Source organism: Betta splendens, chromosome 21, assembly GCF_900634795.4.
Source record: "Betta splendens chromosome 21, fBetSpl5.4, whole genome shotgun sequence".
Lineage (NCBI taxonomy): Eukaryota > Metazoa > Chordata > Actinopteri > Anabantiformes > Osphronemidae > Betta > Betta splendens.
In genome coordinates this window covers 7,320,921-7,371,901 of record NC_040899.1, presented here as the reverse complement: position 1 = coordinate 7,371,901, position 50,981 = coordinate 7,320,921, and the positions used below count along the sequence as shown (strand labels likewise).

The window sequence follows — 50,981 nt, the reverse complement described above, 5'->3', positions numbered from 1 at the left end:
ATGAGATAATTTGTAAAGTTGAGTGAGTCCAGAACATGTCTGGTCCAAATTAAAAACCATCCAAAGTTTCCTTGAAACAGATGCTTCTCACAACATGGCTCTAGCTGATAACCACATGTTCAATAAAGAATGTTTCTAATGTTGCAATATTATGTGTTTCAACACAAGTCAGAAATTTAAAGCACGTCGCCATAAATCTATACTTACCGTCAACTCTTTTGAGAGAAACGTGTGTAGTTTAGCTTGTCTTAGCTTTTGTTCTATACTATAAAGAATGAGCGCAGATGCCTATTTGTGCCCACAGAAACTTTATTTTCAGTCTCTAAAAATAAAATCCACAAATATAACAATATATAAGTATTTATATATTCTTCCTGTAAGAAAGAAAACATTTAAAGCTCTTCCCCATACAGCAGTCATCATTTACTCCATATGACTCATTTATGTATGACATTGATGTGAATTGGCATATCACAAAATGCCACGGAGGTGTTTTTGAATTGATGTCACTGAACACTGTTTCAAACTTAAACACAAACAAAATAGCATTTTCTTTATAACTGTTTTTAAGGATGGTGGTCGGTAATCCTGCACCCGCCTCCTTCACTGTGTCGGCCACGCTTTGCATCGTCACGCCCTGCTGATATGCAACTAACTGAAAATGTACGACGTGGCAACGCAGATTAATAATAGAACTGTCAACAGATGTGGTGCTCACTGCAAGCCGAAGGAAAAACTGAACTTTTTTTACTTTACACTAAGACACATTTGGTAGGAGGTGGATGAAAGATGCACTTGAACCAAAGAAAAATGCATTGAACAAAATGGCACAGTAGCCTAACAGCCTGCTACACAACAAATATACAGTATATTGCCCCTGATTTATACTTTACTATATTATGGTAACATTAAGTAAAAGACTCACAACTGTATAAACACAAACAACAAATGCACAAAGAATCATGAGCACTGGAACTTGTAGCTTTTTGTTATGACATAAGAGTAGTTCACTAAATTTATGCTGGTTCTGAAAGTAAGACAGAATGCAGCCACACAAGGACACGTCAGAAAAACATACAGTATAGAAACCATTAAAAATAGCAACACAGCCACAGCTGTGACTGGGATTTGGTCAGTGACAAAACATAGATCATCCCATTAAATACAGAAGTACCAAACAACATTAATATTTCTTCTCTTACAAAAAAAAATCTTAAAATTAATAAGCTTTTAATATTGTGCTTCTCTTCATTTTTGACACTGTACATGTTTTCAAAATACAAATTAATAGCTTTACTCAACAAACGTTTGGTGTAAAACCTCCAGTAGACAAAAAAAATATAATTCCAAACATATTAGTAATATGAAACACCAGCAGGGAAAACAATGCTACTTAGCATTTAAAGAGTTGTGTTTTCTAATTGTCCACCTATAAAAGAGGTGTGGATAACGCCATCTCCCAAGTAAAAACTCTCAATCTATCTGCAAAAAGGAACAACTGTCTGGAGCAAATTCACAAAGTTCTCAATTAGTCAAAGTTCTACCAAAAACATCATGACGTTCAGCAGCAGAAACTTGTACAAAACTGCCCTAAATATGCAAACATATATACATAACTATATATGCAGTCACAGTCAACAAGAGTGGAAATGGTTTGGTTTATTTTCACCCAAAAAAAGACCAGTTTATATGTCAAATAAGGCAAATATTAATTTACTTAGAGGAATACAATTCTAAAATTCCAAGTGAAGTATTACTTACAAGTGCTGTAACCAATGAACACACAACAGTGCTTCAAATTCTGAAGAGGGTTTTCTCACATTGAAGCCATAATCATATAATAATGATTAGAATAAGCCCTGTTAAAGAGCTAAAAGACAACTGTAAATATTACAGACAGAGCCTCATGTCTCTGATACTTTAACTCCAACACAACATTCACTTTCATAAAAAGGTCCCGCACCAGTTCAGCGCTGGCTTCAGCTACAAGGTGAAATAAATGAACATGAAGATGCCCACAGAGCAGATGCATACCAAGCCCAAGTTGAGGAGGAGTTTAACTCTAGGCGACTCGTACAGCATCTCTGAAATCACTTCTGGATCATCCTGCACCACTTTTTGCTGAGCGCTCCGCTCTCCATCCTTGTATCCACAAAACCAGTCCAACAAACGCACACACCTGCTCGACTCCCCGTTCATGTGGCAGTCGTCTTCTGCCCCCATCATCTCCATCGTTCCAATACCAAACCGTTTGGCGGGGGAGCTGGCAGGGGAGGTTTCTGTACTGGGGGTTGCTGGGTCATGGTCCGTGGAAGGAACCAAGAGTTTGAGATCTGCCCCATCCAGACACCTCTCCTTCATGACATCCTGGGGCATATCTTTATGGAGGCTTCTGTTGCCATTGCAATGGCTCTGGTCAGTAAGTTTGTGTATCTCGTCCTTGTCCTTTCTGGGACCTGTTTTAATGTTACGGAGCCCCCAGACTGTCGTGGTACGAACCTGCTCCTCATCTGGTGGTGTAGTGCAGAGACTGACCACCACTGCCACCAGCCCTGAAATCCAGAACAGCCCAGCAGCAAAATACATGTAGTGGACTTGAATAATGAAGGCGGGCCTGTCATCCGGCTGGTCACAGCGGGGCTGGCGATAGACAAAAGCCAAGATCAGTCGAATGGTGCCAAGTGTAAACCCGGTCATGCCTCCCCAGAATGCACCTTTCTCGTTGCATCTTTTCCAGAAGACACCCAGAAGGAAGAGGGCAGCGATGGGGGGCGTGAGATACCCAGCAACTTCCTGAATATAGAGGTATGTCTGTCCACCTTGCATTTCGATAATAACAGGGACCCATGCGATGCTGATCACTACCATGACCACGACGAACAAACGGCCCACGATCAGTAGCTCTCGCTGCAGTGCCTTCTTCCGAACAGTTTGGTAAATGTCCAGGGTGAAGATAGTGCTTGCGCTGTTGAAGATCGAGTCGAGGTCACTCATCAGGGCGGCAATCATGACAGCCATCATCAGACCTCTGAGTCCAACAGGCATCACTGCCATGACCAGGCGTGGGTAGGCAATGTTTGAGCAGCCGGCCCGAGAACCGCACACGGACATGCAGTGCTCAGGTCCAATGCAAGCAATCTCATCCGCAAACAGGATGCGGGAGATCATTCCGGGAATGACTATCACAAACATGGGCAGGATCTTGAGGAATCCAGCCATAAGTGTTGAACACTTCGCGTGGGCGATGTTCTTTGCTGCTAGTACCCGCTGAACGATGACTTGGTCTGCGCACCAGTACCAAATAGATGCGGGGGTCTGGCCAAGAATGAAGCCCGGCCAAGGTATGTCTTCATCCAGAGGACCACGTAGCATGTGTAGAGCATTTGGTTTAGGCTCAATGCGACAGGAAGGAGAATAGGTGAAGTTACCAGAGGCCACAATAGCAGTGACGTTGGGAATTGCCTGCATGTACTTAGTTCTGACCCCCTCCAACCCACCAACCTTAATAAGGCTGATGATCGTTAGGGTGAGGGCTCCACCAATCATCAAAACCGCCTGAAGGGCATCCGTGTACAGCACAGCCACCAGCCCACCTGTGACAGTCAGCAGTGCAGTCATGCTGATGAGCAAAAGGATGGACAGGTAAAGGTTCCACCCAAGAGATTCGTGAATAAAAAGAGCGCCAGCATACAGGTCCACAGACAGCTTAGTAAAAATGTAAAGCAACAACGACAAAAAGGCAAAGTAAACCTTTAGCCGGTTGCCGCCGTAGCGCTTTGACAGGTACTGAGGCATGGTGTAGACTCCCGAGTGGATATACACGGGGATGAACACCCAGCCCAGCAGCTGCATGAGGAGAAGTGCATTGAATTCCCAAGCTCCCACAGCGAAGCCACTCGCTGCTCCGGACCCCGCCAGGCCTATGAAGTGTTCACTGCCGATGTTACTAACAAAGAGGGACGCGCCGATCACTATCCAGTTCATGGAGCGTCCAGCCAGGAAGTAGCCACTCACAGTGCTGCGATTGGCTTTCCACATGGCTAAGAATCCGATGACTAGCACCAGGACAAAATAGAGTGCTACCACAGATATGTCCGCCGCTTCCATTCCAGGACCCATTGTCACAGATGACTTTATCAGATCTCTTGATAATTTTGAATCCTTCAACAAAGCGAATAAGTCAGTGCTATAATTGAATTAATGGAAACGCTCTGCTTTGGCTGCTCTCCGGAAGGAAGCAGCTGTATCCGGAAATCTGGTCAAATTCACTAGATCCAACAGCGCAGAAGTTGTGCTAGACTCAGGAGGATGTTGAAGGTCTCTGGTAAATAGCAGCTGAGAAATAACAATCCTGCAAGAGAGCAAAAACAAAGAAAAACTTCTCATTAAGGCTCAAGGAAAAAAAAAGGAATCAGAAAAGGATTCGTAACTTTACAAACAGCAGCATAAAAAAAGCTAAATGACATTATGTAAGAAGTCAAGTGAAAAGTGAGAATAAAAAAAAATATGCCAAAACCCTAAGCAGCTGATTACCTAATATGTGACTAGAAACATCTTGCAGAAGCTAAAGAGATGTTCTGTGCTGGCACAAATTCTGGGTTGTTTAACAAAGCATAAATCAGTAAAAGCTGGACAAAATAGTATGACATGAGGTTTGCATGTTTCATAGTCTATACTCTTTATTCAATATTATTAAGATGTGAAGCAACAGAGAAAATAAAATCCCTGTGCACCGTGATGCTCACGTCACACACACACAAACTGTCTGCCTCCCTTGAGGTTTCAGGTTCCTTTCAGGTCGTTTCATCATCAGTAGGATCTATGCTCTGTGTGTTCACCATAGTCTGCCCTTAAAATACTGCACTGTCATTCAACAGATTAATATGATTTTACTTGCATTACATAACGTGGGATTGAAACATCATTACCAGCATCCCAGTACGCCAGCACCTACTTACACAGAGCTCTCAGTCAGCCCACTGCCAAAAGAACGAATAATGTTTTCAGTGCCACCAACTTTAGCACACACTCATTCATTTCATTAGGTTGAACTAAACAACTGGTTTATTTTGACGGTTTATTTTTCTGCATCGTGCACTCTAAATCAAGTAATGAAAGTGTTTGTCTTGTGGCTCCTGCTGTAACGAACTTAAACGTCTTTGCCAAGTATTTAAAAGCCACGAGAGTCATGGAGCATACTGTAGCTCTTAATAATGATGAAATAGTGAAATGAAAAGGAAAAGCAGACCAGCAGAGACATGAATGCTGAGCAGAAAGAAAGACTTTCATCGACCAATTTATAATACAACTCAAAACTTTTCAGACTAATTGTGACAAATCCAGGTAAAACTTAAGACAGAGGTTGGCTGAGACATAACAAATCAGTGTCATAGTCAACAGCTGGAAGACATAACAGTGCTTTAACAAATGCCCAAATGTTGATGACAGACTGTCATCATTACTGCAAAACAGAGGAGACGTCAGTCAACAATCTGGAACATTGCTGCCCTACAAAGGCAAAGTGCTGGAACTGCAGATTATTATTAAGTGCAACCAATATTCTAATGTTGTGTTATATTATTATATTTATGTCTATATAGCCAATATTCTGCATGTGCTTCAAGAAGGCTTTTATGAAACCTTGATGAAATAGAAATACATTGTATTAACCCTAAAAATAAATGTTATACTTATTTAATACTTATAAAAAATATTCGTAAATGCAACATTGTCGACAATTAATAAAGTCATGGAGAACGTGTTTTAGTAGATACAGAAAAAGTTGAGGTTACTCACCTTTAATATGTTAATACGGTACAATAACACCACGTGACGCGAGCCCCGTGTTGATAGGACAATTCATATTTCAGTAACAGGATATTGTTCCGTCGCCAACATAGTTGATCAAGCTCTTTAAACGTTTATTTAATATCCAATATTCTATAGTAACGGTAAAGCCAAATAAAGATCAAGTTGACTTTTATCTGAGATCCAGTGAATTAGTGAAATGAACGGAAATGGCGAACACTAAACCCTGTACACACAGCGGAGCTTGTAGGGAATGAAAACATATTTTCTTATGTATTATAGTATGAAAAGATGACTGCTTAGAATGAGAGGGCTTAGAAAGTTGCGGTCATCTTCAGCGGACACTGAATGCGCCATAAGCTGGAGAATGACTGTAGGAAATTTCTAGAGCGGTCATTCATTCTACCGAAGGCGACAGCTGTGCTTCAAAGAGCAGCTGGACCGACCCGACACATCTGACATGAGGCACTTACACACTATTAGACGAAGCTCTGCCGTTTCACTGCTCCAGTGGGACAACGTCAGCTTTTCAAAACCACGGCGCTGACAGACGCTCGGCTGCGTTCACTGACAGGAGGCATCAGCCCGAAACACGGCTTCGTATTCACGCCCCTTGCTTAAAAGCCTAGAAAGCCGCTCGACCGGCCGGACAACCTCCTCACACACTAACCGGCTCCGCTATCGGGACAGTCACGAGCGCCGAACAAATACCTTGCTGGAGTTAGCAGACGGGCTAAGGATGCTACCGCGACGCGCGGAAACGTCGCGGATGAGGAAGACGCGGCTCGCTCCCGCAGGCGCGTCCCCGCGGGCTCGCTGCGTCCGCACGGCGGCTGTGGTCGGTGCTGAGAGGCGGTCAGCGGCTCGTCACCGTCCTCCGTGTCGCCCCGCTTCATTTGAGCCGTGCTGCCCCGTCCAGCCAGGCTGCCTCTCCGCCTTATAGCGGCGGTTGCACTCCACGCCCCACACGTGTAGACACCCGTGACGCGTTTGGGTGCGACACGCCTACTGGAAAGCGCCCCAGCTAATTATCCGGACTTGTGCGTTGGTCTTTTTCTTAATCTGTCATCAATAAAAGCATCTGGTTTTTAGGATGACTAGAAAAACAACACGTGGCAAAACACTTTATTGTCTTTTAGCTGGATGTCACCTTATAACATGTGTAATCTCAGATGATAGATGAGCCTATATATATTATTATTATTACATTGCTAAATAATGAGGTAATTAACACTTCTGTTATTATACTTTATTTCACATTTGGTCTGTGTCTTTGTAGATATGTGTTTATTACTGTATAGATAATAGGTGGAAAAATACTTAATTAAGTGTCTAACCTTAACTGTAACTGGGGTGAGCAAATCTTTAACCACAAATAGTTTTAAGGTGACTATTAACCAGTAGTATCGCTGTAATGTCTCTAATCCGCTTCTAATTAACTACTAGAAACCTCTAGAAACTAATCTGACTGACTCATTTTGTAATCATATTTAAGGTTGAATGTTGGAACAATGTAGATAGCATCAACCTTTGTGAAGTCAGTGTTATTATGTTGATTTTTATCACTGTCTTTTTTTAAGCCTCTCCAGAAGAAACATTTCTGCAGCATGCCAGCAATAATGCCCATAAGAAATAGGATGTGTTTGCAACAGTGCAAGCTGTTGTTTTAGAAATGATCTGGCAGTGATGCCTGTATTAAACAGGGAACATCAGGCCGCTGATAAAGAGGAAATGTTTGTCATTAGGAGGAAATTCACAGCTCATGGTTTACAATAGCGAACATGTAATAACATGTAATCGCTATTGTGTAAACAAAATAATGTAACTGCCTCTAATACCTCTATGAATTTTACAGTGTATCACCACCACCAACAGCAACAACTACTACTACTACTGATAATAATAATAATGATAATGATAATAATAATAAAATAACTCATTGTCAGCAGTGGCATTTTTACTTCCAACAAAACATCCTGCAAAACAGAGAGACACTGCATATTACAGGGGGAGGGTAGTAAATTTCCACTCAGGCTTTCAAACGCATAGATTGGAATTTTCCATTTCCTGATAGACTACATTTCCCAATCGACATTGCGTGTTTGTGTTGCGTCTTTAAGGGCTAGCGGTGACTCACTCGAGGAACTACGAACTAACTGGGGCTTCTGTCAGGTGTGACAAAGTCCCAGCTTTTTATGTGATGGACGGACTACATACCTACCTTTGTGGCCCCTGGTATGACTTCATTATATTTTAATATAACTCGCACATTTTAAGGCTGTGGCCTTTCAGGTGCTTTAGGTTTCAATTATAAACACAAATTGAGCTGATTGCTGTTAGGTGTGCACCGGTGGCGTCTCTGCCCCCTGGGAGCGCACTTCATCATTAGGCGCTTCCTGGCAGATATTTCAAGATTTAAATGCAAGAGCATGAATGAACTGTAAATGGTTGGAGTATGCATTAATTATCTTAATTTTCCTTCAAAATGTTTTCATCGGATGTTTGTCAAATACAGCCTTCAGCTGTTTGAAGAACTGTAGCGCCACCTGCAGGCAAAGAGGTAAAGTCTTCAACCAACACACACAAAAGACGTCGAAAGACCAGCCTCCGCACAGGAGATAACAGTAAATCCATTGTTACCCCCTCCCTGCAGCCCAGCTAGTAACACGTATGCAGCATTCATGTGTGTAGTATACTCAAGAGTAAGGCTGCCACTTTGTATCACATAATATATTAGTTATAACCACGGCATCAACGAGTTACAGTATATATGGCAAATGCATATGTGGATAACAGGCAAGTAAAGCATAAACAGTGAATGCAAAGACTAGTACGAAAGTTGACAATAGACGATAGCAATGTTTTGGAGAATGGCTTTTTATGTTGTCAAAGCTCCACTGCGCAACATTTCTAGTTGTGGAGAGACTGAATTCAAAATAACAAATGTGCCTTTTACACAACAGGAGCCAGGAAAAGAGCCATGAAAACCACCACACAGCTCTCTCACCTTGGACAGCAGTCGGTGCCACTGCTGCATTGCTGCTACTCTACTACTGTGATCATCAGGAGGCCATTGTTTTGAAGAAAGAATAAACAACATACAAAGTAACCACATCCATGTGTGTTAGTAGAGTTTCCAGCTCTCCTTGGTTTCCTCTCAATATGTCATTTTCTGCAACAAAAATCTTGAGCTCAGGTTAATCTGTATGTTTGTTAAGAAGATTGATTTTGTTAAAACACAATTTATGGCTCTATATTCAACTTGGAAACTGCCGGGGGTGCTGTCGCTTGTTGCATCTTTAAAGATACTATTGTAGATACAGGAGCTCCATCCACATACAGTACATCACTATATTCACCACATCTGGTGGACTAAACTGAAACAATGAATGTCTGTGACATTCAATGAATAATAATGATAATGCTTAAATCATGATAGCAGAACTATATGTTACAAAGCTGTATTATTAAGCTTATTTTGAACATTTTAAGTGCTGTATTCCAATTTTTCCACAAGGTGGTGTCGTAAAGAAAAAACTAATGTCTGTTCATGGAACCGACACAAACACGCATGACTCCAGCAGCAGAGTCGTCCGTGTTCATACTGCGCGTGTGTTGAGACAAATGAACATGTGTTGCCGTTTAGTGTTATTTCACGGCAGCAGAGCTGCGGACTACCGGCTCCCTCAGGTGCCCGCTGCGGCCTGCTCGGTGCAGCTCCGTGACGATCTGACAGCGAGGTGAGAGGTTTGTAAACACGGAACATCCTGGACCGTACCAAAGGCGGGGGGCAGCGCGGCCACGCCGGGCTGCGTTTGCGCGTAAACGCCGCGGAGACGGAAACTGGTTCCTCTTCGCCGTGCGTGGAATCGGGAGCGAGTGTGGAGCAAACACTCTTTTAAACGGCGCTCCCACACGAGCGCCCCGTCGCCTCTGTCGCGCGTCCCCGCCCCACCCCTCCGCCTCGGTCGGCAAAGGAAGCGTCCCGCGGCGTTGGGCTCGGAATCAGCTGAGCGTGTGGATCCCGCCCCACTGTGACTGTCACTCCGGGACTCCGGGGGATGTTTGGAGGCACTGTCCGTCTCGCGCACACGTACACAAACACCAGGTTTGCCGCGTCGCTCATTATTGGACCCGTGTTCCGGCGAAGGATGCGCCACGAAAACCGGCTCGCGGCTTTGAAACGAGTCTGATCCTGTTCATCCTGGGATTGTCTCGCGGGTGAGTCACTGATGCACCTGATAGCTAATTCTATTAACGGCTATGGAGCCTGTACGAACGGCGACGCCAACGGCTGGGTGTCCACCTAAACGAATGGCGACCTGGACGTTTAAATGTGAGTAGAGGAACCTCTTTGTGCGCGAGCTGCCGTTACTGGTGACCCACAGCTCCCACGACACGCACGCGCACCAGCTAGCAGGGCTGCACCTTACCCCGCTAGCTAAACTTGTAACGTTTAGCTGTTTGCCTCCGTCCGATTTCATCACTCAGCCTTCGGCTGCGCTCTTACGTAACGTCCATTACGACTCGGCCGCACTGATGCTCGAGCGCAGGCCACAACCTGCCGCGGTCCGCTGCCTTTTGGCCGCCGCTCGTGCCGCAGGCGCTGGGTTCCCCGTGTGTCACGCAGGCACGTTAAGCCCGTGGCGGCGGCGGTGTCAGTCAGGTGACGCGGTCCAAAGCGGGTTCTGCGTGTCCACCCCGAAAGCACACAGTCCTGCGGCCACCACCTCCCTGCAGGAAGGCGCCGTTCACTGCACCCGCGGTTCTGCTGATACGCACAAAGGGGACGGGAGCGTTCTCGCTGCCTGCTTTGATTATCGTGTCGTCACTCGATATCCCTCGGCTTTATCACGCACATTTGCTTGGCTTATGCAGAAAGACGTCATCAAATGTGCGAGAAGTGCAAATGTGTGAAGCCTTTTCGTCACAGCGCGTTTCTCCTTTAGGTGGATGGGTCTTCTGATGAACTTGCTATAATAAAACCCATACACTTAATGTGTGTTGCTGTGTTGAGGTCACAAGTCCCGCATGTGACACGTGAGTTGTATTGACAGGTTTTATGGTTAGTTTGCTTAGTGGAGCTACCTTTAAACAATTTGAATATTTGCATACAGTGTTCATTCACAGTGGTGGATTGGTATTTACCTCTGCCCCGACTGATGATCACTATAACATAATGCATCATAGTGCAGTTCCACTGTGCAGTTGGGATTGTTCGTCAGTTTCTAGCTCCCTGCCTGCCTCACTGTGTTCTCTCACCTATTCATCTTTCCCCTGTGGGCCTAGAACAGGTTAGTGTTTGTGATTAGGTTTTTTGTTTGATTATTCTTCTAAAAAGCAGTTTTAACCAAGATGAATGCCTTTAGTAATGGCTTAGTGTGTAAAGGGTTGTAAAAGGAACCAAAACAAGTCATCAGAACCTGAGGTCTTATTTCAAATGTATTCAGTTGTTAAAGAAATAATCAGCCAACACAATCAAATGTTACAAACATGTGAGGGTGTAAACAAGCATCAGTTATTAAATGTCGCATGTAATGGCATGGCCAGTACATGTTTCTGTCAATCACTTGTGCTTTTCAGCACTAATGCACTATCACCATCCTGAGCACGTGTTGTTGAGCTTGTCTGTGATGGTAAAACCCCTTTGAGCTCAGCTGCAGAGAGTCCAGATGTCTTTTGCTCCTCTAATCCTGGATGCTTTCTCCCCCGCCCGTCTCCGCTAAGCTATATTATTAGAAATCCAAATACACCACATGAAAACGCATCAGTGCATCCGTGCTTGTCATTCAGTTTAGGTGTAGTTTTCCAGTGAAGCCTAATATGACGATTCACTCGTTCACTTCTTCTATTTCAAAGCTGCATGAATTCATAATGTTTACGTGCAGAGGAACACTTTGTTGACTTTGTTACTGACTTGTGTAAGTTTACAGTAACATGGCTCAGTAAAGCTTGTCAAAATCAATGCTGCATTACCCAACTATTTATGTTTATTTATTGAGTAAGATAAATGTAACTATTTTATGTTTAGGATTAGGATCAATAAACCTAACTGATTTAGGTTTACCTTGCATAACTCTGTTACATCAGCCATAGCTTTATGTGTAGGAGCCTCAGCTTTACTGTTTGGTTCATGCTCTGTGCTCTTTACATGATTCACATCATTTTTAACTCAGTTCCTGGCAGAAGGTTTTGAACAAAAACATAAATACATGGTCATTACCAAAAGGAGAAGTGGTGAACATTAGTGGAACAACCAACGGCTAAGAACAACAGGACAATAAACAAAGTTAAAAGCAAAGTGAATATTGAATTTCTTTGGGCTCAGTTCAGGACTTGTTTGTTCCTCCCTCTGGACTGAGGTACAGGTCAGCCTGGTAAACACTGACCAGTCATGAATGAGGACGTTTGTCTTCTTTACCCCAGAGCCAGTGCCCGTTGGTAAATGCAGCTAATTGGCTGATTCTATTTGAGGGACGTCCAGCAGGTCGCAGACAGACGCGGTGGCAGTACTGAGTTTGGTGTCTTCTCTCCTTCATCTCGTTTCATTGTTTGCAGGCATATTGAGCTGAGCATGCTGGGAGCAGTCTGATACACCATGGATCCTGAGGAGCTGGAGCTGCAGAATGACTACCGCTACCGTAACTATGCAGCCGTCATTGAGAAAGCGCTGCGGAACTTTGAGTCTTCCAGTGAGTGGGCAGATCTCATCTCCTCTCTTGGAAAGCTCAACAAGGTAGAGTACGATGCACTGAGGACCCCGTGTCCCACTGTGCCTACTACTTGTTTTCTTCTTGTGGAGCTCCTGTGTGCTGTTCACTATTTGTAGCGCTTCTTTTTTTGGTGGCAGCCTCACACCTACAATGCGGGTTGCAGTTCTCACTAGGTATCCGGAACTTCTCGTTTCCTAATTGAGATAACGCTGTTACACAATAATCTTGCTCAAGTCTTTGGGCCATTTATTTTGGCCAGGGACTGTGTCACTTTAATTTAGAATCCAGAGCAGATGTTTACTTTGGAGTGCCTGTGAGTTGATGAACAAAAATGGCCCTTAAGGTACATACAGAATGTGAGGGAAAGAAAGTTCAGCGTGTAACTACACTACAGCTGTTTTCTCCAGTGTGTCTGTTTGGATTCATTTCTATTCTGTAGTTATTGGCCAAACAATCTTACATGAGCTGACTTTCTGTCTCTTCTTATCAGGCTCTGCAGAGTAACCTCCGCTACTCACTTCTGCCCAAGAGACTGATCATAGGGAAGCGCCTGGCCCAGTGCCTGCACCCGGCCCTGCCCAGCGGTGTACACCTCAAGGCCCTGGAGACCTACGAGGTCATTTTCAAAATCATTGGAACAAAATGGCTGGCCAAGGATCTGTTTATTTACAGGTAGAGAAACTGGGTTAAATGTGTTACCGTTTGAAGGGGAATGTTGGTCTGATGATGAGTTAATTGTTTATGATTTAACTTTTTGTAGCTCAGGATTGTTTCCGCTGCTGAGCCACGCAGCCATGGCAGTGAAGCCCGTGCTGCTGGCGCTGTACGAGCGCTACTATCTTCCTCTGCAGAGGGCTTTGCTTCCCAGTCTCCAGGCCTTCATAACAGGACTCCTGCCAGGCCTCGAGGAGGGACTGGAGGTTTATGACAGGTAGACTGCACACGTTGAGTTTGTCAAGGGAATGCACAATATTTTTCTTTAGTTTTCTTTAGTTTTCAATTAGAGAATTAGGTCAGGCAATATTCAATCATTTATTTAGTAAGCACATTCTATAAAACAAAAAAAAATTCCTCATTGCATTTCTTTCCTTACCTGGGTCCTAACAACTACACTGGGGTCTCTCTCTCTCTGTCTTTGTCTTTCTCTGTCTCTCTGTCTTTGTTCAGGACTGATGCACTGCTGGTCAAGCTGTCAATGCTGGTGGGTCAGCAGGTCTTCTATGGAGCCCTGTGGGGTAGCATGCTGGTCAGTCCAATGGTGCGGCTGCCTGCCTCAGTCTTCATTGTCACACATTTTGACCGCATGGTGCCCCTTCGCCAGCAAGCGCACATGCTAGGCTATGACCACCGCTTAGTGGTGAGTTGGTGTCACTGCACACAGCGGCTACAGACCACATCTAGTCTACTACAGTACTCCAGGTTGTGACTGAACATTTGACCGTCCGTCTGTCTCCAGGTGAAATCAGTGTGTCTTTGTCTGCAAGACTCAAATGTCCTGGTGCAGAGGAACATGCTGGAAATCCTGCTCTACTTTTTCCCCTTTGCCTCATGTCTGGTAGGTTCTATTATCAATATATATTGAAAATATTGTACATTAGTTATTCAAGTCTTGTCTCTTTGTGTGTTGCTCACTTAGGACCCATCGGAAGCTTGTATTGCTATGAGTGTTGAAGACATGACCACAGTGGTGTCCTCTTCTTCACTCACACTGCTTCGCAGAGACATGTCCCTTAACAGACGCCTCTACGCCTGGCTATTAGGTGCCAATCATCAAATACAATGCAGTGCTTATGACTGGTTGTTTCACTGGCTGTAGTGTTTACTGGTTTACTCTTTATGTTTGTCATTTCAGGAACAAACATAAAAGGAGAAATGGTAGCTCCACATCCCACTCTGTCCGCTGCTGTGGAGGAACATATGTCTTACTACTTCAACACCTACTCCAAAGATTTCCTTGTACAGGTGAGTGTCATCTTTATTAGTGCACAGACACAAAGTATTTTTATTATTTAGAATGTCTAACCAATCTAAATTGAATAATCCTAGTCAGATGTGTGACCAATTTCCATGTTCTCTCTCATTTATTTGTTTCTGTGGCTTCAGGCTTTGATTAACATCCTCAAACAGAAAGATGTGGCAAACGACCCAGACAATGTCATTGGATACCTAAGGCCCTTTCGCATCATCATCAGTCTGTTGGATAAACCAGAGATAGGTTGGTAGCCCCGAGCAGTAGAATGCACAAAGAATAGTGTTAAAAAATAGGTCGAAATGTTCACTTGCGCATGAGCAACTGCTGGTAGTTTGTATTGTGTTGTTCCTGAAACATAACATTTTTCTTCTCAGGTCCAGCTGTCTTGAGCAGTGTGCTGTTGGAGGTGGTCCGAGCCTTCTACAGCTACTGCCGAGAGATGCTGGGACAGGAACTCGCCGCTAACTCTGGGCTCTCCGGCAACCTGCTAGCCAGGTGACCGTTAAGGCTGATGATACAGTTGCTGCCTGTCAAATTCATCTTTGACCAAACATGACAAAACAAATTGAACTCAAACAGTGTTGTTTTTTTGTTGTATAGCAAGATAAAGGAGAATAAAAATGCGTCGGAGATCATCAAGACCGTGAATATGCTTGTGAGCTCCATGAACAGTGAATACCTGTGGGAGTACATGACTCGGCGCTTCTGCACTTCCCTCGGGTACATAAACGATCCTTTAGTATCAAATGTTTAAGCTGTTGGGAACTCACTGTGTGTAGTGGCAAACAGTAATAAAATTACAGAATTTCATTTTGAATTCAACATGTTTTTCTCCATAGTGATAAAAATGACCCACCAACACCTCCTCAGCAAGACCGCAGTCATTCTGCTCCCTCTGTCACAGAGATGTCTAATCTCATCATTTTCCTTCTTGATGTTCTTCCTCTGGTAAAGAACTCACACACATTATATATTTACATTTCACACATGTCCTGACATCACACTGAACCTTGAATTTAAACTTGACCCAAGTCTAAGACATTGTTTTTTCCCATAGGAACTCCATGCCGACATTCCGTCCCAGTTTCTTCCTGAGATGCTGGGAATCATGTTGCAGACCCTGCGCAGCCAAATGGCCACTGTTAGCCTGGAGGATGTCACGCAGGGCCTGCGTGCCTGCTTCAAAGTCCTGAGTAAGATCCAAATGCCCGTGGCTTATATGGATACAGAGACAAGGGCACAGACAGAGGAGATGGAATTACCAACACCAGAGGAGGAAGGGAAAAAAACTCAGGTCAGGAAGTGTGCACTAATTGAAATTGTGGTTTATGTAAACATATTTGTTTGACTGTGGCTTATCGTAAAAATGATAGGATTTTGAAAAGGAGGGAGAGAAAAATGGCAGCATTGACCAGGACATTGGTCTGGATGGAGAGGAAGCACTGAACAGAGATGGAGATGAAGCAGAGCCCGTAAATGGAAAATATCCAGCCCTCAGGTCTGAAGACAGCGGATTGGGAATCAGCGCTTCACCTTCAGAGCAGCATCTCCCACCTTGTATAGGGAGGAGGTTCCAAGAAAATGATATGTATAAAGGCGGCGAGGGAGTGTGGAGAAGAGGAGGCAGCGTAGACACAATGACACAGTGTCTGCAGGACATCCTGGCCTTCATAAGCACAAGGTAAAATATTGAGCCATTGTCAAATACGTTATCTAAATAAAAAGCATCATAAATAGTTTGTAATTTCTTGCTGCCATGTTTCAGATACTTGCTGGTTCAGGTGGAGGATGTCAAGGCACCAGAGGACAAACTCCAGCCTGAGCCAACAGTCTCTTCTGTGGATCAGAAAACTTTGCTGGCGAATCTCGGGGGGCGTGAAATTAAAGACAAGCTGACCGGTTTGTTCACTCCGAACAAACGTAAAGCTCGCCCTACAGCTGACGTCCAGCTGTCTGCATCGCCTAACGAGAAGACAAAGGCACGGGAGCATGTAGGCCTTCTGGACTGGTCCGCGGGCTACATGCCACGAGGCAAGGCTGAGATCTCTGAGGCCTGTCGCCAGGCCTTCACTGCCACCTGCCACCTGTTGCTGGAGTGCACCACCTTCCCTATTTACCTAAGCGAGGAGGAGACTCTGGCCCTTCACACAGACATGTTTGGTCAGACAGGTCAGTACACAAATGAGCTGTTTTCAGCTGATTCCATACTTTTGGAAGCGACATGCGTAAAACTCCGTACTTGCTTTCTTTAGGCAGTGAAGTGGAGAGCCTGCCACTGTGGCTGAGGGCCTTGATGATGCTCTGCTGCCTCTCCAGGGACTATAACATCCAACACACAGCAGTGGCCTCCCTCTTGGAGCTTATTAACCACTCCCAGTCCTTAGCACTGGTCATTCAGGACAAGCACAGACGCTACCAAACCTCTGACTCCAACCCTCTGAGTGGGCGTCTGCAGATGGTCACTGTGCCGCCTGTCGCCCCTGCTGTGCTTCAGGCGATTGAGGACGATACTGATTTCTATCAGGTTGGGTCAAAAAAGGGCAAACTGGTGTAGGTGTTGTATAAATGGGACCTTTTATCATTTTTACACCTTTGTGTTACAACCCAGAGGGTTTCCCAGGTACTTTGGAGCCAGCTGGACGTGGAGCGGAGAGAGCAGCACATTTCCTGTGTGGAACTCTTTTACAGGCTTCACTGTTTGGCACCATCGGTGTCCATCTGTGAAGACATTATCTGCCAGGCACTGTTACACAAAGACAAGGTTTGTATGCCGTTACACGGCTGAACCACATTTATATGACAAATAACCTACCATCTAGATGTGTCCACACAAACAGATCCAGCAAATTAATGGAATAGGCCAAATGTTTCTCCTGTGTTTCTTTGCATTAGGCTGTTCGGCTAGAAGCACTACACCGCTTCACAGTTCTGTGGCACCTGACTCGAGAGATCCAGACAAACCGGACCATGTCTCTCAATCGCTCCTTTGACCGGTTAGTAAATATCTGTGGCAGGGGGGAAGAGGGGAAAATAGTTTTAGGTCAGGTAATAGTAGTTACCTCTTCAGTAAGTTTATCTTCTGTTTGTTTCTGCTAGATGATGTCATAATAAATATATAAATGGCTGATTAGAATACTTATGTAATACTAGATTTTCATATCTCTTACATCTGTTTGTGCCCCAGCTCCCTGTGCGTTGTGGTGGACAGTCTGAGCTGTACTGATGGCTCCATAAGGGCAGCAGCTCAGTGCTGGCTTGCCAGGGCTCTGTCGCTCAGTGACGTGATTCGAATCCTGGAACCGATTCTGTTGTTACTGCTTCATCCCTCCACTCAGCGCTGCTCCATTCAGAGCGTCAAACAAAATCTCACTGCTGGTAAGTGTCTTTGTCAGTATGATTGGTCTGTGTTTGCCATGGACTTGAGGCCTTTGATTTAGCTGTGTGCTTTGCTGGGTGTGTTTTATAGGTAACCTGAAGGTTCTAAGCAACAGAGGTAGAAGCTCGACCAAAACTTCAGAGACATCTGCATTTGCCATGGTGACAGAGGTCACAACCCTAAATTTGACCAACATTGTAAATCGTGAATCCTTGTGGGCAGAATTAGAAAGTGATCCAGAGCTGGCAAGACCACCGGATGATTTAGTGGTATCAAGGAGTGAGAGTGAGGAGACTGAAGAGGAGGAGGATAGAGTGGGCGAGGAGGAAGAGGCTGTAAGTGAACACACGGAGTCAGCTGACACCAGTGGTCCCCAGGTATCTACTGAGAACTCCAGCTCCGGCTCCCTCCCCTACCCCAGCACTGAGGAAGGAGCCATAGTTAACGGCCTACGGAGGGCAGAGTCCGAACACACACAGGCATCCGACTCGTTGTCAAGTGAGGATGAGGAGGACTTGGAGCTGGAGGCCATGGCCAGGTCTCGCCTGTTAAAGCAGGAGCGTGAGAAGAGAGAGGCCATAGACTCTTTGTTCAGGCATGTGTTGCTGTATCCTGTGGCAGGTGGTTGGCGCCATCTGCTACAAGGCCTGGCCCTGCTAGACAGCCTGCTGCGGAGCAGCACCGAGTGTCCTCTGGTGGACGCTCTCTCCTCCACATCTCTGGATACAAGTTCTGCTGCACATTTAAACCTGGTCTCTAATCTCCTGCAGCGCCACCAGCAGTCTCAGGATGGCAACAACTTCTATGGCTGCCTGCTTTCCCCTGCCTCCTCCCCCACCACACCCCCATCCCTGCTTATCGAACTGCTGGTGTCCTTGTGCCTGCAGTTCCTGCGCTCTCACTACCCCTCCTACCTCTGCCTGGGTCCACTAGACCTGCAGGGGAACAGAGAGGTTCAGGTGAAAAGTGTGGAGGTGCTGACAAGGATGGTGAATCAGCTTGGCTGCATGGCACGGGGGCAAGGAGACAATGGGGCCAGTCTAGAGCCAATCCGCAAACTCCTCTCAGGGTGTAAAGTCCAGCAGTACGCTCTGCTTACACTTTCTGCATCCATGTACATAAGCCAGAGGGGAACAGACAAGGGAGCACCCAAGAACGTGGAGCTGCTTGATGAACAGGGGGGCCTGTCAGAGGAGAGCCTGGTGAATTTAGGAACAGGAGGTGGCCAGGAACAATACCCATTACAAATGGAATTACTTAAACTCCTTCAGGCTCTCATAGCGCTGGAGTACCATGTGTGGCCCGGTGGGTTTGTCTCCTCAAATGGGTCTGGTGGAGCATCTGGCCAGCCCGGGGAGCCTCGTGAATCCCCCACCGCTAGCACTCCCCTCGCTCGCGAATGGCAAACGGCGGTACTTTTCCAGCAGTCCATCAAGGCGGCGCAGTATGTCCAAAGCCAGCCCATCACAGCCCAGGGAATGTTCGTGTCTGCCGCAGCCAGGGCTCTGCAGCCGCAGTACGGCTACGCAATGCACCCGCACTGGGTGTCGCTGTTGTGCTCCTCGCTGCCATACCTGGGACGTTCACTAGCGATCATTGTGACGCCGCTCATCAATCAGATCTGCAAAAATCTAGACGAACTGGTCAAACTGTATGAGCACGATGGAGGAAAGACAAATCAGAGGTAAATGAACAATACTGAAAAAATGGAGCTTATAGTTTGTGACTCTTACCTTTTACAGCCGACTATGTACAAATGGCCTGCTTTGATAACTCAATATTTAAACAGGGCTTTACTGTGTGGACACTGATGTGTAGTTCTTACTGTTGTGTTTTGATGTAATGTGTTGAGCAGCCTGGGTGGTAGGAAGGAAAACATAGCGCCTGACTACCCACTGACTCTGCTTGAAGGCATGACCACCATTACACACTACTGTCTGCTGGAAAACAAACGGGTTAGAACCGAACCCACACACGTACATACATACAATAAACATGGCTTTATAATTCTATCATCGCATCTCTGACAAAAATGAATACACATTTGTTTTTCTTTCTTTGCCTGTCAGTCTCTAGTCACCTGCGATCCTGTAGAAGTCCGTAATGCACGAAATGCAGTGATCGAGGCCCTACCCCACATGCTCAGCAGTGTGGCATTGTTGTGGGGCGTGGTCACAAGGGAGGAATATCAGAGGCGAGCATGTGACTCGGGCCAGAGCAGCAAACACACTTCTACCACTGTGTACTTTAAAAGCACTAAGGTTGGTGTTACATACATACATTTATGCCTTCTCTATTCTCCTGTGCACATACTAATGAGTACAATGAATAAAAGCGCATCACCCTGAAACATGTTTATAGATCCTTCTATTTTGTCTTGGGCATTGTTAAGCAATTTATCAATACACTTTCTCTGCGTGCACAGATTCTACGGCAACGAATTCTGGAATTTCTGGTGCCTCTAACTGGGCAGTACGGGGTTCAGGTCATGGCTTCGCTGGGAGCCGTGTGGAGCAGCAGGAAGAGTAAAAGGAGACCTAAAAACAAGGTAAGACCTTCAACGAAATAGCGCCGTTACATCTAATGATCATAATCACTGAGTGCTTTAGGTTTGTTGTGACATATGCTGGCGGTTTTAGGTTTTACCTGTAGCCGGCGAGTCTCGTCTAACAATCGTGGACCTGGTGAAGTCCCTGAATACATTGCACACAGACACCATCCTACAGCTGATCAAAGAGGTGGTGAAGAAACCACATCAGATCAAGGGAGAACAGGTATACACACACGCACACACACACATACAGCTGCTTAAACCACTGATAGAAATGTGACAGGTTTAGTTTATAGTAGCAGCTTTTGGCTTTTGTAAGAGTTAGGTTTTTTTTTTGTTTTTTTTAGAAGTCAGTGCTGGTGGATATCCCCATGTTGCAGTTCAGTTATGCCTACACTCAAAGGTTAGTGGAAAAACATGATGGTACTCTTTGATTTTATACAGCAGTTCTACAAAAGCTCCTTTTCATAATATGTGTGTCTGATTTGATGTGTGTTTAGTATTTCAGCCCAAGCACTGCAGGAAAATGTTGCTCCTCTCCTCAGCCTGTTGCGTGAGTCTGTTCAGCTCAACTTGGCCCCACCTGGGCACTTCTTACTGATGGGGTAGGTTTTTGGATGTTAAGTACTTGTGAATATTCCCCAATGAAAGTATTAAACCCCTCTGCGGTCTATGTCTTTCAGAATCCTGAATGACTTTGTCAATAGACTCCCCAATCTGGACAATAAAAAGGACTCTCGCGATTTACAAGTAAGACGACGCATGTTAAATGACTAGATGCAGCTATTCATTAGTTCATGAAGTGCATGTTTAATACTGCAGTGAGGCTAATAATGCCTTTGTCATGCAGGAGGTGACTCAGCGGATCCTCGAAGCAGTCGGTGGGATCGCAGGATCGTCGTTGGAACAGACCAGTTGGCTCAGCCGCAGCCTTGAGGTTAAAGTTCAGCCCCAGGTGTGCCCAGAAGCAGATGAGCCTGATGACACAGATGTGGACGGTGACCATCACGGTAACTTTAGATGCTTTCATAAATGCATGTGTTCATTTTTGGCTGACTAGGTCTGTAAATAACAAAGTGTAGGGTATAAGCATGTCAGGTCCCCTGCAGTTATACATTCTGATTACAGCCCCAGCCTGAAGAAAATACTAGAACTATCAATAACTTGATAACAGTCACAAATGAACTAACTCTCCTTACTTTTCAAACAGAGTCGATGGCTCAAGCCATGGTTTCCTCAGCTCCCTCCGTTTACAGTGTGCAAGCTCTGGTACTGCTAGCGGAGGTAGGGCTGTGTGGTTGACTGATTGTCTGCTTTATCTTGAATGAGTGTTTGTAACATTAAAGTAACACTCTGTCTTACTTTGTAGGTCCTGGCTCCACTTCTGGACATGGTGTACCGCAGTGATGAGAAGGAGAAAGCTGTTCCTCTGATTTCTCGGCTCATGTACTACGTTTTTCCCTACCTGAAGAACCACAGGTATCGTCCGTTTGCACATGTCTGACTGAACACAGTGATACCAGGTTATGTCTCTATCAGCTTTATAAAGCACTTTTCCTCCTAGTGCCTACAACATGCCCAGCTTTGAAGCGGGCGCTCAGCTGCTGAGCAGTCTGAGTGGGTATGCCTACACCAAAAGGGCCTGGAGGAAAGAGGTCTTTGAGCTCTTCATGGACCCCCTCTTCTTCACTATGGATGCATCCTGTGCACCCAGGTTAATTTGTTTTTCCTTTTTACTAGATTCACCAAGATTCAGATAATCTGCTATTGAGTGCATAAAGTCCAATATTATTGTACTGTTTATAAAATGAATTGTGTTTTCTACAGTTGGAAATCCATTATTGACCATCTGTTGACTCACGAGAAGACCATGTTTAAAGACATCCTGAGTGAGTAAATCCTCTTGTACAGGACTTTCTTACCACACGTTAATTTGTTGATTAATCTGAGAACATAATTGACTTGTGCTGTAGGTATGCAGAGCAGCTCCCTGAAATTGTTTGCTAGTGTTGACCAGAAGTCCATGCTGCTGAAGCGCCAGGCGTTTGCCATGTTCAGCGGAGAACTGGACCAGTACCACCTCTATCTGCCCCTCATTCAAGGTGTGCTGCTGTAATCGAATATTTATAGATCTTTATTGAAGTAATTTAGTTATGTAACAGCCGATACTAAAATTGACTGATGTTTATTCTAACACTTCAATCCTTGCTCAGAGCGTCTCACAGAGGCTTTACGCACCAACCCCAGCCCTGCAGTCACCGCCCAGATGTTCTTAATGTTTCGGGTTCTCCTGTTGCGGATCTCGTCCCAGCACCTGACATCTCTCTGGCCAATCATGGTGACTGAACTGGTAGGTCCTGTTCTGAGAGTCTGAGCAAGCAAAAGTGAATCCTATTTTAATATATTAATGTAAATGTCTTTTACCTGTCAGATACGCACATTTGTACGTCTAGAGAAGGTGTTGCAGGCAGATAAAGATGTCTCAAAGTAAGTTTTTTGTTTTTCTTTTCTTAAAAAATGTCTTATTTTGTTGATAGTGCGGTGACACTTTGACATTTCTGTTACTTAGGCTAACCAAAGTGGCGCGAGGTGCACTTGAAAAAAATGGACCAGTGAATTTCTCTCAGGCAGAGTTGGACATGTACCTGTCAGCCTTCAAGTTTCTGGACACTTCTCTGGCTTTTCCTCCAGAAATGATACCAGTCTTTCAGATGTAAGAGCTTAATCCAACTCCAATAACATAATTTGTAATATAAGGTGATGTTCCATATGTGTTTTTGTCTGGGTGTTATTTGCTGTTATGTTCTATTTGCAGGTATCGCTGGGCGTTTGTTCCTGAGGTAGATGTGAACCGCTACAGTGGTCCTGAGACTGCGCTCATAGAGAGTGAGCAGGAATGCACACCGCATGTTGTCAGAGTACTGGAAGGGATACAGCAACGATATGGGGTAAGATCATACTTCGATTGGAACATTAAGCTGCTGTTTCCATTCTCCAAAGTTTTGTCTTGTGCCATGACCTAATGCCACTTCTTGTTGTGTCCTGTTTTGTGTTTTCAGACTCTAAATGGGCTGAGTGAGGAGTCTTCCACAGAACATTTGCAGTTCCCCCTCCTCACTCAGTGCTCCTTGTCCTCCATCACCCAGCTGCTGCCTTTCCTTCGCACCCTTTGTTGTTCCTTCCAGGTCCCTCCCCCTAACTCCCACCCTATGCCCCACTTCCAAGTAGCAGATTACCCACCATCCAGTTCAGACACAGTGCTGAAGAGGCTGGAGCACATAATTGAAGAAGAGTTCCTGGACTCTGTGGAGAGTTAAAACTTGAACCAAATGTTCTCTTTCATGCGTTTAGCTTGCAGTCATATGGGTAGAACACCTGAAGTTGGCACAGCCACTGGCAAAGTTACTGTAAACTAGGGAAAAAGGAAATGTTTAGGACTTTTTTTTAATATTTTAACTAAATAAAAAGTACCTCTGAGGTGCTTGCACACTGAATCTGTATTGGAAAAACCAAAGGGATCTTATTGTATTTACTTTAATAGGCTAACATAGAAAGATAATCAATATAGGTACAAGTATTAAAAACATTGTCACTATAAGATTTTTACACATTGAGTTGTGTTTTTGCTTTATATCTTTTAAAAAAATGAATGCTAAAACAATAAGTCACAATATTTCCATAACCCATACAGCCCACAAACATATTGTTGTAATATTTTTTTAGTTTGACAACCAACAACAGATTCACTGTGAAGAACCTTAATGAGGTCTTATGACCTGTTCAGAACTGGTTAACCACACTTTCCATGTACAAGCATAAAACTGTCTGACTGAATGTAAAGATTATTTGACTTCAATATGTTGCAATAGAAGTAGCTTCTTGTACTGTTTCTCTAGGTTATTACGCGACCTCACAGGTCGTCATTATATATGTTAATTTTTCTGAGTAAGCTACTGAATGTAATTTGTGTACACCAGGAAATCAACCTGGATGTACGTAGGAAAGACGTTGCTTGCGACTTTTGGTGTTCCAGGGAATTCAGCCTTTCTTTGTAGTTGTTCATTGATAGTTCTACTATTGCCTGTTGTCTTTTCTTCCAAACTGCTAAATATGTAAATAATTTATGTTGGATGTTCCATGGACAATGTCAAGTTTGGAATAAACAGAAAGGACCCTCATTAAAATAAAATATTATGCTTAAATGTGTGTTGTCTTTACTACTTTGCTTGTTCTAGGTCTTCATGTCAGAGAAACTTTTTTCAGTGACTCAAAGCTGTAGCAGTAATTTTATACTATTCCATCCATCCATCTTCAACCGCTTATCTTGGGCTAGTTCGCGGGGACAGCAGTCTGAGCAAGTCCAGCTCTTCCGGTGGGACCCCGAGGCGTCCCCAGCCAGCTGAGAGACATAGTGTCTCTTGGGTCTTCCCCGGGGTCTCCTACCGGTGGGACATGCCCGAAACTCCTCCCCAGGGAAGTGCCCAAGAGGCATCCGAAACAGATGCCAAAGCCTCCTTAACTGGCTCCTCTTGATGTGAAGGAGCACCGACTCCGAGCTACTCCTGGGTGACAGAGCTCCTCAGCCCATCTCTAAGGGTGTGCCCAGCCACCCTGCAGAGGAAACTGCACGAGTTTTGCTCTTAGCTTTTGCATTACAGGTGAAGGACCAGCAAGAGGCAGCAACTGACTCACACACAGCCAACTGGGTCCTACTAAAAGTAATGAGGCATAAGTGGATGGAGCCATGCTGGACATGACCAATCGAGGTAGTTTAGAGCACGTAACATGCTGTCCAGCTGAACGGGGAAGGAGAGGCCTGGTTCCAGTCAGTGTGCACCGAGAGACACGTTGGTGGTGATGCCTAGTACAAAGCAAAACTTGAGTGTCCAAAGATGGGGTTGTGGGGTAGTTGGAAAGTGATGTCTTTTGCTATTATATCTAGTCATAGTATGGGGGATTTGAACAGTCCAGGACCTCACATACAGGTCATCCAGCTCCGACAATTGGCTCCAACCTCACTCATGGCAGTACAATATCGGTTGGCCCTAGACATGTTTATTAGGGGTAGGCGTGCCATGTTTGGAGATATGTGCTGTACTTTCATTCTTAATAACGCTGCCCCGGATAGATCACCTCTCTAAGACTATGCTAAGTCGATGCTAGCTTAAATAGCATGTAGCCTAAACAACAGTTTCTGGTGACGCAGTCTGTCCTTACTGTAGCGAAATGATTGGTCCAATGAACGCTGATGATAAACTTTCTATCAAGCACGCGTAACGTCTTATTGAACTTCGTTGCAACTTCTTATGGGTCACCTGTAGCTTTCCATGCTCAGCCTACATGGCGCTATGGAGAAGATGCCCAATATCACCACTAGAGGCGCCTTTTCCACACTAAGCAAATGATGCCTCTCCTGGCCAGCGATCTTCTGAGTGGCGTAGAAGAAGACGAGGACCGCTTCTGAAAAGGAGATGTGATCTCTTTTCAAAAGGGGGGCTGTGGGAGTCCATAAAACTATTTCCTTTATCACTGCTCAGGTGTAAGAGGATAATAATAGAGGAGAAGCTTGCTGATATAACTTAGAATCCAGAGCGTGTACAGTAAACAAATGTTAACTGGTCAACAGGAAGATGAGATAATGTCCAAGCACAAAGGGACGTTAATGGGTTGCAGACCCGCCCAATAAAAGAAGAATAACATGCTATATTTTAATTGACAAAGCATTGTGCCTGTTCTCGTCAAGGAACTCGGGGAGACTTGAAGTCCAAACACTTTATCGTAAAATAAACATTAAATGTTGTCAAGCTAGCAGTCGTGCTTCTGGCAGTAGTGCGAAAATCGTAGACCAGAAACTGCCAGCAATAAAAAACAAGAAGAAGTCGCGCTTGCGCTCGTGCTGCCCTGCACGCTGGACTCAGCTCGCTCTCGATACGGAACAGCCTCTTCCTACTAGCAGCTCCTAGTACTAATAGCAAAGATGGCGGCAGCAGCGAATCGCGGTGTCCCGTATAGCACCGTGAGTATAATGTTGTCTCCACTTTAACATCATCGTCGTCAAGCGGTTACTAAAAGTTCATCTGTGCTATTGTGGGAAAACGAATTCGATTACACCGATTAATGTGTCCTTTGCCATATTGACCGTGCAGTACTGCAGAGCTCTACTGAGCTGAGCTCTGTTTGATTTTGGGGAGTGACTGAAAGTTATTGATATTAGTAAACATTATAAATGTTAATATATAAGGTTATTTATGTAATGTTTATAAATGCTCGTAGCCTGATAATGAGTCGGATGTTTAGGGTCACTTACGCCTCAGTGGATGAACAATTGTGGTTACTAACAAACAAGTAGCGTTAAAACATTGATGTTTACGCATGCAATTGCTATGTACTCTATTATTGGGTTTTTTAGCTCTTCGCAAAAGTTGAATGTTCTAATTTTACAGTTTTTGTTGCGTGTTACACATGTCGTGGACGCATTTGGTGGCTGTTTGACGTTTACTTTTCCTCCACTGTCTTTGTTATTATACGTTACAGAACACAAACAAGCGGTTTAATGTGAAGGCATGGACTTGTATTGTAAGACTAACATCTTATTGGTACTGCAATATAATAACGCTTTTAGTACCTGCAATTTAGCAGGTATAATCACACAGATTTAATTTGCTTTCAGTATGATACTATTGTTGATTTCTAATTTCAGTTAATTCAGTTTAATTTTAAACACAATGAAACTGAATTCAGTTTCATTTTGTTTTAAAATGAAACTGGCCGATAGGGTCAGGGTTCCAATTTCCGATGTGTAATATTTATATTTGTTTGTAATGTTTAAAATTTTTTTATATATCCAGCTCTGGTAAAACAACACATGGTATTTTTCTTCAGCTACTTTCAGTTCAGTTTTTGTCACAGATTTTTTTTATTACTTAAAGGGATGTTTCATTGACAGAACTTAAAACATATAAATCTACCTAACGTTGTAGAACCTGGCCTAATATAAACAAGTGCCCTAAGTTGTGTGTTATCCCCATCACCTTCAAGTTTAACCTTTTAACCTTTTGTTTTATAGCCTTTTAGTCCCTGACCCTGTGCCCCTTAGCACTAGTTTTGGTATTTAAGAGGGAACCCAGCATCAAAAACCCCAGAATTACACTTGGAGCATTCTGGGGCTGTCTGTGTACTTCTCTTCTTGCAAGAATAAAGGCAATGGAAAGACAACTTTAAATGACTATTTGGCGTATTCATCAGTTTCCTAAGGATTTGCCTCCACAATTATTCTTGAGTTTCTCAAGAATAACTGTATAGTTTCTCAAGAATAACTGTAGTGTATGCACATATCCAATACAAATAGTATTCTGTTTTCTACAACGTTATAAATCAGAAATATTTATTATGGCAGATTATTTTAATGTAATTCGTCTGTTAAAAACTTGAACTTCATAATAACTGAGAAAAGTTCTGTAAAATTACCTCTAACGCACCTCATCTTTAGCATTGTACCAAACAGAGCTGTAATAATTATTTGATTACAATGCTAAAGGGCATGTGCACATCCATATATATATTCCATGTGCAAGCTTATGTGAGGGTTACTTTTAAATCACAGCATATCAAACAAAACATGTTGTATACATACTTTCATCATTTACACACCGTATAATAGAATATGACATTATAAACTCCTTTAATGTTAAGGTCATGCTGACTGAATTCATTCTTAATTTCATCCACTTGCAGCTTTGTCCCAAGTTTCTTCACACCAACTCCACAAGCCACACCTGGCCTTTCAGTGCTATAGCTGAGCTCATAGGTGAGTCATTATCATAAGGTTGTATTGGCACGCAGACAAGATAGCTCAGCTCCGTTCTGTTATACTGTTTAGTAGTTGTTACCCCAGTTTTCAAGACACAGGTGAAAAAGGACGTCCAGAAAAGGGTGTAAAAGGCGTCAGCACCCACAGCATCTGTGGCTTGCATATGTCTGAGAGTACTATTGACATCGAGGCAATGGCAATAAAAGCAAGACCTCAAGGAAATCAGAACACTCCTCTCCTCTGGGCAGTGGCATTTTACCGCCTATGCGCCTGCCCTTCTTTAACTCTCAGGCAAATTAACACTATAACATTTTCCTTACATAGATGTTACACAACAATTGACTATAGGCTGCTGACCAGCTGAAGTTCTCCTTTCACGAAAATGTGCAAATAGTCCATTTGCAAACCAAATAAGGAATCACACTAAGAGTGTCCAAGTAAAATACATTCTGATAAAGAATGTAAGTAAACCTTTTTTTTTTTTCTTTCAGACAATGCCTATGATCCAGATGTCAGTGCCAAGCAGTTTTGGATTGATAAGACTATGATCAAAAAGGAAGAATGCCTGTCGTTTATGGATAATGGAAATGGACTGGACTATGAAACTATACATAAAATGCTCAGGTACATTGTGAATTACTTGCACTTTGACTGTGTGCTGATGCTTGCATACTGCTTTATGCAAATTATTAAAGGTTGTTTGCATTTTTCCCCTGTAGCTTTGGATACAGTGACAAAGCTGCTGTCAATGGTGTCCAGCCAATTGGAATCTATGGCAATGGCTTCAAGTCTGGATCGATGCGTCTTGGCAAAGATGCCATCGTCTTTTCTAAGTCAAAAAGCACGGCATGTGTTGGGATGCTCTCACAGACCTACCTGGAAAAGATTGGTGCTACACAAATAATTGTACCAATTGTTTGCTTTGAGCAGACAAGATCAAATCAATATATCCTTAGATCATGAATCTATGTTACATCAAACATTGATGATAATCAGATTAATAATGTTATAATCAATAAAAAAATAAAAAATAATCAATTAAAGACAGCTGAGATAGGCTTCAGCACCACCCGCAACCCCCGCATGGGAATAATTTTGACATATCATGTATTAGTTATGTTTTAGCTACCTTTGACTTCACAAGTTGTCCTTAACTTAAGCTTTACTCTTTGTAAAAGACAAGTACAAAGCCAGCCTGCAGGACATCCTGAGCTATTCCCCTTTCACAACTCAGGAGGAGCTTATCACTGAACTCAATGCCATCAGTCACCCTTCTTGCCCAGAAAACACCGGTACACGGATCATCATCTGGAGCCTCCGCAGGTCAGTAGTCCACACATACGTGCAGGTTGTGATCTCTGACTGGTCTGATCTAGTGTGAGGTGAAGATGATTCAGGACCTTCAGCTCACAGCATATTGTTTATGTTTTGCTTTAACAGGACAACTAATGGGATGTTGGAGTTTGATTTTGTGAAGGATCGTTATGATGTTCGAATTCCAGACGATGTTTGTGAGGCCATGAAGAATAGTAATCAGAATCCAGACAGGGCAGCATCATACATCCCTGAAAGTGTTTACTCACTGCGGGTAGGGAATGGTGTGACTTAATGTCTTTCTTCTTATAACATTCACATATTGGTATCACTTTATATTTGCTCTTTTGAATAAATTGCTTCCTGTGTGTTTGCTATAGGCCTACTGCAGCATTCTGTATCTAAAGCCTCGGATGCAGGTTGTCATACGTGGTCAAAAGGTGAAGTCTCAGCTCATTGCCAAGAGTCTGGCCAGCCGCAGAAAGGACTACTACAAACCTGTTTTTCTGGTATTCTTCCCTTACAGAGTGGTTTTTATTGTGTTTTAGGTGTTTATCAGGGTTTCTCTTACATTTTGCGTAAATGTTGTTTTAGGACAAAAAAAAGATTACTATTACTTTTGGGTATAACACCAAGAATAAAGAGCAGTATGGCATTATGATGTATCACAAGAATCGTCTCATCAAAGCCTATGAACATGTCGGCTGTCAACTAAAGGTAAGTGTTTCTGCATTTTCTAATAAAAGGTTTCCAAATGAAATGGTGTCATCTCTTGTTCACCTCCTATCAAAACTTTGGCTTCTACAGGCCAACAACCAAGGTGTTGGGGTCATTGGAGTAATAGAGTGCAACTTTCTGGATCCTACCCACAATAAGCAGAGCTTTATTGAGTCAGACAAGTACAGGTAACACTACATTCAGTTTAGATGATATTGGATTGTATAAGGATTAAAAGAGTCTTTGTTAAATCAGATGTTAAATCGACTCCTGGAGACTCTTTAACACGGGCCGGAAATTAAGTGATTGACTGTTTGGTACAGGAAAACTATGAGTAATCTAGGGACCAAACTGGAGGAGTACTGGAAAGAAATGCGTTACACATGGAACAGTAAACATCCAAACAGCACTATAACAGTAGAAGACGCCATGTAAGTACATTTCCTAAAATATACCTGTCTCTGTACTTACATTTTTTTTTTTATTTGTCCAACAATGCTAACTTTCCAAATGCTCTGATACTTGCCTCTGTCCTCTCTTAGGAAGCGACCAGATCAAAACTGGGTGCAGTGTGATCAATGTTTGCAATGGCGCAAACTCCCAGATGGGATAGACTGTAACAAACTCCCAGATAAATGGTTCTGTTATATGAATCCTAATCCTCAATTCAGGTAAATGGACCATTTTGGATAAAACTACTTAAATAATCACATTTATATCTCAACATCGATATAGAAAACAGCTGTTTTTCAGATGATGCCTGTATTATTTGGTGTTTTCTTCCCTTCTCAGGAGCTGCAGTGTGCAGCAAGAGCTTGAGGACTCTGATGATGAGCAGACCACAAACCGCAAGACCTATAAACTAAAGTAAGTTACTGTATGGACACAAATATTACCAACTGTTGAATCAACCTGTGAAATGATCAACATGTGGTCAATATGTTGGCTTTAGTTTTGTTCCTTATTGCTGCTCTTGATTATTTACAGAGAGAAGGAGAACAAAGAGAAGGAAAGACAAAGGGTATGAACACATAAACTATTTTTGGCTTTTCTTAATAACTATTTAAGATTAATTGTTGTTGTTTTTTACTGACATTCAGTTGTTAAGACACTACTGAAAGTGACTTGTTTCATATGTAGGAGGAGGCGGCACGAAAACATCAAGAACAGCAGCGTCTCGCTGCCCTTTCTAATAAAAAGCATATTACACAGCAAAAAGAAAAGCTCAAATGGCAGCTACAGCAAACCGTGCGTCTTCCATTTGACACATTTTTACTGGGATGAACCATTTTGGATGATAATTGTTGTTTCACATGATGAGTTTTAATGTTTTTTGACAGACTATGGATTGCCCTTCCACTTCCCAAACCCCAAGATTTACCATGGATTCTGTACAGGGGGGTGCTGCAAGGGCTGAGTCCACCCCACTGACGTCCTCCATTATTTCTCAGGCTGGTACGAAGAATTACTTGTGCATATGTGACAAAAACAACCTTTTAGAGATTAAATTGTGTGTTCTCTGTTTATTTCTCTGTAGCCTTTATCCCCTCCAGTTACAGTGGTCTTCCAGTGATCACTGATGTATGCTCTCTGTCACCAGACCACCAGAGGTATGAGTTTGTTCACTTTGGACAATTAAATCTGCACAATCGATCCATACAATAGCAGAGTTCAGTACATAGAGCACTCAGCAGGGGTTGGACAGGTGTATATATATATATATATGGTATGGTTAATATGGATCTTTTTTACTTTACCTGTTCTTTGTGTATGCTGCAGGGGAAAACGAGCACAACCTGTTACTCCACAAACAACACCCAAAAGACCAAGAGTAAATATTTTACAGCAGCTCACTTCAGGTACCCCCTCATCAGTGAATGTGAGCCCACTACCCTCCCCATCAATGCCTGCTGATCATAACTCTGCTGATGATGACATTGTCATCTTGGAGACTCTCAGTACTCCCAAGCCAAAGAAGCCTGACTATGATTTAAATAAAGTAAAGACGGAGAACCAGCAAAGTGACAGGGATGTTGGTATGGTCATGGAGTGTACCGATGATGCTGCAGTGGAAGTCAAATTAGAGACAAATGTTTCAGGAACAAGCTCTGCAGGGTCGCCAGCTGCGGCAAGCAGTCCCTCACCAGTGCCTCCTACAGAGCAAACCAGTGCCACCACTCAGACAGAAGTGTTACAAGTGAAGAAGGAAGAGAATGACCAAACTCAAACTGAGGAGAGAGCAGGTCAGAGTACATCTAATAAAGATGCTCTGTATGAGAAACAGGAAGGGGGCACCCTGCAAAAGGGAGTAAAAGATCCTCCGGAAAGTGATGATGCAGTCTGGGAAGATACCCGTGATAATCAATTCTCCCCACCTCACCATGCCAGTATCACAGAGGTACAACAACAACAAGACCAGCTCCTGCAGATGATGCAAGAGACTGCTCAAGAGAGAGACTCATTTAAAGAACAGGTTACTAACCTGACATGCCAACTGAAGGACATGGAGAGAAAGCTGCAGGAACTGTCTCAAGTCAGTGTAAAGAAAGAGTGCGATCACCAGGAGACCCAGACAGAGGAGACCATGGAAAACGAGGGTGGGGGGAAGTACAAAATTATGCTTGAGAAAGCCAAAAAGAAAATTGAAGAATTGATTGAGGAGAAACATGCTTTACTAGCGGCTACTGGGCGCATGGCCAGCACTAATCCAGGCGAGGAAACGGATGACCTTGCCCTTCAACTGGATCGTCTGCTCAGGGAACTGGATCAAACAAATAAGGAGAAGGACGATCTACTTGCACAGGTCAGTGTTTCATTTATGCTTAGAGCATTTAGCAACAAAGATCTCTGGTGAGGGAACTTCCATTATAGAACAGACTACTAAGACATGGATGTTTGTTTTATTCCAAAAGTGTTACTCCATATGTTTCTCAAGCATAGACATAGGGGAGCAAAAAAAGCTACGCGAGATTTAAAAAGGCTTCCAATTATGAGCAAAAGGTTCATGCTGACTTTATGTACAATGTTATAACATGATGTAACTAAACGTACATATCCACATGTGTTTTTCATAGATTAGTATTTCACAGATAATATTTTCTTTCCTCTTGGGCTTCCCTGTGTGCTGTTCCACCAGTTGGCTAGTCTGGAGAAGGAAAGAGCAAACCTGGCATCTGAGTGTGAAAACCTTAGATTGAGCCACCAGCACAAGAGAGAAAACGCACAAGATGGGAACGTAACTCCAGAAAGAGCCACTGGTTCCTCTATACAGTCTGACCTGCAAGAGGCAGGAGGGAGAGACGCAGATCCTAGCTTTGATACTTTAAAAAGGTTAGACCCCTACAGGTTTTCTCATTTATTATAGAACCCAGGACAATCATAAGTCTCCCTATCATAATTTCATTGGTCTCTTTTCCCTATTCTCTCAGGTTTAGGGAACTCCGGGAGAACATCGGACGCCTTCTTATCTCATACGTGCCAGATCTGGAAGAAAACTACAACAGCAATATGGTGGATGAGTTTCTGGAACACATAGCCATGCAGCAGTCTGCATCTTTGTCATCAGGGGTGCAAGCAAGAAATCAGTGTGAATAAATCAGATTACAGACTTACGATCTGTACTCTGCCTGTAAATATGTAAGACAGATTACTGTGAATCATAACCTTTTGAGGTACATATTTAAAGATTTTTATATTTTTGTGCAGCTCTGCACTATATTTGTAAAAGCAATAAAATATACCTAAATATACATGCACAAGTACATTTCAGAAAACATTGTTGCATTATTGATGGTTTTGATCAGGTTGTAGGATATTAATGTCTTGCTATGTTTTGTCTAACAAAACGTCTTGTGTAAAGATTCTGGTTTTACAGATGTTTGCTTTTTGCTTGTAATCTGTGCTGCTAGAAAAATATAAATGTAAAAAAAATAATGTGTTTAATAATCAAATAACTCTTCCCAACTATTTTGACAATATATTTTCATTTTCCTCATTTAAATGTAGATTCAAGAGGGGGATTGTAATTCATTAATTCATTCATCACCAAAGGAAGGTTTTTTTACAACACAATTTAACTTCAAGTCAATCACACTTCTGTGCAATCAAACTGCCCACTCAGGACGCAACACTGATTGACAATCAATTTTAAATGCTGTTGTGCAAATGGAATAGAAAACGGGTGGCAATTAACAAGACACCCCCAATAAACTAGTGGTTCTGCAGGTGGTGACCACAGACCACTTCTCAGTTTCTTTGCTTTCTGGCTGATGTTTTGGTCACCTTTGAATGCTGGCTTTCACTCTAGTGGCAGCATGAGACGAAGTCTAAGACCCACACAAGTGGCTCAGGTAGTGCAGCTCATCCAGGATGGCACGTCGGTGCAAGCTGTGGCAGGAAGGTTAGCCGTGTCTGTCAGCGTAGAGTCAAGAGCATGGAGGCAGGCATTACATCAGGAGATGGGCAGGAGGCCTAAGGAGGGCAACAACCCAGCAGCAGGACTGCTGCCTCTGCCTTTGTGCAAGGAGGAACATGAGGAGCACTGCCAGAGCCCTGCAAAATGACCTCTAGCAGGCCACAAATGTGCATGTGTCCGCTCAAATGGTCAGAAACAGACTCCATGAGGGTGGTATGACAGCCCGTCGTCCACAGGTGGGGTTCTGCTTACAGCCCAATACCGTGCTGGATGTTTGGCATTTGCCAGAGAATGCCAAGACTGGTAAATTGGCCACTGGCGCATTCGGATGTGACAGAGTTTGGAGACCCGTGGAGAACGTTCTGCTGCCAGCATGAGCAATTTCGTAGTGGGTCGGTAACAGTGTGGCATCGATGCTATGGACTGGCCCGCTCTTTCCCCAGACCTGAATCCAGTTGAGCACATCTGGGACAGCATGTCTTCCTTCATCCACCAAAGCCACTTTACACCACAAACTGTCCAACTGGAGTTGGCGGATGGTTTCGACCAGGTCTGGGAGGAGATCCCTCAGCCTCATTCTGACTTGTTTTAGGGTTATTACATCACAACAACGTCACACAACATTCAACTATGAAAACGACAAAGTATTTAATAAGAATATGGCATTGATTCCGATCAAGGATGTGTTATTTTTGTGTTCTTTTTATTTTTTTGAGCAGCGTATATAATGCCGAGATACGTTTCTCGTTATTAGAAAAATATGTCGTTATAACAAATGATCTGACGAAAAAAGTAGAGAGATTTTTTTCTCGTAATAACAAGATTAAATGAAAATAGTTTTCTTTTGGTAGCAATAATACGTTGCCGTACAACAACAACAAATTTCTACAGGGATGAATTGCTTCTACACTTTTAAGTTGCCGAATACGTCACCGCGCTGATTTCCGGTACTTTGACCAATCAGTGCAGTCTAATAAACCGGAAGTTTTGAAGAATCATACGCGGGAAATACTTGAAGTCTTCAGCTGTACAACACAGGAGGTAAAATAATTACTTCGAGATAAGTTCACTTTTAACGGTAAACATATAGGTTGTGTGTTTTTGTGGTCCTTGTTACCTGTCAGCCATTTATATGCGTATAATATACGTTTCTTTCTACAAAGTCAGTCTCAAATCATTCGACAAAGCAGCTAAATTAATTGCTAGCGGTGTTAGCCTGATGTAGCACTTGCTTAGTGGGAATGTGACAAAGTTATTTTATTCACCTTGTTGTTTTCTGCAATCATTAACATATGCTAACGGTTTGCCAGCATGTTGATATGTAAGATGTCTATATGTAGATCGTCAGTGGGTTTATTAAAATATATGGAGCATTTTTCTGTTGCTTAGCTATATATTTATTTTCCCCACCGTTCTGGATAAAAAGCAATGAAGGTGGTAACGTGTGAGATCGCATGGCACAACAAGGAGCCAGTCTACAGTGTTGACTTCCAGCACTGCTCTGATGGACGCACTCACCGCCTGGCCACAGCTGGAGTGGACAGCACAGTGAGGGTGAGTGAATCATCCCTGCCAAAGAAGAACAGTTGTGCCTGCACTTTTATATATGCTACACGTTTGTCCAGCAAAGGTTAATTGTAATATAAGATAAACACAATTGTTGCTTTAATTATTTGCATGAAGATGACCACAAAAGACAACTGGGATGCAGGGGTTAATTAAAAACAGTTACTTGTACCAGTGGTATATTTGTTTTAGTAAGGTTTGCACAATTTCCTCAAATCGTATTGATGAATTACCTAGTTAATTGATATTAACAGTATGGCTGCTGCTATCACCTACACACAAGATATGATGCATAAAGAAAGAATAGGTTGTCATGCATTTATTTGAAATCTACGCAGCCTGACATCCCAGTTACAATTAGCTTAAATGTGCTATATTATTTGTAGCTATTAACAGTGAAATAAAAGCCTTTGTGCTGTTTGTGTAGCTGTGGCGGGTCGATACAGGCCCAGACGGGAAAGCGGTGGTGGAGTTTCTGTCTAATCTAGCTAGACATACCAAGGCTGTCAACGTGGTTCGCTTCAGTCCTATAGGAGAGCTCCTTGCTTCGGGAGGAGACGGTATGTTTTGCGAATTTTTAGAATGTTTTATAAACTAAATACTAATACTAAAAAAGCTATTAAAAATCTTAAGCGTAGCTAACACATTTGTCCTTTTTTATTTTGGTACAGATGCAGCAATTCTTCTGTGGAAGCTCAATGATTCCAAGGAGCCTGAGCAGACTCCTGTGTTCCAGGAGGATGAAGATGCTCAGCTTAATAAGGAGAGTTGGTCTGTGGTCAAAACACTAAGGTACACAAATCACAAAATTCACAATGACAGGTTAATGACATTTGATTTCCTACATTACACTGACCAGACCTCAGAAACCTTTCCAGAAATTAGTGAGTATACAAGCATGTTGTTTTTAATTTTAAATCTGTTAATGTTTATAGGGGACACATAGAGGATGTGTATGACATCTCCTGGACTCGGGATGGAAACTTCATGGTTTCTGGATCTGTTGACAACACTGCTATTATGTGGGACATCAACAAAGGTTGCATATAGTCACAAATACCAAATATAATTTGCTTTTGTGCTGTTCATCAGTGATGCATATTATACTGCAATATGTGTGAGGGTGTAACTCATTTTGTAATTGAATTGTACCATGTTGTGATTATTTTTTTTTTAGGGCAGAAGCTGTGTATCTTGAATGACCATAAGAGTTACGTGCAGGGGGTGGCTTGGGATCCTCTGGGCCAATATGTTGCCACTCTCAGCTGTGACAGGTACAAACTCCTCAGACTAAATAAATTTACTGTGCTTATCTAGATGTAGCCGCTACATGTCTAAGATGTGATTTATATTTTTCAGGGTGATGCGTGTTTATAGCACTCACACTAAGAAAAAGGCTTTCTGCATCAGTAAAATGAGCTCTGGGCCACTTCCTGATGGAGAGGTCAGTACAGAACTTGCATTTGGTGATATTCAAGTGTCTTTTCTGCCATCATCTTATACAATAAAACTAAAATATTTTGAGTGAGTGATGTTACATACACTCTCTGCTTGCTGCACGTCTGTTAACTTCTGCAGGTCAAACAGTACAGGATGTTCCACGATGATAGCATGAGATCCTTTTTTCGACGTTTGTCATTCACACCAGATGGTTCTTTTTTGCTTGCACCAGGTACAACCACATTGTGTTCCAAGTTTGTTTTCATTAGGCATTTACGGGGTAATTTTATGTGGCTGTAATATCAAATTAAAATATGTTGCATAAACCAACATTATTCTTTTTTGACTCTAGCTGGATGTGTAGAAATTGGAGAAAACATCATTAACACCACCTACATCTTTTCCAAAAAGAGCCTGAAGAGGTAATTTTTCTGGCATGCTATAAAGAGTCATTGCTGGTTAATATTGATACTGGCAAACATAACGAAATTTCTGTCTTTGTCTTTCAGGCCGATCGCCCATTTGCCATGTCCAAGTAAAGCTACATTTGCTGTGCGCTGCTGCCCTGTCTACTTTGAGCTGAGAACCAAGAAGGGAGAAGGCACGGACATACTTGTGTTTGCTTAACCATGAAAACTAACATGAGTCCTTCTCTCTGATTGTATAGACCTTTTTTTATTTGTTTGCCACAGATGGTTCAGTCAAGGCTCTTCCCAACTTATTCCAGTTGCCGTACCGTATGGTATTTGCAGTAGCATCAGAAGACTCGATCTTCTTGTATGACACTCAACAGACTCTTCCTTTTGGCCTGGTGTCCAACATCCACTATCACACACTCAGTGATCTTGCGTGGTAAAGTAACTCTTTCTTCTGTTGTCAGCGCATCTGCTCAAGGAAGACAACAGTAATTAAATGTCTCAAACGTGGTTAGATTTGTTTTACATAAGCGTTTTGTTTTTGTTTGATTCAGGTCTCGTGATGGTTCCTTCTTGGCGGTGTCCTCCACAGACGGCTACTGTTCCTTCTTATCGTTTTCACCTGGGGAGCTGGGTATTCCACTGAAGGAGCCCCCAACATTGGAGGTCTTTGTCCCAAACAGTGGTGTTGAGAAAAAGGGCAAAAAGTCAGGCAAGACATCGTCACCTGTGTCTCAGCCGACAAACTCAGCCCCAGCTTCTGCATCCCAAACCAAAGAGGCCCCTCCAGTAACCCCACCACAGGAGAAGAAGAGCACCCCTGTGGCAAAGTCTAAGCCTCAGCCACGTAGGATCCCCCTCAACACTCTGGAGGGCTGGGGAAAACCAACTACACCTAAAGGCACCGCTCCTTCAGCACCGCAAACGACAGCACCTGAAAGTTCAAGTGCACCATCTACTCCACAGCCACGCATCACCCCCCTCACCCCTTCTACTCCCTCCACCCCAAAAGCCCTAAATAATGCCAACACTTCTAGATCCACCACTCCTAAAGCCACCAGCACCCCAAAGGGGCCCACACCAAGGTAAATACTGGAGGTTCATAAATAGGGAATTGATTTCATACTCTACATGTACCAACAAAAGCCTTTTTATGAAACAAGGTTTAAGAGACTTTCTTGATTTGACATCTGGAGTTTTTTCATAATCTATGAGTTAAAATAGAAATACTTGATGACACTTTGCACGATACAAAATGTAGATTTTTTTTTTTTTTTAAATACTTGAAAATGTAGTTTTTACGGATACAGGACAATTGTTGTAGCTGTGATTGGGCTGTGATGTCTTTGTTGGAGTACACGTGCTGGCAGTGAGAACAAAGCACGGTCTGGCATGAGGGATTCGTTGGACCCCCCACTGGTGATAAAATAATCAGGCTGGCAGAGTGCTTACAGAACAATGGCCAGTCTGCACACAGTATTTTCTTGTATCTGTAACTTGGAACATTTGTTGTCACTAGTTGGTACGAAACAACTGAATCAAATGAACAAATAATACATTCTGTTAAAATAGGACAAACTTTGTGTTATATTAAACATTTGTGCTTGTGTGTTTCCATGTTGTCTCACACTTGGAGCTTCTCTTACCATGTGTGCTTTTTGTATTTTTAGGAGAGTGTCTTTGACTCCGTTAGCATCCCGATCTCCAGCTGTTGGTTCACTGTTCAACACTCCCTCCCCAACGACAAAGGCCAAGCACGGTTAGTGAGGGCTGTTTCCCCTTGATGCTTTATATTTAGCAGGACAAGTTCAAATAAGTTGTTAAAGCATCCATCTTGAAACCCAGTCTACCCAGTTCTTCTGTTTTTATTAGAGATGCAACAATCCATATTAATCCAACTATCCTGATACTAATTTGGACAACTCGGCACTACTGTATCACTGCTTAATGTCAGAGTTGTTGTTCCAAACCTCATTTAGATCACTATTATGTAACTATGCTTACATAAAGTGTATAGTCTGATCCAATCCATTTATTCAGGGCATATTGGATCAGTATATTTCTAGCTGTAACAGATTGCTCTGTTCCAACAATTTTACACCTAAGACATATCTGGTGCAGTTTCTGTAGCAACAGGCTCTAAAATGTCTTATCTTATTGTTCGGTCATTTTAATAATTAAGGTATGAAATTTGTGGTCATCAAAGTAACCAAAGTTCCAGAGAACTGGAAACGGTGATAGTGCTATAATGCACGTGATGGAATAAGCCAAAAGCACACTGACTTCTGACCCAGTTGGTTTGGGAGAAAAAGTTTAGTTAGTGCTTCCAAAATAGCACTATTAATCACTCTTAACTTAAGCCTGTGTTTTTCCAAAGTAGTACAGGGAAGTATTATGAATGAATGTCACAAAACTGTTTAGGTAAAAGTAGCACATTGATTTAATTTTTTTGTCCTTCAAATAAATTTGGGTCTGTTTACAGCCTGTAATGTCAATGAACTCCTGTCCTGACAGTTTTCTTTTTACTGATGTCTATAGGGCTCAGCAGTTAATTTGGTGACTGCAAATGAATTAGTGATGGCATAAATTTTCTTAACTGTTTCAATAATTACAATAGAATGGAATCATTGTATAGATGGAAAAATAGCCTGTTACCAATCCCTTAATTTGTGTTTGTCCAGAACGTCCTTCTCCTCCCACTGATCCAGTCTGCCAGCCGCCCGAGTCTAAACGGCCCAAGACCACCGACCCCCCAGCAAAGACCAGTGTACCCCAGGATTAGTGTCTTACTGGGGAAAGTGTAGTTCTACATGTGAAAAGAACACATGCTGCCGAGAGGATCAGTTAAAGCTTCAGAACAAAACCTCAAAGGCGCCTTGTGAACGTAATCTCACAGTATCATTGTGAATGGGGTAAGGAGTCTGACTAAAGCTTTAACTTCAAATCAGTTACACATCAAGCTGCATCGGTGTAAGTGTTTTAAAGTATTTCTCCTTTTATTAGTGTGCTTTGTATCATACAGTAAGTAGTAGTAGTAACGCAGTAACTATTGTATTTGATTTGTCAGTTAAACTTATTAATGGCTGTTGTAAAAAGTAAAATTGTGACTCAGGTCAAGAACTTGTGTGAGCTGTAATATTTGCAGTAAAGATAATAGATATGTAACTTGAATTTTGCTCCTGGTCTCATAATAAAGAATGTTTCAAAATGTTTTGTTTCAAATGACTGTGGGGCAAAATACCGATATGCATCCATAATGAGTCCAGGGCCACAGTTAGGATTTTAGTTAAATATGACTCTTAACTTATTTGTTTTCAGTTACTCCAATGAAGTCGAACTGTTTTTTTTTTTATACTACCAGGAGTAAACTGATGAGAGACTTTGGTTGAATGAAGATACAGATGTAAATTAAATAACCGGTCAGTTCACCAGTCTGACGACCAGACGCCACATGCTTTTAGTGTTTATTTTTGTCAGCCAATGTACATTTGTACTCTAGACATATTTATTACAGGTTAGAACAACAAAAACCTCCACCACAATATATTTTGACGTTCTGACTATTCTTTGTCAGGTGCGACTTGGAAGGGAAAAGCTCCAAAACAGCTGGATAAAAAATATTGTACTGCAATATTTTAAATAACACTGGGATGACAATTAGCAAACACTATTATGAGCTTCAGTTAAATATTATCAGTATATTATTTTTCTGGACATATTACAAACAATCTTGTCTGAGCACATCCGTAGATAAAGCCTGCTAGATGTATCAGTTGAGTGAGGCACCACTGTCCAGGCATCATGCGTGAGCAACCTACCTTAACTGCCAGCGGATGAAAACTAACGTGAGTGACAGCTCTTGCAGCCAATCACGTACTGCCTTGCTGAGGCTCTTTAATGCTTCTGCTAATGGCTTTTGTCTGAAGGCGGGGACGCGCTGGCTCAGTTAGGCTGCTGATTAGCAACAAACAGAAGGTTACGAGTTTGAAAAATTGGATTATTTAAGCACAAGACTAGCTCAGCGGCGGCGAGAGGGGCTCTCTCGCGGGGGGCTATGTCAGTCTTCTGACCGGGGCGTGTTAGCTCGCTTTTAGCGGCCCCCGGTCGTGAGTAGAAACATTTCGCGCAGACCGCGGAGACAACCTCGCGTTTAGGTCGTCGGAGTGGCGATGTTGAGCTGATAGCTGCGTCATCATGTTGCTTCCGAGTCGACTTGGCGAAAAGAAATCTCAAGTCAACGCCAGAGGTAAAGCCGCCCGGCGACATCCAGCCCCGGAGGCCTCTCCCGACCCCTGAGGCGCCTCGGAGACCGAGTGCTGGCGTGAGGTTGGCGGCGAAGCCTCATCGCGTGGTGCCTGTGAAACTGGTGACTTTACATCACTTGGCTTCGGCGTAATTGGCGCGATAGTCTGCGGGCTGCGTCTATTATCCGCACTTGTTTGGACGGTCCAACATTTTATTGATGTAGCGCGGCGTTAGAAAGCGCACGAGACGCACCGGGCGCGTGACGAGCTGTTTTCGGAACAGAAAGCGCGGCTGTGGTCATATATTTTTAGGGATGTTGGTCTCAAATGTTTGGAGAGTGAGAAGTGATGCCCTCGTTGACAGCTAACGCTTGAGTACAAAGCAGGACCCTCCAGCGACTCCCATCTGACAGACACTTTGTTTTTACGCCGTTTGGCGGAAATAGCATCTTAAGCCATAATGGGAGAGGTTACTATGAGCAAACTGGTGTAATCAGGCGGACGGATGCAGAGGCAGATCACTGGCAGGGTGTAGGGCTGTTTGCGGGGGCTTATTGTAAGGTCCGCGGTCTGTTGTCTGCTGTCACCGCATCCACGTGGACCCTGAGTAAAGTTGGGCTCCCCGCACTTAACCCCGAGGTGCGTGATCGCTTCCCGGAAAGCGGTCACCGGGGGATAAAATCCGGTTAAAATGGCCGGCGACTGCTCCCACACTGACGCCCGTTACGCGAACTCGGAGACGCTGTGTCCGTCCGAACCCTGGTCGGCTGCAGAGGCAGACACACCCGAGGCCATGGAGTTGGTCGGAGGCGCACCCACCGCACGACCTTCTCGCAACTTCGAGATGATGGATGGGCTGCTCTACCGCAAGAAGCTGGAGAAGGGCTTCATCAACTACCGGGAGGTTTTGGATGAGAAGCGACGGCACGAGGCCATCGCCACCTTCCACCGGCGGAGGCCCGGCCAGCATCACCTCTCCCTGGAGGAGACTTACAAATGCGTGGCTGAGAACTACTGGTGGGACGGTATGAACATCGCACTTAATGGGGAAGCTGTAGTTCCTCACTCTGTTTACACCAGCTTCTGGTTTCTCACTGTTTGTCTGAGTCAAAGCAAGTCCAAACAAGCAAAATCAAACACCACTGATTCCGTTTGTAAACATGGGATGGGTGCCTTTTTCTCAGCTTTTGCTTTGTATTCTAATGCTTGTGTAATTTATTCACAGGTATGTACTTCCAGATTAGAGATGTAGTGCTGAGCTGTCCAGAGTGTCAGACCCAGAGCTCCATGAAAACAGAGGTAATAGCAACCCAGAGTCATGGAGGTTACATTGAGAAGTAACATTAGTTTTTGTCACTTTTATGGTTTCATTTTCTCATCATCCTGCTCATAGTCAGCTCTGAGTTTTGACATGCGTTTAAGTCTAGATCATGTGTTTCTTTGCCTTTCAGGAGCCGGGTGGTAGACGCTGTGTCACAAAGACACTGGCATCGCACAGCGCTGGCATGCTGAGCAAGCTGAGGAGCCAGCGGGAGGCCGGGTTGTTCTGTGACATTACCCTGCGGACCAACGGGCGATCCTACTCGGCCCACAGAGCCGTTCTGGCAGCTGTCAGCGATCACTTCCAGGAAATCTTCACAGAAATGGACTCCAGCATGAAAGCAGACATCGATCTCACCGGTAAGTCCAGATACCTGCAGGTCAATGAGACTGTAGCAGAGATTACTGGTTGAGGTGTGCTTCAGGTTAGAAGGTGCTAAAGCCTTTAACTTGATGAACTATTTATCTTTTTCTGTTCAAATAGCTGATTAAATTCCTGTTTATCAACTCAAATCTGTTTGGTGATTAATTTAATCACAGCACTGTTTCAGCATTTCCGTATTTCCTGTGTTTCCAGGTTAGAGCAGACGCAATTACATCATACACTCAATAGCAGGAAAGCTGGAAGATCCAGACTTGCCCACCCTTTTCTTGTTTCCTCTTGTACCTGTGAAGTTGACGTCTTCAGATAGGAACAGCGTCCCTGATTAAAGCAGTCGTTACATTGTCTCCTGCTCTCCACTTTACTGTTTACACTGGCTCCCACCTTCCTGCTCTTTCTGATCCTCTGTTTACTCTGAGCCCCTTTCATCTTCCTCATCGTACTCACTGATTGACCAGGGTTCAGTGTATCTAATTAAAGGCTTCATTTTCTCCTAGGCTTCAGTGAGGACAGCCTCCTGTCTCTGCTGGATTTCTCCTACTCTTCTACTCTACGCGTTCACCAAAAGGACCTGCCTGAAGTCTTTGCCATGGCTCGTCACCTGGGCATGTGGCCTGCTGTGGAAGCCTGCTCAGCTCTAATGAAAGAGCAGGAGCAGCACCGGGAAAGAAAAGGGAAGAAGCTATCAGGACTAGAGGATAATGCGAACAACTGTTATAGTTTGACGATGGATGCATCAGATGAGTCTTTTGAAGGAAGTCCCAGGCGGACTTTGCGCAGAATGGCAAAAACCCAAAGTCATAACGGTTTGCCTCTGAGTCCTTCACACAGGATGAAGCTCATGGACTTCAAATCTCCCTCCTCCAAAAAAGCTGCTACACCTCGACAAACCATGACCAATATTCAGTCGCAAAATTACCCGTCCATATCTCCATCAAACACTCGTCTTCTCCGTTCCAGTCCTGCAGCTGCAAAGGAGGTTCAGCGATTGCTGCCAATGTCAGAGAGCCCTCGACAAAACAGAAAACCCCACTCTATTACCCGCCTCACATGCACGCCCGCCATGAGAACTAGCACCACAAGCAGCCCTGTGAGGGTGAAGCAGGAAGTAGAGGAGGTTGGAGAGGATGAAGAGGATTATGCGAGAGCACAGGAAAAATACAAGCTGATGAATGTTCTGGGACTGCAAAGAACTGCTCTGCTGCCTCGACCTGAAGATCTGATTGGCTGGAGACAAAAGAAGCGACTGCGGAAACTGAAGGCCAACAACTATTCTCTGACTAAGCGGAGGAAGCCCCGGCCCACTTCTCCTAGCCTGCCGTATGAGGATATGCCACTGTCCCTTCCCCTCTGTAACCCAGTCCATAATCGCCTCCTCAACAAGACAGCGAAGGCAAAGACTTTAGCTGCAGCTGTTGGGAAACCAGCAAAGAGACCAAAGACCGTCCAGTCACATGTTCCTCCAAGTGACAGAAGTATGCGAAGTAAAGGTGTTTTACTAGACCTATTCAAACCTGCACCTAGGTCTTCTTTTGGGGGAAGAGAACTCAGACGGTCAGTCAGAAGGAGCGATTGTTGTCAACTTCCTGTCCAGCAGCCTCTGCGCCACAACACCAACAAAACCACAGTCAGGGTCAAATCAGAGCCAGCTGAGTACTCGATCTCAGGTTTCTCTATATCGTCAGACACTAGCCGTCAACAGAAAATGAAGAAATCCCCACCTACAGTGAAGACCCAGACCAAAAGCAGCGTCACTGCAGAGACTGCCCGAACGCCTCGTTACAACAGTAGCCGACCAGCAACAAAGGCCAAGCTTAGGCGGGGCTCTGCAAAGCAGGTGGAGAAGACAAAGTGCAGGCCCCGGGAGGAAGGGAGGAAAGTGGGGAGCCAGGGAATGGGGGGGGCTCATCAACCTGGTGCATTTCAATTACCAGAACATGCACCTCCACCATCCATCTACAGCCACCCATTGTATAAAGCCATTAAAGAGGAGCCAGCAGACCCTGTGCCGGTTTGTGGACCGTTCTCTGACCCTCCGTCACCAGATCTGGGCAAACGCCAAAGCAAGCCTCCCATCAAATTACTAGACTCAGGCTTTCTGTTCAGCTTCTGTCGACCACCAGGGGGACCTATGGCACTAAAGAAAGAGGAGGAGAGTGTGGATATTTTCTTAACGCGCTCTGTCTCACAAGTCGGGGAGAAATTTAGAGCTGTAGACCCCCCCCACCGTGCACTAAGAGCACGGGGGCCACCCGCTGTGGTGAAGAAGGAGCGGGAGGAGAGACCATTGAGACCAAGCAGGGTTCAGAAACCCAGGCTAAAGTCACGAAGTAACCTTCACCGGGCCAAGCCTGCCAGGCCAGAGGCTACAAGGACCATGTCAAAGGTAGGCAGCATAAAAGGTAGTGGGTGTCGCATGATGATGATGAACAATAAATTCCAACAAATGTTGATTAAACTCACTCATAATGGCTTCTCTCTCTAGCAGCAGGGCAAGGTCCTCACCCTAGGCAGCAAGGCCTGTGCCATGCTGGATGCTGTACGTCGGGCTAGGCTAAAGCAGCTCAGGGGGCCCCGTAGCCAAGCCCCCAAGGTCCCGAAAGCGGCACACGCCTGTCTCGAGTGCCCGACTACCTACAGGGACTGCGACGCGCTAATCATGCATCGCCTCAGGCACATCGAGGGCAAGCACTGGCCCTGTCCGGTAAGCACTAGCATCACCCAGAACAATACGACTGTCGATGTTATTCTTTGGTCACTTCCTCTTACCCTCTGCTCTATAGCTCTGCAGTAAGACGTTCTTCCGACTAAGGAATGTACGCAACCACATCCGTACCCATGACCCCAAGTTGTACAAATGCCGGAGCTGCATTGTTGCTGATTCCAAATGCTAGAGGCTCGGTCCCCTTGTGAAGCGATTTTCAGGTGGGTGAGAGTGACTTCTCTCGAGACTGAGCTGCGCTTAATTGTACAGCTGATGTGTGTCATGCTTGGTTTAGTCATCCGCCATCTTCGTGGCGCTTCCTAAAGACAGAGTTTTATGGTGATGAGGTGATGAGCATGTACTTAATTGTCTCTCTGTAGACGCAGAAAGAGCTGTGTTTAAACCTTAGTGCAGAAATGACAACGACTTCTTCATCACATATCTGTCTATTAAAACACCTTTTATTTTCCAGGATGAAGAGTGTCTGTGTCTGATGCCAGGGAACAGAGGCCCGCGATCGATTAGCAGCTTGTATATAATGCATCTGTCACACACAAGCACAGCAGCCTGGGTAAAGGCCTAATTACTCCGATTCTAATCATTGCTGTGGTCAGTGATTTCTAATTTAATTTTTTATTTAAATAACCAAACCAAGGTTGCTGTTCATATTTGCGTTACCATAGCTACAGACGGTTAAACTTGAACATTACACTCAGGGGACGGGGAATATTTGCCACGGTATAAAGTGATATTCACATTTGTGTGTATAAAATGAAATGTAAAGTAACTGATATAACTATGACTGCTCCTGATTGTTTTCATTATTTTTCTATGTATAGATGAATTTTGAGTGCACTTATATAATAGCTTATGTTGTAAACCTAAGAAGTGGTAATGAAATTGAAGGTTTGGAGTCCATGGCAGATGTACTTGTGTTGCAAGCGGTGAAGGAGGGAATACTTGAAGTTAAGGGGAGTCAAAGCTTTGAGACTGTAGTCGTTTCATTGGGTCTGTGTCCTTTTTGTGCTAACTTGTGATTGACTTGACTAGTCTCCCTCCCTTCTTAATGGTCTGCTAGCCACACATGGTCCACAACTCGGGGATTTGACTTGAGTAATTGTCACTGCATGTTAATTTGCAGGCCGTTTGCAGTCTACTGTCTTTTCTAAGGCTGTCTACATTTAAAAAGGGAAATGTCTTGTTTTCAATGTGATCTTCTGAATTTGAACAATGTAATTATTGATGTTTTATTGACCTTTTCACCCACTTTTAATCAAGACTAGACGCTCTCTGTCTACTTCAGAGTCCCCTCCTACTGAGTAAATGCACATAAAGAGTTTATGTTTCACAAATTGATTTTAGAAATAAATGAACTGTCCTGATGTCTGGTAAAAAAACTGAATAAATTTTTGCCTTTTAATATGCTCTTACTCTTTAATTACATAAACTACAAATCCTCTGTTAATTGTTTTGTTTTACCAAGTGGTTCAAGTTTCTATGTTCAGTAACTATTTATTATAACAGTCACCTTTTTACACTAACATTAATATCGTCCCAAATGTGAGGATTAGCAGCATTTCTCACTTTTTTTTTTTCAATACACAGGTGACTTGCACTTTTAGTTGGTCAGATTACATTTTTGGACAAATCAGCAAAGACAGATTTATTTTAAGCGTAATGTTTACCAGACAAAATGTCACTTTGCCTAGAAGTGAAGATTAGAGAGAGGGGAGTTGCGTCTGTGGAAACCCATCCAGGAGGAAAGAGGAAGAGCTTTAGTTGTGAATCACCTCTTTGCATCTTTTCTGAGTGACTCATCTGCATCAAAAAGGGTCTTTGTTTTTATCACACACAGCACGAGATTAAATACATTCAGGTCATTTAAGAAAACACCCGGAGGAAGTTGTTTTTTGTTACCACTGATGTCAAATGGTTCAGTGAGGCAATCTGGGTAAACGTAATTATTAATTAATTTAATATGTGAAACAAGTCTTAACTCGCTAAGTTGGAGCGAATGTAAATCATAAAACTGAACATATTCACACTTTTCAAAATAATATATTTCAGAGTTTAATCTCACTCTTCACTGACCTATTGCTTTAAAATTCTAAATTGGATACACATGTTACTGTAAAAAGTATTTTCTCCTCATTTGGTAGTAACATAATCTTTATTCCCTGTGGGTTCAAGCTTCAGCCTGGAAATCTGTGCACATACAGTTGGATTGTGTTTGTGGACAACAGAACACGTTGACAAATGTGCAACATGTATTTTTTGTGGGATTTGTTACAAACACTTTTTTTACATTCTACACACCAGTGTGAGCGCAGCATGAAGCAGACATGTTGAAACCTCAGCATTTTTTCTGAGCAAGTCACTGAAACCTGAACTGTTTCGACTGCAGCAGAATGCAGCTCGGGAAACGGAGGAGAGACCGGTCTCGTCAGAACGCTCCAGCAGAAGAAAGCTGCTGTTGTAACTGGTGTTTGCTCACCAAACTGGAAAGATAAAGCAAAGTCAAGATTTTCATTTCGCTGATTGAACCACTTTCCAACTCTAGGAATGTTCATGTTTCACTTAACAGGCCTTAACTCCTCAAAGTCTGTTTTACATGTTTTCCTTTTGGTTGCTTGTGTTTCCACTGCACCAACACCTTTGCAAGTTCTGTACAGTAGAAGTTATGGATCTTTTCCAACTTCATGTGGCCGATGGAAGAGCACACAAAAACGGTTCTTCAACAAACCAACACTACCTAAAGTCAACACTAGATGACAGCCTACACTAGTGGATAACAATGGCTACTGGGTAACAATAAGACTACAATGCAAAATGGTTGCAACCCCTACCTCTGGAAAACCTCGAGACATCCCCAGCGTGGAGATTCTCACAGCGGGGCAGAAGGAGAGGCTTGTTATTATTTTGAGAGGAAACCTTTTCCGTGACTTTTGTGTAGGCATCAAAATATTAATTACCTTCATATTCCTGCATGTGATTATCCCTAAAAGCAGGCATCGCGGTGTTAATTATAGGAGCTGCAAAAAAAGCTTAATGACTGGTTTACACACTGAAGTGTAAGGAGGTCAACACCGAGCGACCCCATTTGTGAGTTGTGATTTTGGTAACTACCCTTGATTGCATGCAAGGAGTAAGCAATACGCAGAGGTGATAAAGCATGTATAGCACCGCCTGTGCATAATGAAGACTAATAATAGTGTGTTGGCGTTTGCATTAATGAATTAAAAAAAGGCCAAAAAGAAAGTTTGTTGACGTTAACCCTGGAATCCCATTAGCCCCAGCGTCTGCTGCAGCTTATTATAGTGCAGAACTTCACACTGCAGCATTATCTGGACGCCTCGGTGTACTTTTTCAGACTCGTAACCAACAGGGCTGACTTGGGTTACCGCTGTACCAACAGCGACTGCATATGTGGGCTTATGTGAGTTTAGGGAGCAATAGAGAGTACGCCCAGGAACAGCTGACAATTTATGCTAGTGGGGCCCCCACATTCTCAGAGAGAGAGAGGAGGGGGAGACAGACAAGGGGAAGAGAAGGGGGAAGAGAGATGGTGGAAATAGTAAGAGCAGGCCTGGGCTGGAGGATGAGAAGGGTAGAGAGAGAGAGAGAGAGAGAGAGAGAGAGAGGGAAAAGGGGGCGAGAGGGGAAGGGAGGCTGTCTTGTTTGTAGCTTGTCAGCAATTGCTTGAGACAAGCTTCCCCTCCATGTGTGAAAGCTACTTGGCAGGAATGCTTGGGCCGTACCAAGTGAGACCTGGCAGGAGGGGGGTTGCAGAGGAGCAGACCCGGATCGAGGAGCCAGTGTGTGGCTGAAGTAATCCTTCGGCAGCGTCGGCTCTTTGATGTTGTATCTTTGTGGATGCGTGTGTGTGTGTGTGTGTGTGCGTGTGTGTGGAGGGAGGACGGAGGAGGGAGGAAGCGTTGTGTGGGTGTGAATGGAGCTAGAGAGCATCCTGTATGGATATGTGCTCTCTCTCCCCAACAGCAACAAAAGAGAGGGAATGAGACCCCCCCCTCACACACACACACCCCACACACACGCACACACCCCTCTGCCACATCTCTCCCCCTCACGAAACCTCCCTCCCTCCCTTCCCCAGCTCTCAAGAGAAAGAAGGCAAAAAAAGGAAAAGAAGATGATGAAACCTGAAGTGGTCCTGCAGCGTGAATTGAGTGTGTCTGTACGTGCGCACGCACACACACACACACACACACACACA

At 43.7% G+C, this 50,981-nt stretch overlaps 5 protein-coding genes and 1 long non-coding RNA gene across 12 annotated transcripts; 5 read left to right on the top strand and 1 right to left on the bottom strand.

Moving 5' to 3' along the window:
• Positions 1-291: 291 nt before the first annotated feature.
• slc5a3b (solute carrier family 5 member 3b) lies at positions 292-6,766 on the bottom strand. Of its 3 annotated transcripts, none has more exons than XM_029137007.3 (2): positions 6,282-6,766; positions 292-4,351 (listed from the first exon to the last, which is right to left on the bottom strand). In XM_029137007.3, the coding sequence occupies exon 2, from the start codon at positions 4,117-4,119 to the stop codon at positions 1,984-1,986; it is 2,136 nt and encodes a 711-aa protein (XP_028992840.1). In that variant the 5' UTR covers positions 4,120-4,351; positions 6,282-6,766; the 3' UTR covers positions 292-1,983. The 3 variants fall into 3 exon arrangements, with proteins under 3 accessions (XP_028992840.1, XP_028992838.1, XP_028992839.1); XM_029137005.3 differs by having other exon boundaries at positions 6,520-6,766; XM_029137006.3 differs by lacking the exon at positions 6,282-6,766 and adding an exon at positions 5,797-6,273.
• A 1,134-nt stretch (positions 6,767-7,900) lies between these two features.
• On the top strand, positions 7,901-8,917 carry LOC114847177 (uncharacterized). The gene is made up of 3 exons (XR_003784156.2): positions 7,901-8,043; positions 8,324-8,368; positions 8,772-8,917. It is a non-coding gene; the product is annotated as an uncharacterized LOC114847177 (long non-coding RNA).
• A 454-nt stretch (positions 8,918-9,371) lies between these two features.
• dop1b (DOP1 leucine zipper like protein B) lies at positions 9,372-24,622 on the top strand. Of its 3 annotated transcripts, none has more exons than XM_029136652.3 (38): positions 9,372-9,548; positions 12,367-12,544; positions 13,012-13,193; positions 13,282-13,452; positions 13,689-13,878; positions 13,978-14,076; positions 14,158-14,281; positions 14,374-14,483; positions 14,625-14,736; positions 14,868-14,988; positions 15,094-15,213; positions 15,333-15,441; positions 15,551-15,787; positions 15,867-16,174; positions 16,259-16,662; positions 16,746-17,017; positions 17,102-17,254; positions 17,386-17,486; positions 17,678-17,868; positions 17,960-19,553; positions 19,725-19,824; positions 19,939-20,130; positions 20,295-20,417; positions 20,509-20,643; positions 20,768-20,823; positions 20,921-21,025; positions 21,104-21,170; positions 21,271-21,430; positions 21,631-21,704; positions 21,790-21,899; positions 21,985-22,134; positions 22,248-22,309; positions 22,394-22,522; positions 22,634-22,770; positions 22,852-22,907; positions 22,990-23,133; positions 23,236-23,368; positions 23,480-24,622. In XM_029136652.3, the coding sequence occupies exons 2-38, from the start codon at positions 12,407-12,409 to the stop codon at positions 23,735-23,737; spliced, it is 6,927 nt and encodes a 2,308-aa protein (XP_028992485.1). In that variant the 5' UTR covers positions 9,372-9,548; positions 12,367-12,406; the 3' UTR covers positions 23,738-24,622. The 3 variants fall into 3 exon arrangements, with proteins under 3 accessions (XP_028992485.1, XP_028992483.1, XP_028992484.1); XM_029136650.3 differs by lacking the exon at positions 9,372-9,548 and adding an exon at positions 9,666-10,029; XM_029136651.3 differs by lacking the exon at positions 9,372-9,548 and adding an exon at positions 9,666-10,144.
• A 1,663-nt stretch (positions 24,623-26,285) lies between these two features.
• On the top strand, positions 26,286-34,036 carry morc3a (MORC family CW-type zinc finger 3a). 2 transcript variants are annotated; one of them, XM_029137556.3, is made up of 19 exons: positions 26,288-26,436; positions 28,155-28,227; positions 28,722-28,854; positions 28,950-29,176; positions 29,397-29,553; positions 29,671-29,818; positions 29,925-30,053; positions 30,139-30,261; positions 30,352-30,449; positions 30,585-30,692; positions 30,804-30,932; positions 31,054-31,128; positions 31,249-31,282; positions 31,402-31,509; positions 31,602-31,716; positions 31,799-31,871; positions 32,041-33,064; positions 33,398-33,591; positions 33,690-34,036. In XM_029137556.3, exons 1-19 carry the CDS (start codon positions 26,398-26,400, stop codon positions 33,853-33,855), a joined length of 3,153 nt encoding a protein of 1,050 aa, XP_028993389.1. In that variant the 5' UTR covers positions 26,288-26,397; the 3' UTR covers positions 33,856-34,036. The 2 variants fall into 2 exon arrangements, with proteins under 2 accessions (XP_028993390.1, XP_028993389.1); XM_029137557.3 differs by lacking the exon at positions 33,690-34,036 and having other exon boundaries at positions 26,286-26,436; positions 33,336-33,590.
• Positions 34,037-35,608: 1,572 nt separating this feature from the next.
• On the top strand, positions 35,609-41,305 carry chaf1b (chromatin assembly factor 1, subunit B). The gene is made up of 14 exons (XM_029136902.3): positions 35,609-35,716; positions 36,102-36,229; positions 36,669-36,801; positions 36,913-37,033; positions 37,177-37,280; positions 37,419-37,515; positions 37,601-37,685; positions 37,820-37,913; positions 38,034-38,103; positions 38,191-38,282; positions 38,374-38,533; positions 38,652-39,182; positions 39,768-39,856; positions 40,779-41,305. Exons 2-14 carry the CDS (start codon positions 36,104-36,106, stop codon positions 40,877-40,879), a joined length of 1,803 nt encoding a protein of 600 aa, XP_028992735.1. The 5' UTR covers positions 35,609-35,716; positions 36,102-36,103; the 3' UTR covers positions 40,880-41,305.
• A 764-nt stretch (positions 41,306-42,069) lies between these two features.
• Positions 42,070-48,167, top strand: si:dkey-229b18.3 (uncharacterized). Of its 2 annotated transcripts, none has more exons than XM_029136899.3 (7): positions 42,070-43,366; positions 43,567-43,640; positions 43,793-44,021; positions 44,541-46,429; positions 46,529-46,747; positions 46,827-46,968; positions 47,220-48,167. In XM_029136899.3, exons 1-6 carry the CDS (start codon positions 43,033-43,035, stop codon positions 46,935-46,937), a joined length of 2,856 nt encoding a protein of 951 aa, XP_028992732.1. In that variant the 5' UTR covers positions 42,070-43,032; the 3' UTR covers positions 46,938-46,968; positions 47,220-48,167. The 2 variants fall into 2 exon arrangements, with proteins under 2 accessions (XP_028992732.1, XP_028992733.1); XM_029136900.3 differs by having other exon boundaries at positions 42,071-43,366; positions 46,532-46,747.
• Positions 48,168-50,981: the final 2,814 nt, after the last annotated feature.

Excerpts from the sequence above, each read along its gene's own strand:
- morc3a (XM_029137556.3), top strand. The coding sequence starts at position 26,398 with ATGGCGGCAGCAGCGAATCGCGGTGTCCCGTATAGCACC. Across the intron at positions 28,855-28,949 it reads ACTATACATAAAATGCTCAG|CTTTGGATACAGTGACAAAG; the intron begins GTACATTGTGAA and ends TTTCCCCTGTAG. Across the intron at positions 30,693-30,803 it reads ATAACAGTAGAAGACGCCAT|GAAGCGACCAGATCAAAACT; the intron begins GTAAGTACATTT and ends GTCCTCTCTTAG.
- slc5a3b (XM_029137007.3), bottom strand. The coding sequence starts at position 4,119 with ATGGGTCCTGGAATGGAAGCGGCGGACATATCTGTGGTAGCACTCTAT.
- chaf1b (XM_029136902.3), top strand. The coding sequence starts at position 36,104 with ATGAAGGTGGTAACGTGTGAGATCGCATGGCACAACAAGGAGCCAGTC. Across the intron at positions 37,281-37,418 it reads TATGTGGGACATCAACAAAG|GGCAGAAGCTGTGTATCTTG; the intron begins GTTGCATATAGT and ends TTTTTTTTTTAG. Across the intron at positions 39,857-40,778 it reads AACGACAAAGGCCAAGCACG|AACGTCCTTCTCCTCCCACT; the intron begins GTTAGTGAGGGC and ends GTGTTTGTCCAG.
- dop1b (XM_029136652.3), top strand. The coding sequence starts at position 12,407 with ATGGATCCTGAGGAGCTGGAGCTGCAGAATGACTACCGCTACCGTAAC. Across the intron at positions 20,644-20,767 it reads ATCAGATCAAGGGAGAACAG|AAGTCAGTGCTGGTGGATAT; the intron begins GTATACACACAC and ends TGTTTTTTTTAG. Across the intron at positions 21,900-21,984 it reads CCCTACCTGAAGAACCACAG|TGCCTACAACATGCCCAGCT; the intron begins GTATCGTCCGTT and ends TTTTCCTCCTAG.
- si:dkey-229b18.3 (XM_029136899.3), top strand. The coding sequence starts at position 43,033 with ATGGCCGGCGACTGCTCCCACACTGACGCCCGTTACGCGAACTCGGAG. Across the intron at positions 43,367-43,566 it reads TGAGAACTACTGGTGGGACG|GTATGTACTTCCAGATTAGA; the intron begins GTATGAACATCG and ends ATTTATTCACAG. Across the intron at positions 46,748-46,826 it reads GCAAGCACTGGCCCTGTCCG|CTCTGCAGTAAGACGTTCTT; the intron begins GTAAGCACTAGC and ends TCTGCTCTATAG.